Source organism: Phyllostomus hastatus, unplaced genomic scaffold (genome assembly GCF_019186645.2).
Source record: "Phyllostomus hastatus isolate PE091 unplaced genomic scaffold, TTU_PhHast_1.1 phas_contig_40, whole genome shotgun sequence".
NCBI classification, from domain to species: domain Eukaryota; kingdom Metazoa; phylum Chordata; class Mammalia; order Chiroptera; family Phyllostomidae; genus Phyllostomus; species Phyllostomus hastatus.
Window position 1 is genome coordinate 90881172 of NW_025333872.1, and position 72089 is coordinate 90953260.

The 72089-nt window shown below is 38.3% G+C and overlaps 1 pseudogene; it reads left to right on the forward strand.

Moving 5' to 3' along the window:
* The first annotated feature begins 20549 nt into the window (after positions 1 to 20549).
* Positions 20550 to 36245, forward strand: LOC123821883 (annotated as a pseudogene).
* The last annotated feature ends 35844 nt before the right edge of the window (positions 36246 to 72089 follow it).

The following is a 72089-nucleotide window of genomic DNA, read 5'->3' on the forward strand; positions in this document are numbered from 1 at the left end:
AGCTGCAGACTTCTGAACCATTCAAATAGTTTCCATAGAGGAATATTCAAGCTTAATGCAAACTTTCATGCAGATTTGCCGCTCTACTTGCTCAGTCACTTTGAATGAGACAGCCACACAGTGCACATGCTCACTCAATGGCGTCTACTGCCCCCACTGACTAGTGCAGTGAGGGTGTCATTGTTCACACATGTGCATTCCAGTCCACTCTCCTTGGCTGCCAGGTTACATCGATATTGTGAAAACCATTCATGTTATATTAACAATTTTTCTGGACAGACCTAGTATACTAGATATAGGTCTTTCTATAAGACTGTGGTTTGCAAATATTTCTAATGTTCTGTCTCTTAATATTTTTCAAAGTGCAGAGGTTTTAAATTTTGATAAAGCCTAACATCAAATTTTTAACTTTATAGCTCATAATTTTAATGCATTATCTGAGAAATATTTAGCAAAGACAAAATGATAAAAATCTCATATACACTTTCCTAAATACATTCACTGATTTTCAAATACTGAGCATGCCTGGTACCTCAATATAAAACCATGTAAATGATATTCCTCTGCTAACAAAAACTTATCTGAGTGAAATAGAATTAAATGTGTCTATGAAACTGAAGGCAGAAAAAACTGTGACAAAGTATAAATGAGGCTGAAACATAGTTCATTTATTAAATTATGCAAATTTGCAACATGTGTCTTAGTGTTTTAAAGAAAACAACTCAATTAAGCCACACTACAGATGAGCTAACTTTTTTTTTAAAGATTTTATTTATTTATTTTTAGAGAGGGAAGAGTGGGAGAGAGAGAAACATCAATGTGCAGTTGCTGGGGGTCATCGCCTGCAACCCAGGCATGTGCCCTGACTGGGAATCGAACCTGTGACACTTCGGTTCCCAGCCCGAGCTCAATCCACTGAGCTACGCCAGCCAGGGCTGAGCTAACTTTTTTGAGAAGGTCTGAGCCTAGAAACTTCCACTCAGCTAAGGCAGTGTTGGTGCACTTATCGTCATGAGGTGTTCTCTCACAGATCTTGGTTTTATCATCCATTTGTATTCATTACCACTCTGTTAGAATGTAGACCTCACTGTCTCAGTACCCCAGAGATGACTATTTCTTTCATGGTTAAGTTTGTCATCTAGATAAAGCCATAGCATGTCTACAATAAAAATAGTTTACTCTTTTTCTTTAGTTATCTAATTTCTCCTTTTGAAAGACCTCACGAATTAATAGGTAATTATAATTTATCTATGCATCTAAAATAGAAGTAGTTAACTGGAAGTGTTGCCGTATTGTACAGAAAAGTTTGATATAATTAGTCTCGTTATCATAAAATGACATTTAAATTGCTAGACTACGAATTTTAACAACCCAAATAAGTTGTTTAATGATGAAGTGTGGGTCTGGGAAAAAGTGCGTTTCAAAGAAAATTGGCATGAATTATTGCAGTAAATTTTCATTTTCTTGGGGAAGTATTTTTCTATGCCTTATTTTTTCTACTTTATTTTTTATTATCTATCCTATGACAGCTGTCCTATTTTTTTCCCCTTTTGCGCCCACCCCACCCAGTCCACCCCTGTCTCCCACGCTCAGTCCCCTCTCCCTTGTCCACGTCCATGGGTCATCTACACATGTGCTTTGACGCATCCTTTCCCCTTCCTTTCACCGCTCCTTACGCCTTATTAAGCAACTGAGTTAGGAACAATGATTACCAAGCTGCAATCTGTAAAATTAGGTGCCTACATATGGTCTGACACCAGTGTCTGATGGGGTGAAGCAGATGGTCTGAGGGATTCTCAGAATCAGAGCCCTGCCTGAGCAGGAGGTGAGCAGGAAGCAGAAGCCAGAGGCAGACGCAGCAGCCTGCTGGTTGCGAGGTTGGAGATGGGCAGAAACCCCCTTCCGTGCAGCCCCGAGAGACCTGACAGAGTCCCGATGTGGGCAACAGGTTGAGGGACATTTACGCACTTGGCTACATCTGTTTCTGGCACTCAGCACTGCCTAGCAATCTGACCCCTTTTTCACTTTCGCAAACTTCCCTCCAGCCTGCTATGCACAATGTTCTTTGATGACCTTGCCTCATACTTCATTGAACAAAACAGGTACAATTGAACAGCACCTTCTGTGTCTTCTCACCTCACAAGTCTCCACATTCCTCTTCATTCTGTGTTTTGTTTTCCTCTTATTTCCATAGACAGACATGTCCCCTTTCCTGAGAGAGACCAGTGCCCTTCTTTATCTATCTCACTCTGCTACATGAGAAAAGACTTCACATCTTTCACTATGTGCCCTCACTCTTAGGTCTTCACCATCTGTCTGAGAAGTCACTCCCATAAGTATTCCATGTTGAAAAACGTTCGATCCATATTTTCCTGTTGCTACCTCCCGTTACCTTTCAGAGCCTCAGAAAATCTCCTCACCTGGTTTGTTCAGGTATGCTCTCTTAGTTTCCTAACTGTCCCTTCGGTCCTACTTTTCCCGTGAAATATCTCGAACACGATGCACAGAGAAATGCATAACACACGTGTTAACATGCAGCTCAGAAGGCAGTGTCCCATGACTAGCTGTTTTTCAACCACATTCCCAACCAGGCGCCACCCTTCTCTGTTGTTTTAAATCTATTCCCAGGAATCAAGCCATTGTAATGGTGCGTTTTTATCTCTCTCTAAGTTATTAAGGTTATTTAAAACACACAGCCACAGCATCCCTTTCAGGTTCAGGTCTCTGAGACGAAGCTGTGGCGTCAGACGAGGTGCCCCAACAAGTAGGGTGCTGCTGCTGCTGCTGCTGGAGGGTTAAAACAACTTGCAGAGCCCCAGATCCCCAGAACTTTCTGCACCAACCCACTGAGCTTCACCTACCCTTTCCATCTTGCTCCCTCCAGATCCCTTCAAACCCTCCCGCCGGACAGAGCTCTCTTGTGAGAGACCAATAATTCCATCTTGTTCAAGCCCCTGGGCCAGATCTCGGCTTTGACTGGGAATTAAATGCCGAGTTCTAATAGATAAGAAAAAAAAAGCTACTACACACAGAGAATGGCAGTGATCTGGCAATGAATGGTAGACCACATCCGAGGATATTCGTGGCAATGAGCATGGAGGTGGCTCACTTAAGGGAATTGGAACGTAGTTTAGAAGAGAGTCAACTTGCTGAGAGTGCTCCAGCAGGAGAGGTTTTGTTTGATAGATCAGTTCAAATGGGCATGGAGTCCGACAACGTTCTGGGTTGTTGTGAACAGTTGCCTCTGTCGATGGATCCCGTGAAAGGAGCTTGTCATCCAGAAATCACCTGGTGCCGAGTGGAGGCAGGGATTCCCAGCCTTCGGGGGATGGGCCCACTGAGTCATGGCATGCGCCTCCCAGTTATATCCACTGAGAGAACCCCAAAGAAGTTTCTTTTGGAAAAAAAACCCCACTTTGCTGTTTGGTAAAGGAATCACATTTTTTCTAATAGAAATACAAATAAAAGACAATGTTATTTTTAAAATGTTCTGTGGTCCTAAAGGGGACAGGAAACTTCCAAGCAGCCCACTAAATGTCCTGGGAATTGTGAGGTTTCCCCTCGGGCAGGTGGGGATAAGAACTGACCTGGATGCTGTTGCTTCAAACCCTGTTGGCTGCTTCTTTCCCCGGCCTCAGGGAACTTCTCCTGGACACGTGCCGAGTAGTATTCTCTGAACAGGCCACGGGGCGCTTCTGCAGGCCTGGGTAGTTCTCCCTTCTCTTATCCTCGGCCCTGTGGACTCGGGTGCCTCTGTCTTTTCTGCCTGGCTTCCTCCTCCCTGCACTATGGGCTGGAAACGCTCTCCAAGCAAAAAACTAGGTCACTGGAAGGGCTCTCTCTCCTCATCCCCTTGCCATTTCTAAAAGATCTAATTTCTGTGTTGCCTGCCAGTCCCTGTCTTAAAACCCGTTTCACGTGTATTGTCATTTTTCTGTTTGTTTCAGGCAAATTGGTCCCTCTCGCCCCATCTCAGAAGCAGAAGTTTCTGTGGTTTATTTAAAAGTACATCAATCTCCAAATAATGGGAATTTTTCAGACATCTTTGTGTTATTGACTTCTAGTTTAATTACATATTGATCTCTGCACATTATCTATGATTTCATTTAAGTGGTTGGCTTCATGGGCCAGGAACTGGAATATGATCTACCTTGGCAAATGTTCCTCCCACGTGCACTGAAAAGAATGAATAATCTGCGATCGTTGGCTGGAGGGTTCTGTAAATGTCAGTGCATTGGCCGGCACTTTCCAGAGAAAGATAATATATACCTTCGGTCTTCAGACTGGCTTGGTACCTCCTGTGCCTCATGGGTACTATTATTAAACAATAATAAAAGAAAAAGTAAAGTCTTTGGTAGTTTTCCCCTACTCAGATCTTCCCCAAGACAATCATATAATCTTTCATTTCAACTGCCATTCACATCTTAAAGTATCATAGGGAAGAAATATAGTTTGTTCCAGTTAGCCAGTTAGCCACTTCTGTTGGTCTTTTGTTCATCCTGATGTTCCAGTTACGCTGTAGTAAATTTCATTTCCGCCTAAAGAACCCCCTTTGGGTACACACATCCAGGAATTGGCTCATACACACGTGGGCTTGTAAGTCTACATTCACGGGGAAGACTGGCAGGCTGGCGGTTCTGGCAAGAGTTGAGAGCACAGTCTTGAGTCCAAAGCCAGTCTGGAGACAGGGCTGCCTCCTCTTCAGGGAGCTTTTAGTCTTAGCTCTTCAGGTCTTCACTGAATTATAACCCACACACACTATGGAGGGCAGTCTGCTTTAATCAAGTCTACCATTTAAATTTTAACCCCATCTGCACAATGTCCTGAATAGCAACATCTAGAATGGGGTTTGATGGAATACCTGGGCACCCTTGCCTGGCCAAACTGACACATGCGTTCAACCGTCACAGTCGGTTGGGTCAAATTGGTCAACGATGTCAGGGCTTCTGAACACTTTCTAGTTGTCTTCATGTTCTATTTGTGTTAATCAATGAGGGAAGGTCTCCAACTATACCATAAGTTTTAATATATTTCTCCTTCAGTGCCATCAATTTTACTGCATGTATTTTGAAGTTTTGTTTTTAGGGCTATACACTGAGGATATTTATACTCTTTTTTTGGTAAACATAGTGTTGCAAGATTTTATATTGTCCCTTTTTATCCCTGGTAATGTGTTTTTACTTTTTCTTTTTAATTGAATTTGTTGGGGTGACATTGGTTAATAAAATTATGTAAGTTTCAGATGTACAGTTCTGTAACACATCATCTGTGTGCTGTATTGTGTGCTCATACCCCAAGTCAGGTCTCCTTCCGTCACTATTCATTCCCCCAGAGCCTCTTCTCCCTCTCCCTGCCCCCCTTTCCCTCCGGTCATCACCGTACTGTTCTCTGTGTCTATGAGTCTTTGTCTTTCTTTCTTTCTTTCTTTCTTTCTTTCTTTCTTTCTTTCTTTCTTTCTTTCTTTCTTTCTTTCTTTCTTTCTTTCTTTCTCTTTCTTTCTTTCTCTCTCCTTTCCTTCTCTCTCTCTTCCTTCCTTCTCTTTCTTTCTTTCTTTCTTTCTCTTTTTTCTTTCTTTATCTCTCTTTTTCTTTCTCTTTTCTTTCTCTCTCTTCTCTTTCTTTCTCCCTTCCTTCCTTCCCTTCCTTCCTTCCTTCCTTTCTTTTTTCTTTCTTTCTCTCTCTTTCTTCTCTCTCTCCCTTCCTTCCTCCTTTCCTCCCTCCCTTCCTTCCTCCCTCCCTTCCTTCATTTCCTTCCTTCCTTTTCTCTCTTTCTTTCTTTCATTCGTTCTTTCTTTCTTTCTCTTTTTTCTTTCTTCTTTCTTTATCTCTCTTTTTCTTTCTCTTTCTTTCTCTCTTTCTCCCTTCCTTCCTTCCTTCCCTTCCTTCCTTCCTTCCTTCCTTCCTTCCCTTTCCTTCCTTCCTTCCTTCCTTCCTTCCTTCCTTCCTTCCTTCCTTCCTTCCTTCCTTCCTTCCTTCCTTCCTTTCTCTTTCTCTATTTCTTTCTTTCTCCTTTTACATCTTTCACCCAGGCCCACAATCCCCCTCCCCTCTGACAGCTGTCAGTCTGTTCTCTATTTATGAGTCTGTTTCCATTCTGCTAGTTGCTTTCTTTTGTTCAATTTGGTCTATAAAATTAAAGCAATTTCAATCAAAATTCAAGCAACACTTTTTTGTAGATATTGACATTGTGATACCAAAACACATTGAAAAAGAAAAAGCAATGAGTGGCCAAAACAACTCTCAACTCATATAAACTGATTTCAGCCTGCAAGCAGAACTCACATTTCCTGACTTAAGCACTTACTATAAAGTTGCACTGATTGAGACAATGTGGTAATTGGAGAAACTGCAGTAAATAAATCCATATATAAGTAGATCAGAAGGGAGAGACCAGAAATAGACTCACAAATGCAGCCAACTTATTTTAGACAGAGATGGGAGTATAATTCAATGGAGGCAGGATGGCTTTTCAAGTGGTGCCTTAATAGCCAGCCGTGTGCCAAACAGAACAAAACCTTGATACATGCCTCATATCATATAAAAATTAACTAAAATATATACTATAGACCTAAAAATAAAATCTAAAACCACCAAAGGTCTAAAAGAAAATGCAGAAAAAAATTATGTGACCTTGGGTTTGGCATTTAGTTTTTAGATGCAATACCAATGCATGATTCATTTTAAATTAGAAACACATAGCATATTGAGGGAAGAAATTGTAAGAAATTGAGGGAGGAATAGCTATGAGATTGTTTCTTAAATCCAGAAATCTTTTGTCAGAGGAAGGAACACTATCAATGGCAAGACCCGGCAATTTATGGGGTGATGATGAAGAAACAAGAAGGGAAAAACTGATGATAATGACATAAAAAAATTCCAGTTCAATGCCAAGCAGAAAACAAAGGTTTTGTTCTGCATTCTCTGTTCAAAAAGGCATAGCTGAATTGAGTATGACTTCCCATAAATTATGGTTATGATAAGGAAGGAAGCAAGCCAGCAAGAAAAACCTTTGGCCTGCCAAAAATTAATGCTAGTAATCTTCAGCTACAGGTCAATTCATTCATATTGCAAGTGAGTTTCTCATCCTCTGGCTTGTAAAGATCACAAAATTATACCGACAATAGACATTATAATACTTTTAGAAAGCTACTTTGAGTTGATTTCCTGTTCAATCTATTCAATAGGATGCCTCCTATCGGAGTTTAATTTAGAAGAAAAGCAGAAGCCGTCAGATGAATTTCCTCTTATTGCTCAGAGAATGTATTGCCCTTATCACAGAGAATTGAATGCTTCCTCAAAGACACATCTTTTGTTGTTTTTAAACAATGCTTTTATCTCCATCTTATTGCTGATTGCATTATACCTAATTCTAAGAATTTTGAGAGTAAACTGGACATGTAACTTGCATAAATATCACTAAGAGTGAAAAACATTCATTCCTGAGACTATGAATTGAAAAGAAAAAATGTGAGATATTTTCCTTCATTCCTGTAGCAGAATGTTTAATGTTCGGTTGCTTTTGAGCTTAATTAATTAATTTTGAAGCTTTAATTGGAAATTGGCTTTGATTCTGAAGGCAAGAGTATTTCTGCTTTGATGATGAGTACCACCCAATACACACAAAAGAAAGTTCTCTGCATGTTATGTTAAACTCAGGCATGCCGTGTCGCTGAAATGCTGGTTAGCGTCGCTAAGCACCTAAGTGTCAGATAAGCTTCTTCGGGCATCACTGGTAGTGCTGTTGTCCACAAGTTTAATATTAATGAATGAGCAATATGGATTAAATAAGGCACCTTTAAACAGAAACACACATCAAACAAAACTATTCATTGATCAGGTAACAAGAATGTTGTCACTAGAAGCTCACTGAAGACCTAACCCTATATTTTCCTTAGAAGAAGCTGTTCACGATTCACTAATTCAGTGTTCATGGCAGTTTTATGGATAACAACTACCGAAGGTAACAAGACATGACTTCACATTTAAAGTTAAAATTCAGATAGGTGCTTTGCAGGAGAGACCTTTGGTTATTAGGTGAGTGCATTTTTGTTGTTGTTGTTGTTTATTTGTGTTTGTTTTGCATGTGGAGACAGTGCATGGTGTTGCAGTGGATGGCTAGAGAAGACATTCTTGAGGATATGGTGTGGTGTTAAAAATAAACTTCAAAAGTAGAATAGGTTTCTGTAAGTTTAAATGAGAGTGGTCCCAGGCAACAGGCCTTTCGGTGAGAGAGCAGGGTTTATTCTTGGACCCAAAGGAAGTCCATACGGCTGGAGCTCAGGACTGACCCATATTCATCACACAAGTTCTAGATCTTGCAAAATTTTATGGCTCCTAATTCTAAATACTAGGCCATCCTTGAAAGAAGAAGATAGTACCAATGATACAGTCAGTTTTTATCTTGGAGAAAACTATCCAGCAAAAAATACCTAAGAAATGCTACATTCAACTTGAGTGGTGGCAGAAGAGATTAAACCTATATTTAAGGCTACCTAAGTAATTAGTAATTGAAAGGCAGTTTTCCAAAATCACCTGGAAAGATCAAGGTGGTACATTTCAGTTAGACTTGTACAAAAGCACACAGTGAGGCCAGTAGCTAATTTGACAGTTTGATTATATAGTGACAAGAGGTCAGGCTACTCTAACCACCAGAAAGGGAAGAGAAAAATAAACAAAGTTAAATTACTTTTCATGTTATAATCCATTTGGTGAAAAATCCACTTTATATTCATAAAGTAGGAGCCCATGTTTCTCTTTCCAGGAGCGGCGTGAGGAGGGATCATCCACGGGAGAAAAAGCAGCACAGTCTCATGGCATAAGACATTAGTCTGTTTCCAGGGATGGCAGTTTTGTAATTTAAAAAGTTGTAAATTTTTAATGTGTTTTCCTAATCTTTAGAGCTAGCAGCGATTGTTTGTTAAATCCTCTGTTTTCAGATACTATAACCATATTATCACTGGCTTTTATATATGTTTTCAGAAAGGCAAACATCTCCAACACTACTTTTTCTTAAAGTCTTGTTTATATATTACGTCTTTTTATTTACTTTTATTTACTTTTTATTTATATTTACTTTTTATTTATATTATTTGTATTATTTATATTATTTTATTTACTTTTTATTTATATTTACGTCTATATATTTACATGATTCAGAACAGGTGAATTTTGACTCAGAAGCTAAACCTTAGAGAGTGAATTCTGAGAACTATTAAATTTTTGAGCCACAAAATGAACAAGTAAAGAAAGTATGGGTGGCCACTAATTATGTAGAGCACTTGAGGAATGCAATGTGAATTTTAAATGTCTACTTTAAGAAACTTCTGAAATTTAAATTTCTTACTTCAGCCATGCCTGTGATGAGACAAGGAGACTATGTGTTTTGCCCTGGTACAATGGGCGGTGATTTCTCAGAGTGTGGAAGGTAATATTTTTCAGAGAAAAGAGTTATTTGCCTACTACTCTTTGCCAAGTACTCTGCCTTCCTTTGAGTTAAAGAGCATTTCAAATATTGTGCAATTGACTGTTATCAGCTATTGTGTGTGAGTCATTCTGTCTGAAATAAAGATAAAACAAGGACACTGGAAGTTTGTCTGAAACAATTCACAGGTTTGACGTGAATGGAAATTCAAATATCAATCCCAAAGTGGCCAGTGGGCATTTAGGCCTTGTCAAATGCAAAAGCTTGTGATTCATAGGAAAAATGTTATTTTAGAAAAAAAGAAAGGAGCACAGGAGAAAGCAGCAGAGAATACTATTTGCTTCAGGGTTACATAGGACACTGTTGAATTTGAGCTTTTTTTTTTTTGAACCCCAGAACCTTGAATATCAACATTTTTAAAAAGCTTAAAATTCAGTTTGGAAGAGCATTCAAGTCAAGAAACATTATAGCAGCCCTGGCTGGTATGGCTCAATGGATTGAGCACTGGCCTGCAAACCAAAGTGCCACTGGTTCGATTCCCAGTCAGTGCACATGCCTGGGTTGCAGGCCAGATCCCTAGTAGGAGGCTCATGTGAAACAACCACACATTGATGTTTCTCTCCCTTTCTCCCTCCCTTCTCCCCCCCCCCAAAAATAAATAAATAAGATCTTTTAAAAAAGGAAGCATTATAATGGAGTGTCCTGAGTCCTAAAGCATTTCACATTTAATGTGAAGCTGATAGTTTTTCTTTACTCTTTCTTTTTCAAATGACTTGGCATCTTTGCGATGTATGTAAAGCTCGCTGAGTGCAAGTTCCTTCTGCTCATTCCACTACCATTGTCCTCTCAGCTCTGTTCTTATGTGCAGTTGACACCTCTGTGGTCACATTGGAAAGAACTGGGAAATGTGTGGAATCCTAACACCTCCCAAGCAGGTCTGGAGTTTGCGTGCTATGTTTCACTCTTAGAGACTATCTTCCAGTTAAAAAATTTTTCTGCATGTTCCATGGCGATGGTTTCCAAGAGAAGAATATATTAATATATTTAATAACTCTAAATAGGATGCACTAATTTATCAACCACTCTTTAAGGAGACATTCAGGGATAAAAGAAACTGAATTATTCCAAACTAATTTTCTCCCCCAGAGATCACCTCTTCACCTCTAATTTATTGTTCTCAGTGACAGTAATGCAGCCTTGTCTTTTCATGTCTGTTCCTTCTAGACTATAATTGCAGGTTTTTTCAAATTAACCTATTATTGTGTGTTTTCTCATAGCTGTATAACAAGGAAGACACTGAGGAAAAACCCCTCCCAGAGTCGCTCATGAAAAATAACATGTCCTCCCTTTAGTGGAAGATACTATTAGGGGAAATTAACTTTCCTTAAGCTGATAACAGGAGGCATAACCCACCCCCCCAAACCTTTCTATTTTATAGGAATCATTTCTCATTCTTATAATGAGCTTTTTTTTTTGCAGCGACTCTGGGGTCTCTTTTGACTCTATTTAACTAATTAGAGACTTTGGGGCTTCATCTTTGGGATATAATCTTTGCATAAAGAAAACTCTTCAGATTATTGAATGTATACATTTTCACCATGTTATTGTAAACTTTTACTAAAACAATGAAGGGCACATAAAGACTGAATAGCAGAGAGCGACCGATCTGTTAGGAATGTTTGCAGCTGTGAGTAACACAAAGCCCAGTTGCAGGTGGTTCAAACCAGGAGGATGTTGCTTTTGCTTCCCCTTCACGAGTTTTGATGGTGGGTAACCGCGGGGTTGCACTGATAACTCCATGATGCCACTGAGGTTCAAAGTCTCTTCCTCGTGTCTCATATTCATTGGGTTAGTATTTTTATGAAAAGGGATCTTTTTTTGACTATCCCTAAAAGTCTTAGCTAGTTTAGGATTCGATATTCTTCCAATGGATTACACAATGTAAAATTTTAAAAATACATCTCTTTACCCTACAAAGAAAAACAATGAAATCACACTGGCATACAAGATGAGTTTGGGAAATGGAGGAAGCATAATGTGCTAGACTTCCTCGAAACAATTCCATATGGATAATCCCTGCCTCTCCTTGTAAAGCTATGTCCCCCCCATAGTCTGATGAATCAAGAAAACATTTTGAGCCCTGGCTGGCGTAGCTCAGTGGATTGAGCACGGGCTGTGAACCAAAGCATCGCAGGTTCGATTCCCAGTCAGGGCACATGCCTGGGTTGCAGGCCATGGCCCCCCAGCAACTGCACATTGATGTTTCTCTCTCTCTCTCTCTTTCTCCCTCCCTTCCCTCTCTAAAAATAAATAAATAAAATCTTAAAAAAGAGAAAACATTTTGATTGTACCTTCTCAATTAGATAAAAAATGGTTTAAAACTAAGCAAATCAGATCACACCTTAGTGAATTCCAAGTCCCTTACAAAGCTCTAGCTCATCCCGGCTTGGCCCACCTCACGTCTGAGCTCACACCCATTGCTTTCTCTGCTCCACTTTGCTCCTGCCACGCTAGCTTCCTCACTGGACGTATTACATACGCTCCCACCTCCGTGTCTTTGGCTGCTCCCTCAGTCTGGAAAGTTCTTCCCATTAACATCCCTTCAACTGTTTCCTCACTCCCTTCAGGTCGTTATTTAAATCTTGTTTCTCAGAGAAGCCTGGGCTCATAGCCCTTTCCGTGCACCTGAGCCCAGCACTTCCCACCGCTCTTCTTGCGTTTACGTTTGTCCTTAGGACTCACGTCACATCCTCTTCGTTTAAATTTTTTATCATCTAGAGCAAAATGCAAGTTCACTGAAGGCTGAGATTTCTGTCTCTTTGTTCAGTGTGACAACTCCGGCACCAAGAACACTTCACAATTTGGGAAGTTCTCAGGATTGGGGAAAATTGAGCTTTGTCCCAGGGTCTCAGCCAGAGTGCAAGGTGTAAATGGCATAGCAACTAAGATTTGTTGCTAAGAGACAAGATGTTTTGTTCTATATGTGGTTTCCCATTTTCTCCCTTTTCAGATGGGACTTTGTATTGATTTTTTTAAAACGTTTTCCTTTCTGCTGTTGAATATTACATGTATTCAAGGAAAATGCCCAGACTCAGCTACCCCAGTCTCCACCTCATGAGCTGATGAATCTGAGGTAGAGGGGTGTAGGCTTTGCTGCTTCACTTTTCTCTTTCCCATCACCCCACTCAACTTCCGTCACAGCCACTTGAAAGGGAAGCTACCCGAACAAAGCCGGGTTTCCAAATTAATTAATTATTTTTTTAAGTTGTGGTTTCAAAACAGTCTTATTACCGTCATCACTGTACAACTGATCCCTTTCACCTCTTTTACCCTCTACCCAATTCTCTTCCCCTTGGTAACCACCAGTCAGTTTTCTGCCTCTATAAATTTGTTTTTGTTTTATTTTGTTTATTCATTTGCTTTGTTTTGATATATGCTACATGTAAGTGAAGTCATATGGTATTTATCTTGCTCTATCTGACTTATTTCCCTTAGCCTAATACCCTCAAGATCCATCCATATTGTTCCAGATGGTAGCATTTTCTTTTTTATGGCTGAGCTATCAAAATGACAAAATAAACTAAATAAACAAAATAGCAAGTGTTGATGAGGACATGGAGAATAGGGAATACTTGTGCACTGTTGATGGGAATGTAAGTTGGTGCAGGCACTACAGAACACTATATGAAGTTTCCTCAAAATATTAAAAATAAAACTACCATATGATCCAGCCATTCCATTTTTGGATAGTTATCTAAAAAACTCAAAAACATACATGCACTCTTATGTTCATTGCAACCTTACTTACCATAGCTAAAATATTAAAACAACTAATAACACTTATTAAACCTAGAGTTGTTGGCGAATGGATAGAAATGAAATATTCTGAGATATTTGAGATAACATTAGCTCAGTGTGACAAAGCATATACAAGATGGACTTCAGTAACAATTGGCTGATCTCGGCAGAAAGAATGTAAAGAGAGGTTCCAGAAATATGGAACTTCAGAGAATTGAGAAAACCACAAACAGTAGGAAGCAAGATTGAAATAACTCTGAGTGGCAAAAACTCTTCCCACTCAAGCTTGAATCCTCCAGATTGCAGTTATATAAGTTGAAAGAAATGGATTAGGGCATGGTGGCAAAAAAACCAATTTGGGCTTGATAGTTATTTCTGAGGGGAGACACCTTTAAGTAAATAAAATGTATTAAAAATATACCTAAAGCTTACTCAGCAAGGGAAGAAATGAGACCAAATTTTAAAAGGCTTGAACCATTCAAGTTCTAAAACAACTTTACACTGGCACATGCGGCAGTAGGAAGCACACAGTGAAAGCCACACAGCTCATAAGCAGGACAAAGTCACCCAAACCAACCTCAAATGTACCAACGAAGGAAGACGGATACAAGGAAGCTCACACAGGTGATCCAGGGACCAATGGACATGAGATCTCCTGAGCTGCCATGGACATGGGATATTATTTTTTTTTCAGGGAGCAGAAATAGAGCAGTTAATGAACTTGGCCTCCTGAAAGGTAGGGATGCTTCAGAAGACTTGAGGAAGGATTTCAAAATTCCTATGTCCTGAGACTACTGCGTGTTTCCATTGCTTCCCTTTGATTGTGATATTCCATCGCTGTATTTGTTCTTACTGAGTATATGGGAGGGCTGGGGCTGGGCATTTCCTCGTTTGCATTTTATTCATTGCTATCACATTGGTCATATCTGGACATGAGGAAAAGACAATGCATTGTGTGGAGACCATATTGGTTCTGTGTCTCTGAACAATACCAAGTAACACAGATTTCACCCCTAACCTGATACCATAGCTTAGTTTAAGAGACTAGCTCTTCATGTTTACAGGCAAACAGATTCTAGTTGGTATGATATATAAATGGACCCTATTACCATCTATCCATTGTTGAACTTATACCAGACAAGCGAGTCCTTAAATTGAGGCAATATTCTGTGGGATTTCACACTCATGCATGAGATAACTCTGTGAGAACCTTGACTAGTAAGTGGTCCTACACCCAAAAGCTTCAGGCTTTGTAATTATTTCATATGTGGAATGTGTATCAGTCTCAGTAAGGAAAAATCATTGCTGTACGTATCAAAAATATTTCTATCATCAAGAAAATAGATGCTTGAATAATGCATCTATTCAATGCAGATAGATTATATATTAAAAATAATACCTTCTTTTGCTCACTTCCTCAATTAAATCCATTGACAGAACATTAACACAAACAGTAAAATTCATGCTCAGACTAAGGAAAACAATAAAACACCTCATTGGTTAATTAATCGATGCATGAAATTATCGTAACTTTACTAACATGAAATTTTAAGCTTCTTAATTAACATGGGAGACATAGAAAAGTTGTGTTACATTTTAAATTGCATTAATAGTTTTAAAAGGCCACAGTTACACATGCATATGTGAGGACTGACTATAAAATGTACATTTACCAGACAATCGCTGAAAAAGCTCCACCTCGTCAAATGCCCAGTGTGCTCACATACCTAAGATTTTCTTGTAAAAACTTTCTCACTTTCCAAAGCATACACCTACAAGATAGTTTTGTGCAAATATTAAACTTTCTCCAAAAAATAAATAATATCTATATTCATTAAGCACAATTTTAGAAAACAATGAAAATTTTATTGAATTTATTGTGATGACATCGGTTAATAAATCATACAGGCTTCAAGTGTACCATCCTATAACGCATCATCTGTATATTGTATTGTGAGTTCACTACCCAAAGTCAAGTCTTATCCCATCACCATTCATCCCCCCTCTACCCTCTTCTACTCCCCCCCACCCCTCTTTCCTTCTGGTCATCACCATACGGGTGCCTGTGCCTGTGAGGTTTTGTTTGTTTGTTTGTTTGTTTGCTTAATCCCTTCACCTTTCCCCCCAGCCCTCTTACTCCCCTCCCCTCTGACAGCTCTCAGTCTGTTCTCTGTGTCTGTGGAAAAGTTTTAATATTTAAATTCTGTACCTGTGATTTGGAACATTTTGTTTTGTAGAAAGAATCATTTGATAGAGTCCCGATGTGTAATTAAATCAATTTATATCCTCTGCCAGAATCAAATGAATGTAAGAATATAACCATAAGTGTAATTATTATTTGATGAGTTCTCTGTTAAAAAAAAAAGAAAAAGAAAAATCTTTGCTAAGAAAGGGCTAGAAGGCCAAAAGATTGTCCTTGGAATTAGCTGTAATAGTAATACATTTTATTTGACACATTGATGACCAAGACTATCTTCTAACAGAAATTGTTCTCTTTTTATGTCTACTAACATATATAGTGATAATATTTTTATAAAGTATATTATGGTCCACTGAGGTGAGTTAATTGAAAGCAATTCCAAATTCAATAACCACAAAATATTTCTTTGAATAAATGGATATATACTTTCATGAACAACTAAGAAATAATAACATGGTAAATATTATTTAGAAATAACAAAGGGAATACTATTAAAAGCAGACATGAAAAATGAGCATTAAAATATGCATACGCATCTCCAAAATAATTTTTTACATTATATATAATGCTCAGATTATCAAAATCAAATGGTTACTTAATGATTTATAAATATGTTATTTATATGCTCAGAAAAAGTTTTATTTTGCAAACAGTTTTTAAAAAGCATTTTCAAACATCCATATACAAATTGTTGGGAAATAATAAAGCTTTTGGCTATTCTTCAGCATGTCCTTGTTTGGACAATAAATTTTATAGTTATTAAATGATATCAGTTGTTGAAAGAAATCTTTATTTCACTATAGTTCCAATTAGAATTCTGTATATATTTTTGTGGAGATTAATTTTCTTTTTAAATATATATAGAATGCTTAAAATTATTTTACTGTATACTATTGTATGTCTAATGTACTCAAGGCTATGTGACAGTGGTTCATGAGTGGACAACCATGAATGGGGCAGAATCAAGATTCTAGAAATGTAAATATGAATACATGGAAGTATCATGCATCACAAAGCTGGCCTTGCATACCAGGGAGACGTATCAGACAGTAAACATATCAGAAACTTGGGGACATACGTGTTGACTTTATCTCCCGCCATCCAGATAAATCAATTCCATGTGAATCAGAGACCTTACACATGTAAAGCAAGCCTTAAACATTCGGAAACGAACTTGAGGAAGCTAGCTGTATGACACCAAGGTAGGGAGAAAATGTTAAACTCTCCATTGTTATACACGAGCTATAAAAGACAAGAAGAATGCTTTTTTTATAAAGGAAATTATTCATCAAGTCTTCCTCTCATCAAAGCCAACATAAGAAATGTAAAACGGCAAAGGACAGGGAAAAAGTACTTACAACGCAGTTTCTGAATATTTAAAGACAAGAATCATCCTACTCTTCAATTAGAAGAAGACTCAATGTTGTGAATAGGAAATTCACAGAAAGGGGAAGATGCAGAGCAGATTGGGAGCACGTGACGGAAGTCTGACAGGTCTGAAGGCCTTTAGGAGGCTGAGTGACGAGCACTTCCACGGCACTGAAGCGGAGGCGTGCAGAGCTGGGTAGAGCAATTCCGGAGAGAAATCTGGCAGTAGTTAATGCAATTAACTGTGGATACAGCATATAATGCGGCTCTCCTAGTATATGACATCAAAACCAGAAAAACGACCCTATATTCCCATGTATTCAGAAGTGTGTGTGTGTATATATATATATAAAATCCCCCCCAAGAACTCTGAAATCGAAGTGTCAGCAGGTGGGCTCCTGGAGAGGCTGTCCCATGCCTCTCTTCCAGCGTCTGGTGGCGGCAGGTGATCTGTGGCATGCCTTGTCCCCATAGAAGTACCACTCCAATCTCCTCCTTCATCTTCACGTGGCATGCGGCCATGCGTGCATCTGTCTCTGTGCCCAAATTTCCTCTTTTTATGAAAATATCAAGCACTGGGTTACAGCCCACCCTAATGATCTTATCTAAACTTGGTTAAATCTGCAATAACTCCAACTCCAAATGAAGTCATATTCTGAGGTCCCGGTGATGAGGACTACGACACATCCCCTTTTCTGGGGGAGGGGCCACAACACACAACGCTGCCAACAGGGACGTAGTGTCTAAAGCATAGAGCATGATTCAAAGGAGGACTAATGTGAATTAAAAATATAGCATTGTGCTTAAAACCCTAAAAATTATCAATAGCTAAATAGCACTTGAAGTAATTTAAAAGAAATACAACAAAATTATGTTACACGTTTTGTAAACATGTATTTTATAACAACCTACACCGTGGCCAATGGACACCCAAAGCATCAGAACAGTACACAGGGAGTGGTGAGAAATGGGTGACCAGAGTAAGAGTAAATGGAATAATAACATAAAATTAAATTATTAAACTAGATAAAAAATAAAATATAAAAGTAAAAAGATGGAGATTTATGGAATTGATTATAATGTGTATAATATAATTGTATTATTAATTTATGTTTTTATCATATCATAATATATTTAGGTATACTATCGAAATAGCTAAATTTTATTATAGAGTGGAATTATTAATGTAACACTTTGCTCCTGAGCTCTGAAGGTAAACCAAATAAATGTAAAAATCAAAAGATTCACGTAACCATTTTTGTTTATATCTTTTCTTTTTTCTTTTTAAATTTTTATTTAACTTCTTGAGGTGACACTGGGAAATACAATTATATAGGTTTCAGGTGTACACTTCTGTAATCCACCATCTGCATATCGCACTGTGCGTCCACCATCCCAGGTCAAGTCTCCTCCCATCACCGTTTATCTCCTTCAACCCTCTCCCACCTCCTCCTGCCCTCTTTCCCTCTGGGAACCGCCATACTGTTGTCTGTGTTTGAGGTTTTTTCTTTGACTAATCCCTTTTTACCCAACCTCCCAACCCTTCTCCCCTCAGGCAGCTTTCTGGTTTTTATCCGTGGGTCTGTTTCCATTTTGTTTCTTAGTTTACTTTGTCCATTAGATTGCATATATAAGTGAAATCATTTGGTATTTTTCTTTCTCTGACTGGCTTTTTTCACTTAGCATTAACACTCTCCAGGTCCACCCATGCTGTCGCAAAGGGTAACCTTTCCCTTTTTTTCATGACCAAGTAATATTCCCCTGTATAAATGTACCACCGTTTTTTAATCTATCTTTTCCTGAAAAACTCAAACCCCACACACTGATACTTTCTTTTGTGACAAGAAAAATGCTGCTCGGTGTGGCAGCTGCACCTTTGAGAAGGGACTTATGGTCTTGCTGTAAATTCAGCGGAGCTTCACTCGGCTCAGGCATCAGCTTGACCTACGTGAGAATTTTAGCTTGTGACTTTACTTCAGGCTGTTTAACAGAGCAGGTCAAGCTATATAAAGCAATACAAATTTTGATCTGGACCAGAGTATACTATGTTGAAGGTAGTCTTGTGCATACGGTTTCAGTAATTTTTTAAAAAGATTTATTTATTTATTTTTAGAGAGGGAAGGGAGGGAGGGAGAGAGAGAGAGAGAGAGAGAGAGAGAGAGAGAGAGAGAGAGAGAGAGAGAGAGAGAGAGAGAGAAACATCAATGTGCGGCTGCTGGGGGTTATGGCCTGCAACCCAGGCATGTGCCCTGGCTGGGAATCGAACCTGAGATGCTTTGGTTCACAGCCCACACTCAATCCACTGAGCTATGCCAGCCAGGGGCTGGTTTCAGTAATTTTTAAAGCAAATTTTATCATCCCAGCCCTTTGCCTACCATCCTCTTATCCTCTGTAACATCTCCTCCAATTCAGAGTGCATAAGAGGATGTCTCCTTTTGCTTTAACTATTATTAATTTCATTTGCAAACATTTTTACTACTCTGTGTTGTACATATAAAGATTGGCTACAGTCACTAGTTATTGGGAATAATATCTTTATTTTAGAATAGAGTAATTTTGCTCATTTGGCATCACAAATTTTATTTCTGATCAATAAAACCCAGCCCACCTTCACCTGAATATCCTGTTAAAGCTATATCAAATAATAACAATTTGTACTTAATTTTACTAAGCAATGTTGGATTTCTCTCCAGAATGGCTGCGTCCATTAAACTTCCATGAACAGGACACAGTGTCTATTTTCCTGTATATCCTCCTCTGACCCATCCTTTCTATGCTATTACTTTTTTAAAGTACATAAAATTACCTGCCCATCTCCAATAATTATTTTCAGCAAATGTAACACACACACACACATTTGAAATCCTTAACAAGCTTTATTCTTGTAGCACATTTCAATCTGTAATGCTGTCGAATTTGATTTATTGGAAATATTCATAAAAGACCCAGGGATTGTTACATAAATGGTACTTTATTAGCAGCTCATCTCTCTTTAGATTTTGTGAAAACCAGAAAATGAGCCTTTAGTCTTATTACTTTGAGAGTAGTTTAACCAAAATTGCCTATCTTCTTCTAGGGATGAGTGATGAATCACAGCGGTGATATAATTTGAAACCTCACCAAAGTAAAAATGAGTGCTTTTATATTTAGAAATAAATGAATCACCAGGAAAAGGAGAAATAATGTTATTAGAATTAAAAAGGCAATGGAACTAAAGTTTTTTTCCTCTTGTTCAGTGGGGGCAAAATTTAAATTACATCCTTTGCAAATAATTTCGAGATTATATTTAACTTAGAAATAGAATGATATGGAAATCCTTAAAATTAACTTTGTAGTCATTAAATTAAAACATGAATACATGAATGAAGAACATACTTCTAGTTACTGCTGAGTTCATTTTTATTGAACATAGAGCTCTTACAAGAAATGGCAGCTCTTTTTGGCTTCACTAGATGAACCCGATTTGCTTACAAAACTTTCTTGAAGTACCTCAGCGTGTAGTTTTCTTTTGTGGGTGGGAGGTTAAGATGCGTGATGCAAGTAGGGCTTTGATGTGTGCTTGTGTGTTTGGACTTGGCCTTGTGTCTTTGCTATCGCCATGAGACCGGCAGTCCCAGGAGCCTCTGCCCTTGAGCCTGGGTCTCAGAACAGAATGGGGAGCAGACCTGTGATAGCCAAGCCTGAGCCGTGAAGCAGGTCCACCCTGCCAAGGGCCCCCCGCCCCCGCACGCTAGATCAGCCACCTCCCCGCTGACTCCCAGGCATGCGCGTGGCCCTAGACCGCGTTGCTGCACCCAGTGATTTTGCAAAGGTTGAAGAAGTGATTGCTTACTGCTTTATGCCACTGAGATTTGGGCCTGTATGTCTAAAGCAAGAGCTGTTAGCTGTGATCTGCACTGGTTTTGGATATTTTTTATTTCTAGTCGCATGGTGAGTTCTTTCATTATGTAGTTCCTGATTTTTCTTCACCTCAGGAAAACATTTCTTCAATTATTATTCCCAAGCCATTACTTCTGCTTTCTTCTTAAGGAAACTTAAATGTCCTTATGCTGAATTTTTATTATCCTTGTTATTTGTTGTCTCTTCATTGGTTGTATTTTAATCTGAATTCTAAGTTGATTTCTTATACGTGTTCTTAACACCATTAAATCAATTTCCTCCAACAAAGTTTTAGTAAACTTTTAAACCCTCAGTAGTAAATTTTCATTCTAATGTTACATTTATGCTTCCTTTTTCTCAATAGATTATTCCAACATTTTATTTCTCATTTTTATTTTCCCTTCTTTGGACTGAGAACACCAACTGTTATTTTTATACCTATTTTCTGTCTTCCAAAATGAATTCCTACTGCTGCACCCTAATGGCCTCATGTTGCTACTGAATCCCTCCTTTTCAGACCATGAACTGAACATGAGTTCAGCGCCCGCTTACTGGAATGTGTGACGTTTAATCTTTGTATGTATCTGCTACCCTAAGTGGTAAACTCCTAGTTTCTATGCTGCTATTCTATCTGGCCTGTGATGACCCTTTATGTCCCAAAAGGTAGGGCAAACGCTTAACACTTCATATAGCAGTTCACAATACCAGCCTAATAATAAACTATTGAATAAGCAATTCCCCAAAAGTTGAACTTGTCAGTTACAGATGCTCTATCTTTGTGGCACATAGTAATTATTTCACAAATGTTTTAAGTAAATGGATAAATAAATGTCACTGAGTTTTCCATGTAACTTATGAAATAAAGAGCCATTTTATTTCTCAAAGTTTCTTTGACTGTTTAGCAATCATTTCTTCCAGCAAAACTGTGGCATTTCACCTGCACCCATCACTCCAAATCCTTTGAGAACATTCTATCAGTATCTCCATTTCTTATCCATTCTAGTTCCTTAACGCTTGCCACAAAGAAGCTGGAAAATTTATTTCTAACAGATGGGAGCATATTATGCTTGAAGCTGTCTTATGAGAGCTCTAGACAAGATTAAGTAAGCCTTTGAACTTCCCATCAGGATTCTGCTTTAATTATGTTATGTATTCTTATTTAAAATAATGTGTACAAATAATTAGACTGAAAATCTTGGCCAAGAGAAAAATGTAGATAGCATGAATTTCTTCTTTAGATCTGGTCTGTATCCTAACCCTGCTCCACCCCCCAGGACACTGATGGGATGCAAAGGCTGGAAGGATGAGCCTCAGGGAGAAATATGTGAATGACCTTTAAACCGGCCAGACTCTGAGGATTTATACAGGGTGGGGTGGGGCACAAGCAGGTTCACAGCTGTTCACATGGAAAACGATACAATAATTAATACATCTAAGATTAAACATGTGTTTCATGTACTCACAATTGCAAACCTACTTTTGCCCCACCCTCTATCTTTCCCCAACTTAAACAACTGGAGGTGAGGAACCAAGGGAAAAGTTTACTGAACTTGCTCAAAGCCAGAAAATGGACTGCATTGTGGATTCATACATGTGGAAGAAATACCTATGCTTTTAAAAAAATACATTTATTTATTTATTTTTAGAGAGGGAAGGGAGGGAGAAAGAGAGAGAGAGAGAAACATCAATGTGTGATTGCTGGGGATCATGGCCTGCAACCCAGGCATGTACCCTGACTGGGAATCGAACCTGCGATGCTTTGGTTCACAGCCCGAGCTCAATCCACTGAGCTACGCCAGCCAGGAGAAATACCTATGCTTTTAACTCAACATTGAAATGACTACACACCCTTTCAGGATGAAACAAATTGCAGGCAGTTGGAAAAACATATTCAGAATGTGTAAAAGAGAAGTGATGGCTAGAGATCTCGATCTAGGAGTCAATAAGAAGTGATCCTTGAACCCATCCAAAGAGACTGGCCAGAAGAAGACGGAGACATTTGTCACACCAGCATTCAAAGAAGGCGAGTGGCCACAGACGGCACAACACCTGCCCAGAAAGGAGGGGCCTAGGAGCTCACACATCAGAGCGGAAGTCGGGAGCAGGAGTCACGTCACGCGTGTTCAGGTGACGAGGAGGCCACGGGTCACAGAGGGTGTGGAGACGTGAGCAGCCCCGTTTCACTCTGGAGAACCAAGCACTAGGGCAGGAGTCGCATTCCAAAGAGAGGTGAGTGGAGTTTCCATCCATGCTATTCGTCTTCAATGCTGAGCCTTAGTATTACTTGTCAAAAGAAATCTGTCAAAAGAAGGGGTGGGGTCAGAGCCAACCCCGAGCAAGAAACAAGATCTATGCACTTGAATTCTGAAAAATCAATATCTTTTTTAAAATTTAAAAAGGCATTTTCTACTGAGAAAGGCATGCTGATCAGATTTTGTCTCCCCAACAGAAAATGGAGAACTTCTGAATGGAGCTTTAGATCTTTTGAAATGTAATTATAACGTTAATAATTGAAATTAAACCATTTCTGCTTGATTGCCTGTGAAATGTGTATCTTAGAATGAAATTATCCTGTTACATAAGTTCTCATCTTTCAGGAACCAATGAACACCATAATTTCTTCTTGTGAAAGTAGAAAAGATGAACTAGTAACATAACTATAAATCTTATGTCAAGAACAGTGTGTGACAATTTTATTTAATGTAACTACTAACAGCACTTCGAATACAGCAGGCTTAGCTAAGGTTGTGTTGTTTGATACACTATTTAATGCAATAACTTTATTTCTGTGGAGTTTGTTCTTTGAAGCATTTAGTAATGGAAAACATTTAATCATCTTAAAAGAATGGCATGAAGTCTCCTGAAGTGCGAATTATACGAATATTTATAAGATTTATAAATCCCATTTTCTTCAAACCATCACATTAACATTTTAAAATTTAAAACAAGGATTAAATAATAATACATTGAAAGATTTGAGTTCTAGAACATTCTGAAAGAAGTGTAATTGGAGATGCCAACAAAATAAAAGGGAAGAAAACGTGTGAATCCCAGAGAACACTGAGTGGCCTTCCATGGCTTTCCCAGACAGATTCCCGCAGCAGTGGAGATTTTATTCCCATTTTCCACTGTCGATGTTTTCTCCTTTGGGAGATTGTTCCTGTTTTTCCTTCTTTTTTTTTTTTTTTTAAGCAATCATAGCCTTTTTTTTTTAAGATTTTATTTATTTATTTTTAGAGAGGGAAGGGAGGGAGATAGAGAGAGAGAGAAACATCAATGTGCGGTTGCTGGGGGTTATGGCCTGCAACCCAGGCATGTGCCCTGGCTGGGAATCGAACCTGTGACACTTTGGTTTGCAGCCTGCGCTCAATCCACTTAGCTACACCAGCCAGGGCTCCTGTTTTTCCTTCTTAACTGAAGTATCTCACTCCTCCCGTAATACCCTACTCATCAGACACCAAATATCAGGAAACCGCCCCGGAGTCACTTCCTCTCGCCCTCAGTGGTGTGCCGAGAAGGGTTCATGGTATGAGTAGCTGGGCAGGGCAGAGATATTTCTGATGCCAAGAGATCTCTTGAAACTCAGGAACCAGAATTTCTTCATATGGATCCGTATTAGCATAATCTGTTCATCAAGCTTTGAGAATCCTACTGGATATTCAGACTAACCCTGTACCCAAAGAATATGCTTTTAATGCATCTTAATCCCCTCAGTGAACCTCTTTTTTAAAAAAAAAAGTTTTATTTAAGTATAGTTTGTATACAAAATTATTTAGTTCAGGTGTACAATATTATATTAGTTGTAGGTGTATAATGTAATGATTTGACATTTTGATACCTTACAGTGTGATTGCCACATTAAATCTATTAATCATCTGTCACTATGCAAACTTATCCCAATATTATTGACTATATTTCCTTTCATCTTTTCACCCACCCCTCCCCTCCGCCCCTCTGGCAATCATCAATTTGTCTCTGTTACTGTCAAAAAAAACTAGTTGCGTTTATGAATCAATGGAAGAGCAAGGTATGTGTTTTACTTAAAAGGATTTAGAGATGTGAGTTCAATGCAAAGTTAGTATTGATTTTACATAACATAAGTGGAATCATGGGAAAGACATATGCCAAATGAACATCTCAACATTTTCCGTCAGGGCAGAGAAGCTTCGGCAGATACAGGGTCCAGAGGAAGTGCAGCTGGGAAGAAGGGCAGGCAGCACGGCTTTACCAACCTGCAATCACTTTTTCTTCCTTTTTTAATTGTATTTTCCCCCATTGCCCTTTAGCCCCTTCACGCCCTCCTCCCGCCTGCAATCACCACAGTGTTGTCCGACCAGGAGTCCTTTCACCTTTTTGCTTGACCCCTCTACCCCCGAGAGTCCCCCAGTCACCTTTCATCATTGGTCCAACTGTTGTTGATAAAGTTTCCTAAGCATCTCCTCAGAGACCGCCCAGGAGCAGGTGGTTTTCAGGCTTGACAAATGGGCTCCAACAAATATAGCTGACCTTTATTATTCCTAGCAGGTTTCCTTTGAGATTTTCTGTGAAGCTAGTGTTTCACTAGTATTTTTTAAATAATAATAATAAAATTGAGAGCCATTTTTCTTATTTTCATTTTTCTTTCCTTTTATACAATCACAGTACTTTATAATATTTTTAATATTTTTCAACAGATAAAAAAGAATACTTTATTGTATTTCTTTTTAAGTTCCACTTATTTAGAATTCCACCTTATTGTGGTTTGTATTTGCATATCATTTACTATCCTCCATTGATTCTTGTGCTGGAAACACATTATGTTGGTCACTGTAATTTAAAAATAAGCTACTGATGCAGACAAAAACAAAGACATACAGATCACCTTTTGCTGTTCAGCCCCCCCTTCTTAAACATTTAAATTAAAACAAACATTTTTTTATCATGTAGTTTTTCACCATTTATATGCCTTTTTGGGAAATATGCCCATTTTTAGATAGGTTATTTGTTTTTTGGGTTTTTTTTTTTGGCTATTGAGTTGTGTAAGTTCTTTATATATTTTGGATATTAGCCCCTTATCAAATATTTGATTTGCAAATATTTTTAAATTTGATTGTTCCTTATTAAAACTACTGGGATCTGTGTACAGCAATCTGTGTGAACAGATATGTTTTATTTAATATGTTATATTTCTGTATCAACAATGGATGGATCATTCCAATTGATCTATATTTTGTCAATACTTACTGTTGTGAAATTTTTAAAAATTTAAATCACACCTATTCTAATAGGTGTATAATTGCATAACATTACAATTTTAATTTACATTTCCCTAGTGACTAGTAATGTGGTAGAATCAATGTACTGAAGATAACTGTGAGATTATTGCAGTCTTATAAACGGGTTGCACATATTTGTAATGACAAAGTCAAGGGTGTGACAATCAGAGTGAATGACTAACGTGTAATGGAAGACACAATCATTGGAAAAGGCATGGGATGGGTCAAGAGTATTAGAAGGCATCAGAAAAACAGACATTGAAATCATTTTGAAAATTATGACAATAGTTGTGCTGGAAAGAGTTATAGCGATCCGAGAGTTAAACATCTTCAGAGTAAAGTAATGTGGTGGGCGGTGAAGTCTTGTGACATGAGACACAAGGAGGAGTGCTTTGATAGAAGGGGAGAAAACAATGTGCAGTAGAGGCAAAGAGTAGCAAAGATGACAACGAATTCATGTCCAGACGAGAATCGGAGAAAGAAAACAGCCACCACTTGAGAAGAACACGAAGACGGAAGGCTTACTTAAAAGCACACACGCGTGAAAATCTGACCATGTCCTTGGCCACAAAAAGTCTCAATGAATTTGAACGAACTCAAAATATACAAACCATGCCATTCAATAAAATGGGAATATAATATAATGAAAGTTAGCCTCATTTTTCTCATGTATTTAGAAACTAGAAATCACATTTTATGTTGAGGCTTAGATAAGAAATTATTACAATTCTGTAATAGATGGACCAGAACTAAGTCAAATCATCAAACATAAAAGCAGGTGAGATGGAACAGAAATTGTACTTAAAGAACACATATACTTATGAATGTGTGTATTAAAAAAAAGAAAGAATAGCATTACTTTCTAAAAAATGTAAGTGCTCCATTAGGCCCATGGCACTTCCTACAAAAATTTCACGTTATAGACATTCAGCTCATTTAAAAAAGAAAGCCGAGGACTCAGAGTACTTAGTAATTCAATTGCAAAGTACCCACAGAAAAAGAATTATCTGATTTCATATATGTGTTATAATCTGCCACTCACACTGCAAGGAGATATTGTAACCCTTTACTGACCAAATTACTAATACTTTGGTCCATCAAACTACACTTTTCCTTTTTCTCTAAGAATGACTTGATGTCAACCTTAAAATTCAGCCTGAAGGTGGGTCTCTGCCTCCGTCAGTATTCAGACATGTATTCTCATGGATATTACATATATAATTGTTTTTTTCCTGCATTTTCTGTGATCAAAACTCTTCTGTGATGAAAAGTGGACAACTCCAATCTAATTGGACATCTTTGGCTTACTTAAAAATTTAAGAGAGTACATAATGCCTATAAGTTCTTCAGAGAAAATAAGTTCAGAACTTTGATTCTGACCATTCTGAGCTGTCATTGCCTGAGAGTTCTAATTTCTTATTCTCCTGTTGCCTAGAATATTACACAACCTGGATTAATTCACCACTTTCTTATCTAAAGTCTGGCGTTGCTGCTGCCCTAATTGCCACGTACCCTGCAGAGAACTCTGGCTTTCATAATGTGTTTTGCTTTCAGAGAAACAATATTTTCGAGGTTTAAAATCATTACTTGGTAAGGAAGAACTTAATGCTTGCTTCATTAAACGATAAATGCTCTTGGCCCAGAAAATTTAATTTTCTTTTCTCTTATTTTCACTCTCTTCCAAACTCTCATTGTGATTAGGAAATGTGTCTCTCCCCAACCCACTTATGCTTCTCTCTTGCTGTAGTGGAACCCAGTGACTAAGAGATAAAAGCAAAAGAAAAACAAGAACAATAATGTCATTTAAATAAAAAAAAATTAGGGCAGGATTAGAATTTGCTTATGAAAAATCTAAAGGCTTCAAAATGGGTATTGCCATTTAAACAATTATCAAGTAAAGTAGTGCATTTGCATTATTGCATTTCTATTTGGGTAGCAAGTAAACATGACTTTGTAGAAAACATGCATATTCCAGAACTACAGAAGTCTGTAAAGAAATAATTAAAGCAAAATTAATGAAGGCTGAAAATTACTTGGATATTAAAACCTGCTGCATCTAAAAGGAATGAAAAGTCAAATGCTTTTTAAGTCGAAAGCAAATTAACTACACTTATTGCAGTAATCATTTCACAATACATATATATATATATCCGCTCACTATGTTGTATACCTAAAACACAATATTGACAATATTATGTCAATTGCATTTTAACTTTAAAAAGACAAACACATTTTTTAAATTATAAAATGAACACATTGTTGGTGGAAATCAGGCTTTTCACCGGATTGTGAGGAAAGCATTCCCAGGACCCATGCATGGCAGATGGTGGTGTAGGAAGGTGGTTTATTCAGGAAGAAATGTGTTCCTGGGTTTCCAATGCCCCATCTCCCTCGATACCACCACGGAAAAAGTGTGACCATGTTTTCTGAAAAGTCAAAACAACAGCCAAGGTGCAGAGTTCCTGCATCATATTAAAGCTTAGTCCTTCGGAGTCAAGGCCTTCTGCTGCTGGCCAGGCCTGGTAGCTGCCAGACTCCCATGTTTGCATGCTTCTGGGTGAGAGACTGCACACATGAACCCAGTGGGTACAGGTCACCAGAGAAAGAGAGACAGACAGACAGAGAGCTTCTTTGTTCCACTGGGATTATATCACCTTGGGTTTGGAATGGACCAGGTGCTTTTTCAAAATGACCGATTAACTTCCTATGCTTTTGTGTGCTCTTTGATGGGTTCACTTCCTAGCCAATCGATTGTTCTTCAGGCCAGAGTGACAGAGCTCTAGGGTCAAACACCTTCCCCCAGCACCTTTTTGACTTCCGTTGTGCGTGTGCCTGCATCCCTCCGCTTCCGCTCTGCTCCCTGCAATCCTGTGCTGGAGAGCGGAAGGGAGGAGCGTTAATGCCCTCGGGGGAGCGATGCTGTGATCCCCTGGCTTGTGCAGCTGCAGCCTCCTGGTGAAGCAAACAGGCTCATGCTCCTCACTTCGTTAAACTCGATATCTAATTCTCTTTGCTTTCTTTTCTGATTAATAATTGGCTAGCTATCTATGTTGACAGAAAGAGTTAAAGAACTTCAGGGGAAAAGGGGAAGGGTTTGCAGGAACAAGTATAAAGGACACATGGACAATAACAAGTGGGGGAGTGGAAATGGGAGGGAGGAGGGGAGGGCTGGAGAGGTGGGCTGGGATGGAGGTAAAAGGCAGAAAACTGTACTTGAACAACAATTAGAATAAAAAGGAGTTAAAGGTGTTCCTTTATGAAAAGATTAATTGGCACCTGTAACATGCATGACTGATAATGAGTAAGAGGGGGATATTTCATGTGCATGTCCATCTGTACTTGATCATGCACTTTGTTTTCCTTCAGAACATCTTTCAGGACCAGCATTCTAAGGATGCTAGTTTTGGAAATACTAGTTTATAAACATTAAGATTTCTTAGTTATTTAGAAGCTTTTATGCTATTACCTAGGGTTTTTTTCCAACTGTTTAATTTACTTTAAACAGGTCAAAATGCATATGTAACAGTTTAAAAGGTTTTTTTTTTAAACAATAGCAAATTAACAGTAAGTTTCTTTCTACTTGTGGACACTGGTGTCCCAATTTCCTTCTCTAGAATCAACCACTACTTCACTTTGGGGGAAGATCATTTTGGAGACATACAAGGTCTGTCTGAAAAAGTCCAGCCATTGTTAATATAAAAATAGTTTGCATGACATCAATGTAACCTGGCAGCCAAGGAGAGTGAACTGGAAAGCACATATGTGAACAATAATGACTTCACTGTACTAGTGGGGACAGTAGACACTGTTGAGTGAGCACATGTACTGTGTGGCCATCGTATTCAAAATGACTGAGCCAAGTAGAGCAATGGATCTGCATCAAATTTTGTGTTAAGCTTGAAAAGTCCACAGAAAATATTCAGATCATTCAAAAGGCCACAGCTATGGGCAACTGGTGATTAGTAACTTCATCATGCCAACACGCACACTCATGCATCATGTCTCATGCAGAGTTTTTTGGTGAAACATCAAATCACTCAGGTGATTCAGCCTCCTTACAGCCCAGGCTCGGTGCCCTGTGACTTCTGGCTTTTCCCAAAACTAAAATCACCTTTGAAAGGGACTAGATTTCAGGCTAATGATGGGATTCAGGAAAACAGGACAGGGTAGCTAATGGCGATGGGGAAAACTGTGTGAGGTCCCACGGTTTGTACTATGAAGGGGACTAAGGTGTCATTGTCCTGTGTACACTGTTTCTTGTATCTTGTATCTTCTTCAATAAGTGTCTCTGTTTTTCATATTACATGGCTGGATGTTTTCTGGACAGATTTTGTATATAATATATTCTTTTGTTGGCACACTTCTCTGGTGTTACTTTTTCTCTTAATAAAATAAGTCAAAGATCATTCTATATTAGTTCGAAGAATGACTGCTTATTTTTTTACATATGCATGTGATTCCACATAAGTATGTACCATGTTTTATTTAACCTGTCTCTATTGCTTGTTTCAAATTATTCTCTATTACAAAAAATGCTGCCAATAATATACACGCATTAATAAATACAAACATTTTTATATATGTGTGAGCTATGTAAATATGTCTGAAGCATTAACAATTGTGTTCCAGAAGTATAAGTCAGTAACAATAAGATGAATCTGAAATTTGAGGCAATGCAATGGCTAATTTGGGGTATAAATATGTGTGGATATATGTGCATGTGTGTATGCAATATATATACATACATGTTTGTATACAGTAAAAAGTACATGTAAGTATACAATATCTGTATATTATATGCACATGCATATACTTAGTATATATAATTAGTATATCATATACTTGGATGTATGTGTATATATAATATAATCAGTGCGTCATATACCTATATATAGTATAATATAAACATATATGCATGTAATCAGGAATATATAAATTAAAATGTATGTAGATAAGGCATACAACTCATATAGATACATGTATCCATATCTATTCTGTATCTGTGTATACATACATAAAAACAAAGTTTTATACACACATACACACAAAGATTTAGGTGGGGGAGAGAAAAAATTTTCAGAGTGTAAATGTTGACATTTATAAAACATTTTCTAACACCAAAGCATAAATAGTAAAATTTAGAAAAGCACAGTTTAATATGTAACTTGCCCAAATACTTGATTTGGTAGGCTATTACTTCACAATAATTGGGCAACTTATTAGCACTGGCTTCTAATTCTTACTCACACTCTTATCTTGTATGGTGAGATTTCTGAAAGTCATTTATTTACATGTGATGTAGAAAACCATTTGGCCCTTGCCAAGAAGTATTCTAAAAATCGAATAAAGTGAGATTGGCAAGACATTTTAAAACACTGCTTCTGAATGCCTGGTGTCACACCATTTGTACTGGCACCATTTTAGACTATTTACAAATAATCTTTCAACCGGGACAAAAAGTAGGTTTCCTTTGATGAGCTTTCCCCTATCCTGCTCTTGTTAAAATTCTACATGGCCATAAACTCTTTTCTTTTTGTCCTAAATCTGTGAAGTAAGAAATCTTGATAACTTTTTTCACATAAAGTTACCCAATTGCCTTGGGTGCATTGGAAAGACATTCAATATTGAGATGGGAATTGAGAGCGTCTCTAATGTTAGTGTACTATTGGTGTTTTGTTCAATCTTACATATTCTTAAAAAAGTAAGAAGACCTACTCATCACCTAAAGTTCTCTCCAGACCCTAATGTTGCATTGGGAAATAACACCGACTATTGCAATTCAAGGACCACTGCTTATATCCTTCTTTGGGGAGTCAGGCAGCATCCACAAGGAAAGGACATTCTGCAGGAAGCCCGGGCACACTGAGCTTATCTGTATAGAAGATAAATGTAAGGCCAATGTTTATCATCATCACCTCGGCTGCCCCTGGAACAATTCCATGTGTACTCCATGTGATCACTGCACATCAAAGACTAAACACTGGGTGAAGGCCCTCCTCTAACTGCTAACAGCCGTCTCATTATTGGCCAGCACAAGACCTAACCCATCTTCCTGCCAGTGATAGTTAAAGACATGACTTCTGGAAACAGAACTTTTGCATCTGATCCTGGTATCTGCCCTATGAGCTGTGCAATCTTGGACAATAAACTTCATTTCTTTGGGCTTTCATTTATTAATCTGTGAATGGTGTGAGAGATACCAATGGTGTGAATGCGGTAGTATATGTATCTCACAGACCAACTGTGATAATCAAATAAATTACTGCATAAAGCACCCAAAAGATTGTCCAGCATATGGTTAATGACAAAACAAATTCAGTATTATGATAATTAAATTGATAATAAAATGTGCTACAAATAGACATGAAAAGCTAAGGCTTAGTGTAACCAGCAGAAACAAAAAATATTTGCATGTTAAAGCAAATATGGAAGAATAAATTCTGAAAGAATATGAAGATATGTACACAGATATTTCAGCAAGAAGTGAAAAAAATCAGGGTGAAGAATTTAAATAAGTGTGGTGAAATACAACCAGCAAAAAAGAAATATTGATTGTTAAAATGACTTAACTCCTTTTCAAGACATATTGTGAATTCTAATGTAATATATAGCTTTCCACCTAGCAAATGGTGCAAAATACAGCATAGTAATTACATATAAGCATACATTTGTAAAATTTTTATGTATACATAACCTATTATCCAAATAAATGCATATTTTAATATTTTCAGGTGAAGAATAATTTTGAGTTAGTATTTTATAGCATTGGATATAATGACTATTTCTAGGATAAATTACCATCTGTGCCCCACACTTATTACTAGGCTTTATATTATTTCAAGATCAGGGAAGTCATTATTTATATGTCAATAGCAGTATTGTAACATAACTATTTTCTTCTATGACTCGCAGCTCCTCACTCTGAAACATGTGAAAATAAAGATTTGACGTTCTATGATTTGAATTTCTTTATTTGTGGCCCTGTTTCTGACCAGCATCTCTTTGCTTGCTCTGTCCTTCATCACAGATAAAATACTTTCTTCTCTGAGATAGTCTGCATTTCATCAGCATGTATTTGTGCCTTAAATGGTGCATTACATGGACCTGAACTGGTTTCCTAAATGTTGTCTGTCAGTATAAAAAAGAAAGGCTCCATTGTACTCTATCTTTTGGAAGCTTTTCCTGTGTCCCGCCCCCCTTTTCTGGCAGTGGAGAAACAGTTATAAGGAAAGCGCAGAAAAATCATTCCACTTTGTTTCTGAGAGGAAAAAGACAGCAATTTGATCAAAAGTCATTTTCTCATTTTCTTTATTAAATATTAATTTAATATATACACAATCTCCACTTATATAGCAATGTGAATACACAGTTTTATTTAGGATATGACTGGTAATGACCTAGTGTGTCAAACATCACAATACTGAAGCACAGAAGTATTTATTACAACAAAATAAAGAAAATGACAGCAATTTGAAAATTTTTGAATACATTTTCTGATGCATTTGCCTTCAATTTGCCTGTGATTAGCTTTAGAAACTTTTTATATTAGCTTTGTAAGGCTTTAAAAACAGCAAAAACAGATCCAAACAAAAAACAACACCAAAAATAAAATCTTTATGTTATCAACTAATTCAAATTTACACCTAAAGGATCGAAATGAATTACAGTTATTTTTTTTCTCAAACTGCTAAAAGGGATTTTTAGCAACTTGAAACCTGTTATTAATTTTGTTTTTTTGAAAGCCAGTTGCTTTTTTATTATTATTCCATCTTGAAAAAGCCTAAGAAAAATATAATTTTCATCTCTTTTGACATTATAAAACCTCTAGAGATATCTTTTAAAAAATATCAAGGGCAGTAGGTATTAAAAGACTAGTACATAAATATGTTTTCAAGAATTAACTAACAAATGTTATTTCATAATATTAATAATTTACATTTAAAACAGAAAATGAATCATAATTATTATAGGCCTATGTTACTAGAAAATTAGTATTTGTAAATAATTGTATATTCATATACCGGCATTATACCAAATACAATGTAATATCCTTCATATTTTTCATAATGCATAATGTTAATACAAAGTTTCTACAAATACTAATATTATAATTACATATTTATATTTAAAAAACATTAAATGCACCTCAGAAAGAACTTTAAATCTAAAGTAAAATATTTTCTAAATGCAGTGACAATTATTTGGAGTAAACTTTAACTCCATTTTATAGTGAAAACATTAGACTTAAGAGTTATACATGTATATATATGTATATATATACATATTATACACATAGTTTGCAGTTATGACAATCACTTTTGATTTCAGATGAAAAAATCTCCATCTCCCTTTCCCATGTGCAGGGCCTTGGGCAAATATTTATGGAAGCCCCTCCCACAAATCACCCTGTAGAAAGACCAAAGGCACCACTATAGTCAAACTTAATTGAGCAGGAGCTGACACAGAGCTTCACACAGGAGAGTCAAGTCCTAGGCTGACAGTGGGCTGCTGGTACCCAGATACCCAGCTGTATCCGGTGTCCATTGCGAGTATATCCGCATCATTCTGGTGGCCTAATCTTCCATTCAAGAGAAAGCATATGAAACCAGCTAGTGGAAGTGACCCAAACTGCCTTCCTGGAACCAAGGCCGGTAAAGAGGCCCTTAAACTGTCCCATGGGGACAAGTCCCGGAGCTCCTTGGGGCAGACTGTCAACCTTGTATATGGGTATGTGGGTAGAGATTTAACAAGCCCCACGAAGGACTGAAATATGGACCTGCACCCCAAGAGTCCCCACCTGGGATGGTGCTGCCACGCTGTGCAGATGACTGCTCTGTCCTGGATGGTCCCTGCTGAAAAGGATGTAGCTGGAATGGGCACACGGCATTATCTTGAGTAAGATTCTCCAAAATGCTGGGTCCCCTGAGGAGCGGGGCTCAGGCAGGGATCCTGCTTCTCTGAGTCCAGAGTGGTGTTATTCTTATGAGCACAACTCAGGACACAGAAGTGGCAAGAAGGAAGAGAGGAAAGCAAGAGGATTTTTTTGATTATATGACAAATGATTATTTAAGGGAAAAATTAAATGACATATCTGTAGATTTTTCCTAGATAATCCCTTTTTAATTTTCAGTTTCTGCTGAGATGAGTGAAGGACAACAATCTTAAGATTCTTAGATGCCCCCTGGGCCAATTGAGAAAAATGGTGCAATTCTACACTCTATAAATCAAAATTCTAACTAGGTGGTTTTTGAGGGACTCAGTGAACCTATCATAAAATATAAAGTGAAAAAAAAATTCCACAAATAGCTAAGGAAATATTAACAAATAGAGATAGTGATAACTTACCTTAGTAACAACACTAGTAACAGCATTCTAGAAAGCCATAATAATGTAATCACAAAGATATTATTATTGATACAACACACCCACAAAAGGAAACTAGATGACTAATATGCACGTGTGAGCATGCACAAATACCCAATCCCACAATATATGAAAAGATAGTATCACAAACTAACTAGAAAAGTTTAGGTTGTAAAATGGAAGAGCTGATTCATTTTATATAAAAAAGTAAAACGACCTCAACAACAAGTTGTCCTCAAGATAGGTGAAAGAATTTAATGTGAAAAGAATGGAAACAGACAGTGTAAGAAAAACGCAAGAGAGCGTCGCTCCCTTCAAGGGATAGCTGAGGACTTATAAAACAACACTTAGAAATTACGGATCCAGGTAGCCACCGGGAGCGGAGTCTTCTGTTGGTTACCGATCCCAGGGCTGACCACCAGCCTCTCACAGAGGCATCTTATGTTAACTGCCTACCATTGCTCTGGGTCACACAGACTCCCCTCTGCACTGTACAGACGTTGCCATCCCTTGCAACACAAGGGGGCTCACTCAGTGGGTCCCATGTGGACGCTGGCCCCAGCAGTCCTGCACAGGTGTGGCACCATCTCCCGTGCACACCCATGGGAGCTCATGCGTGATCTCTACATCCACAGAGACCCTGAAGAAATTGAGAAGGAAGAGAAGGCCGCTGCTGAAAAGGCTGTAATGAAGGAGGAATTTCAGGGTGGATGGGCTGCTCCAACTGCCAAGTTCACTGCTGCTCAGCCTGAGGTTGCCGCCTGGGCTGAAGGCCAGGGGCCCCCTGTGCCTATTCAGCAGCTTCCTCCTGAAGACTGGAGCGCTCAGCACCCACTGACGCCTCGCCTGCAGCCCCCACCACTCCGGCCACTGAGTCGGTAGGAACAACTATCGGGTGGGTGGTCTTAGCTCTTCTTCCACCAACTCTTAAACAGGATGGAAATAAGGTTGATGGAAAATAAAGCTTAACACACACACAAGGTAAAAGAATGATGAATGCAAGCACACAGAATTAATGCTACCTATTCAATAAAGAATGTGATGGACAAAGGTAACAGAGACATGGCAGACAGTGGCAATGTGTAGAAACAGTAAATAATTATTGTCTAGATACACAGGGAACTCCAGCAAATCATCAAGTAAAAGTTAGCCAGACCAATAGAAAATCTGGCAATTTAAGGAAGAGACAACATTAGAGGTGAACAAATCTATAAAGAAATGCTCAAACCCATTCGAGGCCCAAGATGCAAATTAAAGCAATGCAACGCTATCATTTTACACCGATTTGCAGGTGATGAAATGGTGATAGCTTTTCTCGTTAACTAATATTCAGAGATCAGCTTCCACATTGTTCTTTTGTATTGTCATTTTCCTTAGTTCTTTATCAGTGAGTGTAATTACATCTATTATGATTAACATTTTAACACCTTAGAAGAATGAATACTTACCTTTGCCCCTTCCTTCCTGTAACTTAGAGATCTAACTCTTTCATGAAATTGGTAAAAGTAACTAACTGCCAGTCAAGCCCTTGAGCTGATAATTGGAGTGGATATGCCCTTGAGAACCACCCTAATTTTCTCTGTCATCCTTTTTCCCCCTGTGCTTTCATGCACACTGATACTCTCAGAATTTCTCCTGAATAGTTAATTCACCAGACTATTTCTAGATTGATCACAGTAGAATTAAGAATTCTTCCCAAGTGTTGGGAAGTCAATGAATGACTTTGCTATCCATAATTATTATTAAGTATAATCCATATGTATGGCTACCACATACCTGGGTATCAAACAAGATTCCATTGTTTCTGTGTTTATCATTTATCACGGCAACTGGGACACTGTCAAAGGAAATAATACCTTATTACATCTCAAAGGTAGTAAATTCATGCTACATTAGGCACAATAATTATGTGTGATATGTTGAAGCTCATTGTTTTAGTGACCTGTGGGTGACAAGATTATTGCTTTGGAATATACTCCAGTTGACCAAAGTAAATTGTCATCTAGGCATGGCTAGAAAGGGAGAATGATGACGTGTTTATGTTTTGTTTTCAAAGTAAATAAACTATTATGTTACAAACCTCTTAAAATGAACCAGTTTTAATAGCCAGAAATTATTCATGTCAACTAGGATAAATGTTGATGGTTTTATTTAAACCTGACTTTAAAACAAACGTGAAACATTTTCTTGGCATTGGCTAAGAAAGAAGCAATTACTGAAAGGGAATGAATTTGAATTGAATTCCCCTGAAGAAAACAATAAACAGGTAAACAGCTAAAAATTATGAGACTTCTTTATTTCCCATGTGAGTCGAAGCAATTAGATCACTCCTTCCTCAACTGCCTATAGGATGTAACAAATTGGCGGAAGGATTACTGCCCTCTTCTTCTTTCACACTTTATTTGAGAAATTTACACTGCCTGGCTTCTTTGTAATTGAATGGCATTCACGACATTACTAAATTAAAGAGGAAAAACAATGGACATTTCTCCTCTATGCAGAAAAAACAGTTCAACCAGTTTGTCATTCATTCAGTATAAAAACTAGAAATTTGAGGAACTTTCTATAACCTGATAAAAGGCATTGAGGAAACAAACTAAATTAAAACTATACTTAACCTCTGTTATTACCATGAACTACTGTGATGTCAGCGTGTAAGAAGGAATGTGTAGAGAGATAGAAGATGGAAAACAGGAAATACCTACATTTAAAAACAAAACACAACAAAAATAAGTACATCTGTATGTTAATGTCAATTTATGTATTAAAAACTATTTTAAAAAGGCAGTTTAAAAAAAAAAAAGAAAGGCTATCTATATGGTTACCACATTACTAGGTACCAAACAAGATTTCATTGCTTTTGTGTTGATCATTTATTATGGCATGTGGGACACTGTCAAAGGAAATAATACCTTCTTACATCACAAAAAGTTCATTCAGAAGTATATGGAGGTAGAGTTGATCTACAGTTGGACTAGAAAGACTTTATCTCAAGTTCAGGGATTGCCTGAGGGTCTGGCTTTTGACATATGGCCAAGATAAAGGTAATAACATCTGTGATGTGCTGGTTAAGGTACCGATTACCCTGCTGACTCTCAGGGTTAAGTGGTTTGTGTGTTTTTTTTTTAAGATTTTATGTATTTATTTTTAGAGAGGGAAGGAGGGAGAAAGAGAGAGAGAAACATCAATGTGCGGTTGCTGGGGGCCGTGGCCTGCAACCCAGGCATGTGCCCTGACTGGGAATCGAACCTGAGATGCTTTGGTTCGCAGCCCGCGCTCAATCCACTGAGCTATGCCAGCCAGGGCTCAGGGTTAGTTTTTTATTTAAGGTTTGCATCTGACCTATACCTGCTTGGAAAAACCTAGTTTGATTACATGACTGAAGAGATTGATCAAGATCCCTCACTGGCAGCTTCTCTGAGCTCTCTAAAGCAAGTATTCCCCTCCCAGACCTCCCCAGCCAGAGATTCGGCACAACTTCACGTACAGTTTGATGTAAGCACGTACTTCCGTAGCATTCTGTTTAAAAATTATTTTCTTGTTTCTGCTATTACAGTTGTCCCAATGTTCCCACTTTCCCCCCATAGCATTTTGGTAATAACTTTTGCATCACCAAAATCAGACAGATCCTTTATTCAGCAAAATACTTATTACATGACTCAAGTTTGAGAAACCTGTTTTAGAATATTTACCCATTTGCTTTCAGGACAAATTTTTTTCCTATTAGATTTTATGAATAGCCTGAGATCAATATCCCTTCCACTCCAAGTGTGAACATTTGAACCCTTGAGATTATCTAAATTTAAAAAAGCCAATTTTTCTATCGTGAAATACGAAGATTTTTCAGGAATTCACAATGTAGGGCTGTTTCTGATAAGATAATGAAGATATGATTCAGGAAGCAAAGATCACAAACTTCCTGTAATCTACAAAAAATTAAGACAAAATGTATTTCACTGAAATGGAATTGAAAAGAGATTAATCCTCTCCTCTATGAGGTCTCTTAATTTTGCAGGGCAAATGAGTCTTTTTTAGTAATGACAAAGAGCTTCTTAGCTTTTAATGTGGCAGAAACAATGAGCAGTGGTCTTGACTATAAAGAATAAGCTTCCATCAATTTTGGAAAATACTTATTTAGTGTATTTCACAAAGTCATCGTTTCTTTGTAAGATAGATGACATTTTTTTATTTGCATAAATTTCTTGGTAGAGAAAAAGGGGTGCAGTGTTGTGAAGACTTATGTTATCTCAAAGTAGGGCATTGTTCCCTTAATCACACCTCTAACTCAGAAGAGAAACAAAACAAAAACATAAATATGCAGTTTGTCTTCCACCCTGATGCAAGGGAGTGTTGCATTTAGGAGAGAAAAAATAGCTGTCTGCAGGCACTTTAGCTTCTGGGAAAATACACTAGATGTATTTGTCTCTATTCCTCCTGCTGAGTACAAATAAAACCCTCAATATTTTATATAAAATAAGCATAAAATGCCTCTGAATGGTGGTGAGAAGAAGGCAGCCCAGCTAGGATCCTGGAGACCCAAGGAATGGCGTGGTGGCGGCAGCCATGGGTTTCCCGTTCTGCCCCACACATCCCAGCCTTGAGATGCAGACACACCAGCAACCAGCAACACCAAAGGACCTGGATCAGAAAAAGCCCCAACAAAAGTGTGTTCTCTCTAATGAAAGGGTTGGGAAAGCACAGCTTTTTAAAAAGATGTTATTTATTTATTTATTTTAGAGAGAAATGAAGGGAGGGAGAAAGAGAGGTAGAGAAACATCAGTGTGCGAGAGAAACATTGATTGGTAGCCCCTCACCCCTTTGCAATTCTTGGCATCCTCCTCATGTTTCCTGAGCACTTTCTCTCTCCCGTTTTTTTTTTTATTTTCTCTTCTTGCTGCTGGTACAAAGCTTTTCTTCTATCAATGCAATAATTACGGGAGCGATTTATAGAAGGAATCCATCATCCCTGTCCAAGTAACAATCCTTTTTCTTTCTTCTGGAAGTGACTTATTCAGGTATGACAAACCAATAAGAGATATAATTTCAGGGTATCGTATTCTGGCCCTAGGCATGCATTCAATGGTCTGGTCTACAATCTTTCCAAGAAACACCATGGCTATAGATCAAGTCAGTAGTGAAATAACTCTCTCTGAAGGCACCCTAGTACATGGTATTTCTCCTAAAGATGACCTCACACAGAGTAGACGGTAGAGGACACTGTAGGATTCCACGGAGTCCTGGACACGTGGCACCACAAGAGGCTCCGCAGCAGCCTGTACCCTCCCATCAGCACTCTGTCCTGACTCAGGAGCAAGCCACGTGCCTCAGGAGGCCAGATTCAAAACAGTGAGCTACAAAGGCTTAACGACTTCAGGCTAACTCTTGCTCATCTGGTTAAATGCCACGGAAGCACTTAGGATGACAAACTGTCTCATCCTAGACTCTACCCACGCTCTAAGCTTGTGAACTTGCTTCAAAAGCATTCGTGAATGTCTATACCAGGCCATACTGATTTGGCAAGAGGAACAGGAAGAGTCCATTGCTAGTAGCAACTTTCAGCTCAACATTACCCTTACTTTGTCCCCTGGAAGGAATTTCCCCCACTTGGGAATTATCACAGAGCTCAAGAACTCAGAAGATGCCAAGTTCACAGTTATGAGCAACACTTAGCTCTGTAAATGAGTACCAGAGTATGAGAGTGGGAAAACTTACCAGCATCGTCATTTCCTCCTTTCCATATTAGGTACCCTAGGTATTGGAGATGCAATATCATATGTTGTTCATTAATTCAATAAATATATAGTGTTCTTGAGGACAGCCCTCCAGGTCTGCTATTGATTTCTCTGAGCTTTCCTCAAATTGTTTTACCATTCTATGGTAAAGGAATGTTGGAAGTTTGCAAATTGGGCTGCATGGAAATGTTGGTGAGGTGACTGGTGAAATTGAAGTTTTCAGGTCTAAAGTTTGGTGGAATTCAGGTATGTACTTCTGAATATGTGTTAACCTTACATCTGAATAATCCCAATAGATGGCAGTTGAGGTGACAACCAGACAGCAAAGTGGTGACAAGGCTTTTATAATCTCACTCAAGGCCCAAGTAAAAAGAAAATGATCAGAAAGCTTATATAACTTCCCTTAAAGGAACCCTTATCAACTGCAGCACAGGGCTGAAACTGCTGAAACTAAACTCAAAGTCTGACCCTGTGCGTGGCTGAATCACAATTCATAGTGAACTCATAATCACATAAGGCCCCTTGTGTTAAAGTTGGAGCATTGACTGGCACAGCTCGTATGAACTGAGATGGAGACATACGAGTAAGGAAGCCAGAGACCGCATGAATACGGCCAGGCTTCCTACATCAGAAGCAACAGCCACTTGAGGTTTGACTTCCTAGTCTGAGGAAACTCTAATGGCATCTCCTGAGATAGTTGCCCTCACAGGGGCTGCTGATTCTCCCCAGGACCCGTTCCTACCACCTGTCGTTGCTTGTAGAATACTAAATGGCCCCAAGTTCAGCAGATCCCAGGAAGTAAGTTCCAAGCAAGTATGACCCATAAAAGAATTGTAAGCACAATAAAGCTCTTTTATCCAAGTTTGTTTTGCTCACATTTTCCCTTTTAGATATTATCATTCTCTAGAAAATTTTGTTATTCTAACGGGTAACACAGAAATCTTTCACTTTGGTATTCCATTAAAGGCGAATTTCTAACATTAATAATATGTACAGCAAAGGTAAATCAATATAATGTAGCATATACATTGTGTTATTAAAGTAGTATAATTTGTCTGTCTTACCTGCCATTAAATTTTTAGATCAAATCTATTATGGAACAGAGTATATACCCAAAACATATTTATTGACTAAATAATACTATGCCGCTTTGTACCTGAAATTTTTTTTCTCTCTCTCTCCACTTGGATACTGTTAATTAGAAGGTCACAGAATGAATTACAATTTCTTATTTAACCACCCATAAAAAAAAGAAAATCTATGCCAATATAATAACTAACACTTTTTTTTTAAGATTTTATTTATTTATTTTTAGAGAGGGAAGGGAGGGAGAAAGAGAGAGAGAGAAACATCAATGTGCGGTTGCTGGGGGTCATGGCCTGCAACCCAGGCATGTACCCTGACTGGGAATCGAACCTGCGACACTTTGGTTCGCAGCCCGAGCTCAATCCACTGAGCTATGTCAGGCAGGGCTATAACTGACACTTTTAATCATACTCTGTCTCTATGTGTTACATGCTGTTGACTCGGCTATGACTCCCGGTGACTGATGGATGTATCAGGGATGGCCGCCTTTCCCATCCCAGACAGGCCCGCTCAGCTCCTGTATCCTCCCGTCTCATTTTGATCTTTCTCTTTCCCATAACCTCCTGTTTTTATCCCCCGGCACTACTGTCTTTTACAAAGAACTCTGCCCTGTGAAGCTTTGTCTTGTTTGCCTCCAGCGGTTTTTCAGGCTTCATTTGCTTTGGGAACCCCCGTTGTTTGTTTTCCTGGAGGTCCGGGTCAGCGTACCCCGAGTTCACCTCCAACACTGTCTTTCTAATGAATCAATATTCCGCCTGCAATGAAGAGTGTGAAAGGATGTAAAATGAAGTCAGTTGAGAAGAAAACTGTTTTAAAAGGGAGATTTGATTAGGAGTTTAATTTTCCTTAAAGCTAAACCCATGAAGCTCAAAGACGAAAGCGCTCCAGAGTACAGGAAGGAGAACTGGTAAATTACAGTGGTGAGTTGTGCACTACAACAAAATGATCTAATAAACTTGTAATTTGCCATATTATTATGAGATAGAAAGACAATTTAATAAAAGCAATTTGGTTTATATTCCTTCTAGTCTACTTGTATAGTTTCATAATCATTTTTTTAAAAAGAAGTATAATAATTTAGCCATGGGACTGCATTTCTATAAATTAAAATTTATGCTGCTAAAAGTGTTATAATAACTACCTTGGTAATGACCAAGGTTTTAAGGGCTTCCACTCAAATGCCACAACAAATCACAACGTAATTACAGTCTAGTCACTATTTTAATCTTTCTATATACGCCCTTCTGTTTTGGGAATGGATTTGTGTTTTCTAAAATGAGCAATGAAAGCTCATTTCTATTTTCTCCTTTACTGGAAATTTTGAAATAATCACTGTCATAAGAACTTTTAAATAAATTCTTCAGTGAGTATTAAGGAATTAATAAGTGAAATTCTCATGTCCTAAAATTTCAATACTGTTAGTAAGAGTTATTTAAAAGTATTAGGGCATAAAATATCTTCAAACATATATCTTATCCTTTTATTGCAAAAATGAGGCAATTAATTGTAAAAACTTATAATTTCATGACATTTTAATATTAAAGTCAAATTTTTATTTTTAAACCACAGAATGACTAAGGTTTGGATAAGTCAGTTGAGTATGACTGAGATGAATCTTTCTCTGAAATTTACAATTCTAAAACTATTGCATTAAATGTAATGCTTTCTCAAAAATATTGACAGGAAGTATCATACATTATGTTGAAAGGTTGAACCCATACTCATCAGTTCACCAATAAGTCAAAGCTGCTACACCATTTATATTGATATTACAGTGGAAATCTCAGTCTTTGCAGTAAGTCACTCGGGAGTGGGTGTGCAGGAAATGGAGTAAGATTCTGGAAGGGCAAGAAAGTGGAGAAATTGGAATGCTCACAGATTGCTGGTGCAAATGTAAAAATTTAGCTCTGAAATGCAGAGTAGTTGGAAGCCATCATTCCTGTTGGAGAAGATAAATCTGGACAAATTGAACATCAACAACTTTTTTGAGACCCATGGAAGAACGGAAGAAGGTCCCAGGGCAAACCACCACCCTGAAACCTCCCGTGAAAGGCACGTTCACAGAGGAACAGCTGAGATCTGCGCGCCGGAACAAAAGCCGTTGTAGTCACAAACTGGTAGGGTCACACAGGTGGTAATTCTTTAAATGGTGATAAAATACAGACAGCATAAAGTTTACTATTTTTGAACTTTTTGTGTATGTGCAGTTATTCGCTCAATGTGAAAGTGTATGTTCACGTTGTTGTGCAACCACCGCCGCCATCCATCTTCGGAACATTCCCACCCTTTCGAACTAAAACTCAGACATGTTAAATCGTAAGCTCCTGTCATCCTCTCATCCCGGGGCCTGGCAGCCATCACTCTACTTTTTGTCGGAGATTCTGATAACTCCTTGTATTTTATGTAAGTGGAATTGTAACTGGAAAAGACACCGGCGTTCGGGCTGCCTGTTACTACCAAATCCAATAAGCAATGACAGTGATTGAATCTTTTATATGTGCTTTATTCAGATAGCCGGCGATCCAAGAAGATGGCGGGTTCTTACCCTAAGAAACCATCTTACTCTTTCTTTCCCAGCCAGATCTTTTATAAGAGGGTTGGGGGAGGGCAAACAAGGTGTCAGTGAAAGCCTTTAAAATTCAACAGTTGCCTCCAAGGGGGAAGGGTAGTCGCTTGCTTCTTCCTGGTACAGATGTCTCCAAGAGGTCATCTGTTTATTCTTAGGCATCAAAATAGGCCTTATCTGTAGTTACTAAAACAAAAACTTAACATACACATTACTTGCTAGATTTATGACTATTTACCTTAAGCTAAATTTTCCAAGTTTTAAGTCCCCTATCAGAACCACGCAATATTTGTCCTTTTGTTTCTGGTCTATATCACTTAACATGCCTTCAGGTTTCATTCCTATTGTAGCATGTGTCAGAAATTTCTTTCCTTTTCAGGTGGAATAAATTCACTTGTGTGTATGACCACATTTATTTATTCATTCATCCATATCAACGGACCTTCGAGTTGCTCCCATCTTCTGGCCCTTGTGGATAATGCTGCCAGGCCCACTGACATACAGATACCTGTTTGAGTCCTTGTTTTGAATTCTTTGGGGTATATGTGCAGAAGTAGAATTGCTGAATTATGGCAATGCCATGTTTAATTTTTTGAATTACCATCATACTGTTTTTTATAATGGCTGCACCATTTTCCATTCCCACTAGCAATTCACAAAGGTTCTAATTTCTCCACATCCTCACTAAGGCTCATTATTTCCTGTTTTTGATTAGTTTGTTTTATAACAATCATCCTAATGGATGAGAAGTGATATTGCTTTGTAGTTTACTTTGCATTTCCCTGATGATCACTGATGTTGAGCATCTTTTCATTGCTTACTGGCCATCTGCACTTCTTCTTTGGAGAAATGTCAAAGTTCTTTGCCCATTTTTTTAATTGGGTTGTTTTCTTTCTTTATGTTGATAAATGGCAATTTTCATGAATTGCTAGAGACTCAGTGTAAATTAACATGAGAATTAGGAACTCCTGGGGGCTTCAGTCTTAGGGGAGCCCTCGGTAATTTGGTGGGCTTTACCTTCAGAAAGCTCACCAGGTTCTTGATGAAGACTGGAACAAGACCAGTGGTGGTTCAGGCAGACAGACGTAAAGAGGGAGCTTTGTGAAGTCCTCCCAGAGCCCCTCTCTATAGCAAGGGCTTCCTCTTCAGCCTGAGGCCAGCGCCCTGAGCCAGCTCGGGGAAGAGAGTTACTCACGTTGCAGTTTCCTCTAGACTTTTGTTCTCACATAAAGGAGAAAAAAAAGAAGTTTATAGGGTTCAGAGCTTTAAGGAAATAGGTTGGAATGTTGCATTCAGAGAAGAGAAGCTCAGAGGGAAAAGCTATTCCCTGATGAAACAGTTGTGAAATTCACAATCCAGAGACACAGGCCCATTAAAAGACTGATTCCATGGAAGATTATGAATAAGCTCTGTATCTCACATGTTTACCATGGGGTTTACAAAGCTCTATCGTAATAACAAATGTATAGGGTCTGGTACAAACAGCATTCCTTTTTTATTACAAAATCTTTTATTATAAAATCTTTTATTGCAAAATCATAAGCATGTAATTCTGTAACATGACAATATCACACTCAAACACACCATATGACATTTTAGGTGAAAGGTTCAAATTAAAACTATAAACTCTTACACCCATGTTATTACCCTGCCAACCACACTCAAGCAGGCCTTACTTTTGGGGACCCCTGTATTACAACTGAAAGAGTTAAAAGACACAGACTTTCTCTGAGGAAGAGAGCCCAGTGAATTCCAAAACTAAGAGGGCAAACAAAGACAAGGACACCAGAGAAAGCTCGAGCTGTGTACGTACAGCTATGAGAGACATTAAATACAGCCTGACTCCCAGCCAGATCAAGATACCTCTTCACACAAAGGTTTATTCACCTCATTTCCTATTACTGGGTATAAAGTGTTCTCCTGTCAACAAAAAATAGAAGCCATTAAAGAAGGCAAGGAGAAAACAAGTATGAAAAGTCAAAACAAGCATCAGGCCCAGATTCATATACAACACAAATTTCAGCATCTTCAGACAGGAAATTTAAAATAGATATGATTAATATGCTAAGGGTGCTTAATGAAGAAAGCAGAGATCCAGCAAGAAGGGATGGGCAACTGAAGCAGAAAAACAGAAACTCTAAGAAAGAATAAAGTGAAAATGTAAGGCATCAATCAAAAACACCGTAATAGAAATAAAAATCGCTCTCAGTGGACTATACACAACCAAGGGAAGAACCAGTGAGCCTGAAGACTCATCCATGGAAGTTTTCCACGCTAAATGCAAAGAGAAAATAGAACGAAAACTAAACAAAACAGAACATGAGAAGACTGTGAGACAATTTCAAAAAAAGTTAACATATGTTTAATTGGAATACCAGATAGAGAAGAAAGGGATAATTGAGCAGGAGACCAATTTGAAGTTACAATGGCCAAGAACTTTTAAAAATGACACAGCCACTTTTGACAACATCCTGGCCATTCCTCAAAAGGCTAAACATAGAGTCCCCACCATATGACTGAGCAATTTTACTCTCGGGGGTACACCCAGGAGAAAAGGTAATACATGTCTGTGCAAACATTTGTACTGAATGTTCAGAGCAGCATCATTTATGAGAAACAAAAACTGGAGACAACCCAAATTCACAAATGGAACAATGAATAAATGAATGGGACATAGCCCATAGCTACGCAATTGAATATCACTTGGCACTGCGACAGAATTAAGTTTGGATATATGCTTCAACGTGGATTGATCTTGAAACCATATGCTGAGTGAAAGAAGCCAGGCACAAAACAAACAAACAAACAAACAAACAAACAAACAAACAGAAAATGTTGAATGATTCCACCTAAATGCAATATCCTGTATAGGTAAATCCAAAGATAGATAGTAGCTAAGTGTTTGCTTAGGGCTGGGGGCTGAGAGGAGCGGGCATATTCTATTTGGAACAATGAAAATGTTCTCAAATTAGGTAGTGATGATGGTTACAAAGTTGTGAAAGTACACTGAAAGCACAAAATTATATATATATTAAAAGGGTGTATTTTACAGTATGTGAATTATATACTTGGGGCAGCACATTCCTCTATGGGTAAGATAGATACAGTTCATTGGTTTGGACACATGGAAGATTCTTTAGTATAAGCTCTATTATTTCTTCATCCCTGTGGTGAGGACATGCACGTTTACTTTTATTTTATAAACTCTATTTATGTGTTCTATACATTCATATTATAATATGATAACATTATTTTGTAGTATATTTTTGTTTTTCAAAAAGAGAAGAAAAATCATAATGCAGATGTATTTACAGTTTGAGCCAGAGGTTGAGAGGAATAGTTGCAGGTAAAACAGAGTTGGTTGCTCCTTTGGGGACTCTTAGAGAAGGATGTTCAGTAGCAATTTTTAAGATCTTCATTTTTTAAAACAGGATTGCTATGAGTGCTCAGTGCAGGAGAGATTGTATTTGCCATGCCGATGTTAATTTTATGTCACTGTTCTGCACAAAATGTCTTCGGCTCTTCATTCGTATCTCTAACAACCAGAATGTGCATCAGCAGTTCGTCCGATCACAGCTCCTGCTGAGAGGCAGGAGACAGGCGGCCACGCACCCAAGTCATTAATGTGATTTGTGATCATGCTGAGGCTTTAAAGCCAACAAAAATGTGCACATTTCTTCTTCACCTCATTACATTTACAAATAACAGTAATTAAATGTCAGGTAAGGAGTATCTATGGTGATATTGGGTAAACACCTTTCTTCCATTTTACTGTCTCAGCACACTTTCTGTGAAACTTTGCCCTTGATATAGCCCTAAAAGATACATTTAATTTTGTAGAAGGTCAAGAGCTGAAAACAGTAGCATCTCAATTCACAAGAATACTCAAATAATTTTATTACCTCTATAAAACCGTGGCTTCCTTCTTCTCTACTAAAAGGTTAAGCATGACAGCAAGGATAAAAATGTCATTTTTTAAAACACACTGAAAATCTTCCACACAACAAAGTTTTTAATTAGTTTTGAAACCTTAATATGGTTAGGGTTAGTAAAATACCTTTCTCACTTTTGCAACAAAATGAGTCTCATCAATATTCATGTGTGTGGAATTTACTAGAGAAGTTTTAAAAATCATACTTTGAAATCAATATTGATTTTGTTGTTGTATAAAATTAAAATGCAGTTAGCTCCTCTAGATTTAGACAAACATCCCATTTTCTGTTCTGGTATTTCCTTTAGTCTGAACAAAAAGGGGCAAAATGCATTGCATTGAGGTTAAAGCAAACCCATCAATAACTGGTCTGGGTCTGGTGAGAAGCACCACCGTGAGTGAAGGCAGTAATATGCCTACGTCACATGTGGTTTGTGCACGTCTATGAGTGTCACGATAGTGCGGACAGAGAAAGCCTTTCCCATCTGGCTGCCTCCCGGAGCTGACCTCACCAAGAATAATAATAACCGCCACCTGGCCAAAATGAAGGAACACTAGCCCTTCCTCATTCCTCTAGTCTTCTCAGCAGATTCGACGCCACTGGTCATTTTCTGTCTCCTGGAACATATTGACATACTAATATGTAGCAATGTTCAGGCTCTTTGGGATTTATGTACAGTGATTCATTTCACTACTTTGTTGTTCCTGTTACCAAGGTATAGCCTCTCTGCCCCAAATGTTTTATTGATATATATCTATATATATAGATATATATATAGATATATATCTATAGATATATATATATATCCTGTGATGATAGAATCTCTTTAAGAATCTCTCCTTTAAAGGGAGCACGATATCATGCTTCCTCAGTAGAGGGCACTGGGAGGTCATTGCGTGATGAAAAGGTTCTCCTGCAGTTTGGGCTGCTGCATGGTGGGGTCAGCGGTGTCTGTGGGAGGACATCTGTTGGAGCCCTGACCCATCCCTACACCCGAATGCATAGTCCCCAGCGACTTTGCAACTTTGGCCTGATGAAAACTTTCCTGTGGTCCCCAACACAGAAATGGGTGCCCTGTGAGATGCCTGCTGCTGATGCGTACCTGAAACCACCTGCCTGCTCTGGCATTTCCACTCCCTCTGCATGTCCCATGCAGCGCAGTGTAGTTCCGAGGGTCCCTACTTTCTCTGCTACGCGTGCTCATTGTCTGCTCCCTGCCTGCACTCTGCAGGCTTGCTGCTCGCTTGCTCAGTTTTTGCAGACCTGCTCCAGCTGGAGCAAACCAGGGGACTCTATTACCCCATGCGTGAACTGAACCTGGCAGGGTGAAAAGTAAAATGACTTCGATATTTGTCATCATGCTCATTAAAACTATATTTGTGGAAAATGTCTTTTCTTCCCTTGACTGGAATCTCAGGTAGATTTCTTATTTATTTATTTCCTGATAATTCTAAAGTTTGAAAGCATTCTGCTGTAAACTAACATAAATGATTCAGTATAAAGTTAATCTCTTGCCCTAGCTCAGAACTGACTCAGGTAAGGTATCACACCAAAGGGGCGTGGGGACTGTGCTTTTTCCTCTTTCTATTCTTAGGAAACTTCACAGTTGGGTTGTTGAAGATAAGGGGGAGTTAGAAGAAAATATAAAAATCTTTTGCAGGTTTTGAAGCTGTAAACCGGCATCAAATATTCAAACGCTGGCTCACTCCTCCTGAGGACAGCTTTCACAACTACAATCACAGTGCCTGGTCCAAGCAAAAGAAAAAAAATACTCCTTATGAAGTCTCTTTCTAAGCCTTTGATTTCTGGCAATCCTACTCAGTCATGTTGGATTCACCATTTTCTCTCAGTGAGTCCTCTTAAATAAAACCCCTTTCAAACAGAATTTGGTCTTCATATTTTCAGAGGGATCACATTTTACCTATGAAATACATACCCCCTTTACATATAATTGGGTAGAGTAATGAAAACAGTCTTACCTTATTGGGAACTTACTTAGCCCTAGACTAAACAGGTATCTGGTCTCATCTAACAAATCTAAAAACCAAATCAGTAGGTTCAATATATTTCCTATTATATTTCATCCCAAAACAATGCTCAAGAATACGTATAGGAATACAAATATCTCTTTAACAAGGTAAATTCTAAAATGCCTAGCGCCGAATCAAAAAACATGGGGGAAAAGCAGGGAAATCTGACCCATAATGTGGAGGAAAATCATTCAATTAACATTGACCCTGAACTGAGTAATGTCATAGCATTTTACATATTCAAACTGTTAAGTTCAGCCATGGAAGATATAAGAACAAAAAAAAAAAAAAGAACCAACTTCAACTTCCTCAGATAAAAAAAAATCAAGTCACAGGAAAGTCAACTAGCTTGTTCAGAGTTGCACAGCTAGTAATACTAGAAAGGTTGATTCCGTAGGTCAACCTGTTAGTCAACATGCTATGTCACACTGTAAACAAAATAAAGCCCAGCTTCTTTTCGAGAGGTCCTGCCTGACTCCCAATGCCCAGTAGCTTAGTTTCAATTACATCATTTGAGTGTCAGCGTAACCTCAGTCAGTCACCCTCCAGGACTTGAACGCAAGTTGAAGGAGACGGGTGTCGTCAATGGCTTCATGCCCAGTGCTTGGTGCATCAAAACACCCGAATATACAGGGTGTCAGGATGATGGATTCAGAATTTAGTATATTTCCCCAAGATAATATTTGCATAAGAATATGGTTTTAAAATCTCAGAGTTACAAAAAAAGACTTGAGAAATGGAATAAGAGGGAATAAAGGAGAGCTTGAAGAGTCAGACATCTGCAGCAGAAAACACAACCCAGCCACACGTTTCTATGACCAGAACACTCTTTTCAGGTATGAATTCCTGACATCTAGCTTAATGCTGCCTACGTCCTGCACAGAAGCTTTCTCATGATTTCTGCAATGCCTGCTGCTTTATTAAAACCATGCAAACGTCACGGAGCAATGACTTTGAAGTGATAAATATATTTAATACTCTGACACTGGAAGCTCTTTCCAGATGCAGAGTAAATGATGCCTGGAGGCCTTTCAATATCATTGAAGTTTTAATAACAAAGAGTCTGGAGATGAGTAATCTGGGAATAAGTGAAGAATCAACACCCACCATTTATTATATGTGCTCTTCTCATGGCACGTGGGTCTCACATTTCTCCTGCGAGAGACGGTTAGTAAGTGGTCTGCTGGAGGATCTGCTGAAGGAATGAATTTCATGTCTTAATTCTGTGAAAATTATTAAATCAAATTCCTATATCGGTCTCTATAATTTTGTTATGTTTTCTAGTAGGTCTTCTCTGTGTCTCTCTGCCTCAGTTTCTCCCTTTCCCTCTCTCTCTCTCCTTCTAACCCCCCACCTGCCCTGCAGGGTGCATGTGTCTGTATGTGTGTGTTTGTGTACGATTAGGTGTGTGAATATATGAATACCCTAATCAAGTCTTCCAGTGAATTTTATCAGCTTGATTTTGGAGTTTACTGCAGATTTCAGGTGATCGCAGCAGTGCCCTGAGTGGGACCTTGAAGTACACAAATGCTTCCAGTAGTAATAAGGGGCCATGAAGCATAGCACGGTGCTTTTCAAAATTAATGTGCACACAAATCACCAGGGGAAGTTGTTAAAATGCAAATTCTGATTCAGTAGGTCTCAGATAATACTTGAGGTTCCGATTTTTCCTAACCTCTCGGGCGATGCCAAGGCAGCTGACCCATGCATGGATCATACTCAGAGTAGCAAAGACAAAGGGGACATCACACGGAGTAGGGCAGATGTGAGGTCAAATCTAAGCTCAGCACTTACTGGATATGTGACTTCTGTATGTTTTAGGCATCTCTTTTGGTCTCATTGTTTCTGTGGTCTCAGGTTTCTGCTGTGACATAACAACATTGTGTCTTTATAAGCACCTACTGAATAGACCGTGTAGAATGAATGCCGGGTGCTTTTCATTCTCTCTCAATGGTGAAGAACACGAGAGATCTGCAAATAATGGGACTATCTTGAATGTCATTCCTAGGTACTTTCTTTCTCTTGTACCCCACACCTAATCAGTCAGTAGTTAGCACTGGCTCTGCCTTTGGAATATGAAGGGTCATCCAGGAACATGTATAAAGCACCCATGGACAAACCAAAGGGGGGTAGGATTGAGGGTGGGAGGTAGGGGTCGGTGGGATGGGGGAGAACGGCGAGGGTGAAATGGAGACAACTCTACTTGAACAATTAAAATAAAATATAATATAAGAAAATAAAACATTAAAAAATTCTAATACTTCTCACCTCCCCAAAGACCACTACCATGGTCCAAAACTTCATATTTCATACAATGATTACATTAGTTTTCTTATTTTGGCCCCTGGCTACCTGAAACCTGAGTATTTAGAGGAAAACTTATTTTTAATTTGTTCATACTTATAGAGTCATAGAACACCAGAGTAGGAATTAAGTCTCTGATCCACTACTTACTTAACAAATAAAAAAATTAGGCCCATTCCAGCCAAGATGGAGGCATTGGTAGACACACTGTGCCTCCTCACACAACCAGAATAAGGACAACAGCAATTTAGAAACAAAAAACAACCAGTACCAACAGAAAACCAAACTGTATGGAAGTATGACAACCAAGGAGTTACAGTAGACATATTCATCCTGACCTGTAGGAGGGGCAGAGATGGGCAGCGGGCATGAGAGGGCTCAAGGCAAAGCGGCAGCTGGCAGACTCAGTGAGGTGGCGGATTGTGGAGGGGTGCAGCACACAAGGTGGCTGGTGGACTGGGTGGTCCCACATTCGCTGGCAGATAAACCAAGCAAAACTGGGGAGTGGAACAGACCGTGCAATCCAAGGTCCCAGTGCCGGGAAATAAAGCCTCAAACCACTGATTGAAAACACCTGTGGGGGTTGAGGCACAGGTAGAGAGTCCCAACCTCACAGGAGAGTTCACCGGAGAGATCCACACAGTCCTAGAACATGCACAAGCCCACCCACTGGGAAATCAGCACCAGAAAGGCCCGGTTAGCTTGGGGGAAGCAGTGAAGGGGACTGGGATCAGACAGAGAGCTGAGCAGGTGCCATTGTTTCCTCTCAGACCCCACCCCCACATACAGCATCACAACCCAGCGACTGGGTTGCCCCGCCCTGGTGAACACCTAAGGCTCTGCCCCTCGCTACATTATAGGTGCTTCAAGACAAAAAAAAAAGGCCCAAATGAAAAAATAGATCAAAGCTCCAGAAAAAAGCAAAACAAAACAAAGTGATGAATAGCCAACCTATTGGATGCACAGTTCAAAACACTGGTAATCAGGATGCTCATAGAATTGGTTGAATTTGGTCATAAAATAGATGAAAAAATGAAAGTTACGCTAAGTGAAATGAAGGAAAATGTACAGGGAACCAGTAGTGATGGGAAGGAAACTGGGACTCAAATCAATGGAGTGGACCAGAAGGAAGAAGAAAGAAATATCCAATCAAAAAATAATGAAGAAATAAGAATTTTTAAAAAATGAGGAGAGACTTAGGAACCTCCAGAACATCTTTAAACATTCCAACATCCGAATTATAGGGGTACCGGAAGGAGAAGAGGAAGAGCAACAAATGGAAAAGTTATTTGAAACAATAATAAAGGAGAACTTCCTCATTCTGACTAAGGAAATAGACTTCCAGGAAGTCCAGGAAGCTCAGAGAGTCCCAAAGAAGTTGGACCCAAGGAGGAACACACCAGGAAACATCATAATTACATTACCCAAGATTAAAATGAAGGAGAGAATCCTAGAAGCAGCAAGACAAAATGAGACAGTTACCTACAAAGGAGTGCCCATAAGACCATCAGCTGATTTCTCCAAAGAGACCTTGCAGGCAAGAAGGGGCTGGAAAGAAGTATTTCAAGTCATGAAAGGCAAGGACCTAAATCCAAGATTGTTCTATCCAGCAAGGCTTTCATTTAGAATGGAGGAGAAGATAAAGTGCTTCTCAGATAAGGTCAAGTTAAAGGAGTTCATCATCACCAAGCCCTTATTTTGAGGTACTTAGAAAAATAAGATTAAAAAACATGTACAATAAAATGACAGCAAACTCACAATCATTAACAACCACACCTAAAACTAAAACAAATACAAACTAAGCAAACAACTAGAACAGGAACAGAACCACAGAAATGGAGATCACATGGAGGGTTAGCCACAGGAGAGGGGGAGGAGGAGAGGGGGAAAAGGTACAGAGAATAAGTAGCCTAGATGGTAGGTAGAAAACAGACAGGGGGAGAGCAAGAATAGTATGGGAAATGTAGAAGCTAAAGAACTTATGACACATGAACATGAACTAAAGGGGGGAATGTGGGCGGGAGGGGCTATGCAGGGTGGAGGGGAGTAAAGGGGGGAAATGGGACAACTGTAATAGCATAATCAATAAAATATATTTAAAAAACTAGGCCCAGAAGATTTTACAACTTTTTGGTAACCACAAAGAGGGCCAGAAAAGGCTGCAAGTGAACTGAAAGCCCATCAAATGCTTGCATCCACAGACCTCAGCGGGTGGAGGTGGATTCCCACCCAAGGCATCTCCTGTTCCTCTTTCTTCTGTTCTCTCCACAATGTCCCACCGAAGCCACACTAGTCCTTAAACATGCCAGATACATCAGGGACATTGAACTCCCTGTGCCCTTCCCATGGACACTCTTCTATCACATAACTCTACAGCTAGCATTCCTCCTTCTTGTCTTTTCCCAGCAATCTTCTCTCAGAGATATTGCCTGGTCACCTGGTGCTCATCACTTCTCTCCTCTGATGAGTTTTTATCCTCTCGACTGCTTTAGCATTTCGACTCACCCATTCATGGCCTTCTTTATTATCTAACATCTATTTTTTGTGCTGTTTGTTGCTTAAATATTATAAGGATAATATATAGCATAAATAAGAATAACTAAATTATTATTTATTCTTTTTTATTCCCCTTAGGCTAAATATAAGGTCCATAGGGAAGGGATTTTCATTGTTGTCTGTTTTATTCATTACCATACCCCTAGCATTTAGCAATTTGTTCAACACATATTAGCTGTTTAATCAACACTTGTTGAATTAATAAATGCTATTTTTATTTTGAATTCCTTTATTTTACTATATAGAACTCCTATTGTAACTCTCATATCTTGAGTAATACCATCCTCCCCCAGCTTTTATATACAGTATTTACATTACTCAAGTGTTTCTAGTGCACATTTCCATGACCCTTTGTTGACTATCATATTGTATTATATTCTCTCCTGTTACGCAATTATGGTGGTATTTGTATTTGTTTAAAAATACTCTTCCAAGGAAGAGTTTGAAAATACAATATTATGTGCTAGTAGGTTAGAGTTGTAGAGAAATAAACACAGACAAAATCAAGAAAAGCAGATAAAATGAAAATGAGCACAATCACATTTAATGTCCTGTGAAGTGAAACCACATTGAAGGACTGATTCCACATGGTAAAGGGCCTACAGATGTATTTTCTGTGTTCAACTCTTCTCTTCCCTCTATGCTGCTGGTAGGTGTGAAAAAAATATATGTGAAATAATACATTAGCCCTAAAATTAGCTATCTCTTTTTTCTCTTTGCATTTTGCAACCATCCTTTAGGGGAAAAATATAATAATTGAGACGATGTAAGAAAACAATACCTTTACAATTCTTTTTTTTTTAATATTTAGGGATCCAGTTTTCATGGAGATAATGACAACAATGAAAGTCAAGAGGACATCTCAATGAATTAATAATAATAGAAAGCATTTTGCAGCATCTTTTGGATACTTTGTACCTTTTAACACATCATGTCATTTAATCCTATTATGTCATCTTAGAGGGAAATTCAGGCTTAAAGTACAGTAAGTTCTCGCTAGATCACAGAAGTAAGTTTTAGAATTTTACTTTAAACTAAAATCTGTCTGGCTAGATCTTGAGCTAACACCTAGGCCATTTCTTCTAAACTTGTATTTATTGTTTTACCCAAGTAACTGTTTGATTTCAGGAGGTTGCTAAGAAAAGTGTTTATAAAAATCAATAATTTTTACATTTGAAATTTTACTTAATTTACATAATAGGATTTTTTTAAAATTCAAAGATGTCTCCTTAACATTAAAATTCAAAGATAAGATGCCATAAAGATAGATGTGGCCTTATTGAAAAAATCACCAAGATTTACTGATTATTCTAATATTAATTCAGAAACTATAAAACAAATACATAACACCTTTTATACATTTGTAAAGTGTAGAATGTAATAATAAAAAGCCAGTAACCTTTTATATTCCTCAAATCATTTCTAATACCCACAATTTTATATTGGCCCTGGATTCTTTAAATATAGATCTTCAATATATCCTTTTCCCTGTATCCCTTCTATTCCCCCCTGCCTCACATTTTTTGTACCTATATGAATAAAGTTACTACTTGGGCTTTGATTCATTTTATTACTTTCTCCTGCACTCTATCAAGTTTATTCATAACCATCAAACTGGATGTTCTCTTGCCTCCCTCCTTTCACAACTAACAAACGTGGGACCAGTTGTCAGCAGATATATTATCTCAACTCAGCAAGGGCATGCCAAATGAAAATTAGGCTCTCAGCAATTTCTTAAATCCTTATGGGTTGAAAATCAACAGTTGCATGCCAAAAAAGCTAGGAAATTAAACAATGATCTTTAAAATCATCAGTGCTTTATTAAATACTGGGAGAAATTTATTTTTATAAATGTGCAGATTTACGGTTCACATATTGCCAGAACTGGAAGAAACATGAAAATCACTGTGAACCAATTTTCTCTCTCTGTAAATAAGAAAATGTAAGAAGATGTCGTGATTTGCTCAAAGCAACATTGCTAAACAGAAAAAGAGACAGAAAAGGTATGGGAAAGCTAAAAGCCTGTTGTTTCTCTTTAGAATAGAACTTTCTAACCCTACATCTGCCTCTGCTCTTGACCTCTGCTGGCTCTTCCCAACCCAGCAGCCAGGGTCACATCTGCACAATGTAAATCAGATCCTGCCGCCTGCCTAGTGAGTCCCTTAAAATGGCCTCCAATGCCAGGGGGAAGCCAGTCTCAGAATGCCTGTTAAGTTCCTACATGATCCAGTTTCCTTTCAATTCCCTCCTTTATACCCACTGCCCATGGTCCTTTAACTGTAATTAGTCCTAGCTGTTCTTCCAACCTGACTGTTGACCTCTCACTGTTAGTTACTTCTTCCTGGAAGCCTTCTGCCAAATATCCACATAACGCACCCTCAAGTTCAAATAGTACCTTCTTAATGAATCTTGTCTTGACCACCATATTTCAAACTACAATTTCTCCCCACACCAGGACTTCTAATACCTTCCATGCACCTTTGTTTTTTTCCCACAGCTTGTATATCACCTTCTAGTATCTTCTACCATTTATGTATTTATTACAGTTTTTGTTGCTTGTTTTCTCTCTTCCTTTGCTATACTGAAAACTAGAAAAGAGTTGTAGCTTTGTTTCAGGTATATCCTATGCCCCACTATAGTCACAAAGACCTAATAAATATTTGGTGAATAAGTAAATGCATGAAGAAGCTCTCAACAGTTGTTCTAATCTTAATGTAAACTGGACCTTAATAAGATTGAAGGCTGGAATACTCCACATTTGTTGCGCGTGGGTCTCCGGCCAGCAGTGACCACGGAACGCAGTGGATGGCTTGACGATAAACACGTGAGAAATAACATGCACAGAGACAAACTAGTTTCTGTGGAGAAATAGGGACGAAATGGCCACCCCTTCTAGTGAGAAGCGCGCTGATTTACCGTCCATACCTGCTTTTATTGGGCTCATTTTGCATAATAATTCAGGTAACCATAGAAAACAAAGAACTCTGCCGGTCTATTGAGTTGGGGGTCAAAGAGCTGTAAGACTGAGGAACAAAATAACTTCCTTCTAAGACCCTTCTCATTCACCTGAGAGCATTCTAAACAAAGAAGGTTTCACAATAATTTACATGTTCTTTCTTAGGCCTGATCACCCGGGGAATCTGCCCTTTTCAGCACAGAGCTACACCACCCTGTCATTGTTTCAGGCTTAGGTGGAGCAAGGGAACTAAGGCAACTGAGAGACAAGGAGGTTTTTTCCCAGACGCTGAGAACTCAGGCTATGTCAAAGCCGAGGAGCGAGGGTCCATCACCCCCCTTTTGCTGCAGCCCCCCAAGTCCTTCTTTTGGGGGGCCTCAAAGTGATCGTGCCTGTCTTACGTCATTCCCCCCGTGGGGAATCTTACCCATCTTTGGCTAACCGACCAAGCTTTTTGGGGTTCAGTCATGAATAAAGCAGCAGAAGCAGCATTCCTACCAGGAAGATAAGCTTTTGTCTCCTTGCTGGCTTACAGTTCCAAGGGCGTTCCCTTAGGCTTAGCTAGGTGGGGGTTTCAGCTTCTGATACCAGTCAGGGCGGTTCCCAACACACATTAAACCAACATTGTATTATAATATTTTAAAATGCCCACAAGAAAGCACATTACTTTACAATATAACAGGAATGGTATCATAGAATACCATATTTTGCCATGTATAATGAGCATGCTTTTGCCCAAATTTTTGAGGGAAAAATAAGGATGAGCATTATACATGGGTATAATGATTACCTACCATGGGTCTAATAATGGGTATCATAATCCCAGGAATAATGCTCCCAAAAATGTGGGTGTGTGTTATACACGGCAAATTACAGTACACAGTCAGTGTGATTTCTTAGGATTTGGAAAAGTGTAATCGGTCTTAACTTTCTTTGGGTTCATACTACAGCTTCGGCACATGATTTTGGAATGAGAAATCGACGATGCTAATCAAGCGTGTCTTCAACAGTTAATGTTTAACCACAAACGCAGCTCCAAATGTTAGCTCTTCAAACACAGTCTGGTAAAAATGGAAATATTGATTTAGCATTTAAGACTACTAGTTTTCTCTATTGAAAATGTGGTTTTATGCAGTCTGAAGCTTAGCAAGCACTCTCACATAGTTTACCATTTAAGCCTGACACATTTGCAAGATAAACAGGAAAAAAAAACCATCCCTTGCCACACCCCTGGGCTTCTTCCTCAAGGACCACCAAGCACTCTTGAAGAGGGGCCCCATGGGCCCACTTCCCCATGAGATGACAACTCAGTGGAAAAATAGTTTGCAGGGAATTCTATATTGGCACGGCCTAGCTGCCGTTTCTCCACGGATGAAATACTATTTATCTTTCCACAAACAAATCAATTGTTACCATGTTTGTTTTTTCTTAGTTCTTTCTCAATGTTCCCATGGGACTTCAGCATCCAATATTGGAGAGAGCACACTCAGGTACACATTATATCCTATTCTCGTTGCACCTGTTTCTGTTTGTTCTTCCATTAGGATGGGATCTTCTTGAGGCCATGGATTATATAATGGAAAGGGCATAGTCTTTGGAGCAAAACAAGCCTGAGCCAAAACCCCCAGCTCTGCCACTCACTGGATAAATTCCCTTCGGCACATTTTTGAAGCTCTCCAAGCTTTGGTTCCTTACTATATGGTTTATATGCCTGTTATCTCTGACTTTTAACTTTTTTCTACATCACAATATAGCTGTCCAATGAGTTGGTATTTATTTATTGCACTGAAGATCTATTGTGCTTCCTGCACATAAAAATCCATGTATATTGTCAATTCTGGAAAATTTTCAGCTAATTTATATTTAACAGACTCCTCTTAAATCTGTCAGATGTATGGTATATTAGATCATTCCTTCTTCACTTCTTCCTTGTCTTGTTGTGTCACAGAGGTCCCCGTATCTGTTCGGTTTCCTCCAAGGACATGAAATTGTTTATCTCTTGTCTGCTAATAGCTACATGCATAATTTAAGACACTAAATTCCCCAAGGACCTTTAGATCATGTTTAGTGTTAGAAAGCTCAAGAAGTTTTAAACTAGTTCCTGACACTGACAACAAAAGTGGCACATTACATGGTTAATCATTCAACTTGAAGAGCTCAGTCATTAGGACAAACAGGGAAATCAACAGAAACACGAAGACCCCAAAGTTGGTGCTGGGATGAGAACAGAGCATCCTCAGAGGGAAGGTGGGTAGGTACCCAGAGACGTTGCCCACGATTCCCTGCATCATTTCAGTAGAAGACACTTCATTAGTTTCCCTTTCCTCTTCTTTGTCAGCACTGACATTTTCATGCCATTTTCAATGTTATTTTATTGCAAGCCTTTGTTCATTCAGTTTTAATAAAGTGTATGTTTTATCTAAAGTAAAATGTGTTTTGAATGCCAGCATATGTGTATACTTTGCAACACATTATTTGAGGTTCAGTTTCTTAGAAGACAGTATACTCCTGCAGTATGAAAATATTCTAGAAAGCATCCGACTGGAATACAGATGGAAGTTTGGAATTGTTTTGCTTTTAAATTATTTCCAATACAAATCAGTTGGATGAATATAAAAGCAGACTACTACTGTAGGGAACAATCATTGCCCTTCTACAAGCTAACCCCTCTCTGGAGTCAACTCCTAGGCTACTCCTGGGAAACCCAAGGAAAGAAGTTGGTGGCATGTGTGTCCCTGGGGCACTGTTCATAGTGGTATAATGCCTCAAATAAGCCCTTCTTTAGACACCTTCCTTAGGTATTTCTGGCATAGCAGAGGACAGACTAAGAAACAGCATTTCTATCTGCTTCTAGTTACGTGTTTGTCTCATTCAAGAGTGAAGCTGGGATGGATATGTAGGTTGTTTGCTTACTGTCTCAGCTGCGAGGATTATAGAAGTAGGATGAGGAACTATCACTTAGACAGACAAAGACTATTACCATAATGCACTTCAAAGTATTCTGTCCCTCCAGGCACAGCAGAGAGCTTTTATGAGAACCTGAGAAGTTTTAATGGCTAGATGAAATAGTCTCAAGCCCTGCTATTATCTTCTGAATAGTTTTGATTAAAAAGGACATTTTGCATTTATATTTGTCAGTGAGTTAACAGTTTCCTTGGAGAGTAAAAATAATACTTTAAATGATATTTCAAAATTTACTATGAGTTTGGGTGCATGATAATATGTACATGTATTCTAGTTGAGTAAATCTCAGAAAAATCAATCATGGGGTTAGATATTGAAGGACTTGGGAAATAAGGTACAGATACTCGAAAGATGATAGTGATGGTGATGGGGCAAGTCTGGACATTAACAGTTGAGAAGGAGATTAAGATCTCTTCAGAAATAAAAAATAAGATGCTATGTATGTCTTCACTGGTAACAAATGAGACTATACTGCTAACAAGTGATCAGAAAGCAATGTGATACTGCTGAGAATCACTCTGACAAAGGGAACAAAGGTGTAATGCTCAGGACAGAGCAGAAAAGGAAACATTTTCTATTGTAATACTCCAGAAAAAGTAAATGGATCCCCCCACGAGGACTATATAAGTAAGTTGCTGTTAAAATTTGCAATCCTCCCAAGACGTTATGGTGAGCACGTTTTTATATGCTTGTTCACCAGTCTTTTGTGAGGAGTCTGTTCAGATCTTTTCCCCATTTTTTAGTTTTCTTTTTGTTGACTTTTGAGAGTTCTTTGCATATCTTGGACACAAATTCTTTATCAGATCTATGTTTTCCAAATATTTTCCTGCCTACAGATTGTCTTTTCACTCCTACCAGCATATTTTGCAGAACAGATGCTTTAATTTTAATGCATTTCACCTTATTTTTTTCTTACATGGTTCATGCTGTTAGCTTTGAACCATATGAGTTTGTAACTAAAAATTCATCACTAAACTCAAAGCCACCTAAATTTTCTTCTGTTACCTCTTATAACTTTTATAGTTTGTGTTTTACATTTGGGTCTATAAGGCCAAAGGCCAAAAGGCCAAAGGTCTCTGTCTAAATTTTTTTTATGTGGACATCCAGTTGTTTTAGCTCCATTAGTTGGAAAAACTGTGTTTTATTCATTAAATTGACTTTATTCTTTTTTCATTATGTGGGTTCATTTCTGACCTCTGGACTGTTCCACTGAAATGTCGGTCAGTCCTTTTCGCTAATACCAAATTGTTTTGATTACTGTAGCTTTATAGAAAGTCGTGAGGACATTTAGTAATGTCAACCACCTGCAGTTGGCAATTCCCAGTTGGAGGTGCAGCGAAGGAGTACACTTGATTCAGCGCAGAACAACTCGGGCATGATACAGTATAGCTGTAAAAACAGCACAGTGGTGAGGCAGTGGTGGAAGCCAGGCCGCTCTCCGGCCAGACAGCTTTGCCCCTTGCTGGTCTGTTTTGCTGTGCTTTGGTCTGCTCCATTTGGTGCCAGTCTGCTCTGGCCTGTGCTAATATGCTCCATTCTGCTTTCGGCTCCCAGAAGACATCGTCCACGTTTCAGCTCAGCCAGGGAAACTCACTCTTGAGTCTTAACAAAAAGTATGCTCTCGAACCAGAGAGGAGCTGGCTTATATTAACTGGAGTCCCGGTCCCTGGTCCCTGATTGGTCCCTGTCTGATCTGTTCTCCTGTGAGAAATTCGTATTCTTGCTATTTGATTGGTCCAAAACACACCGTGTCAATTAGTCAGAATAGAGTCGCGCTGATTGGTTGGAATGCACAGCTCCAATTGGATCGGGAAAGCCTCAGTCTTATTGGCTGATACAGAATTCCAGGAAGTCTTTTATAAGGGCTAGCTTAGACGGTAGAAACACAGTATAGGTAGGCAGGCAGTTTAGTGCAGCGGTCGGCAGTTCAATGCCGGCTTCTGCCTGAAGTGCCCTTTGTGTGAGGTCCTTGTGTATAAATGGCTGCTAGGTTATGTTCGTTTTGTGAAAAACTTTGAGGTCAGTTAGCCACCACCATCCCTTCTCAGTAAGTGTCTTCTTTCTCAGGGTCCACAGCATCAGTTCCCTAATTTTGTTCTTCCAACTCTTTTGCTCTGTGATATAAACTTTTGAATTAGTTTTTCAACATTCACAAAATAATTTATTAGGATTGTGATTGAAATCGCACTGAATTGCATCGATCAAACTGGGTAAAACCGACATCTTGACAAAATTGAGTCCTTTAACAAGGTTGGAAAACAGTCAACAACTTGCCCACACAGGGACTGGTCTCTTTAAATAAATGTTTGAGGGCCATAGACTTGTTTTGGGGACCCCTCAAATCTCTCTCTTTGACACCTTAATGCAACAACCCCACTGCCACATACCCCTACACCGAGACTTGACTGCTGAAATCATTGCCCCATTTGTTTGCATTTTTTAATCATCATGATGCAAAATCAAGGTTTTTAAAAATTTTTAGTTATAGTTGAAATACAATATTATATTAGTTCCAGGTGTGTGACACAGTGAGTTGACATTTATATATGTTATGATGCAATCACCACGATAAGTCCAGTAACCAAATGCCACTCTGCAAAGTCATTATAATATTATTGACTGTATTTCTGTGCTGTGCATTACATCTTCACGACTTACATACATTATAACGGGAAGTTTGTACCTCTTATTCCCCTTTACCTTTGTCACCCTCCCTGCCACTCCTCCCCTCTGGCAACCAAGATATGGAAGCAAACTAAGTACCCATTGATAGATAAATGGATAAAGAAGATGTGATATGTATACTGAAATATTACACAGCAATAGAAATGTTCAGTAAATAATACGAGATTCATTGTAGTGAATAACTCTGAAGGAGGGGAATGGAAGGGAATGCAACCAGTGAGGGATGACAAAGAACTTGTTAAATGCTGTTGTGATAAGTTATACTCATTCACCTGGTGCAGGAGTCTATGGATATCAATTTTAAAAAGTTAAGTGTGCATGTTAATGTATACTGCAGAATCCTGATACGTGATATTTCAATTCAAATATTAACTTATGTTGTTCTATATATTCTAATAAAAACTACTTTAGAAACCCTAAAATAAAACAACTGACTCTCCCTAAAACATAGAAGGGTTTAGGTTAACTCATCTGATATAAAAATATATGTGAAATATCTGACATTCTATCTGGCAAGAGGGATTCTCTGATATCCTTTTCCCTCAAGTTACCATTCTATGGATGGTTAAATATTTATCTGTCAGCATCTCTCTTAACATGTAAAATCAGGACATGAAAAGTATTGAAGTTATGGATATTGTCATCACAGTATTTCCAAAAATGTGTTTTATATGGTACTTGTTCTATTAAATGTAAACTGATTGATTAAACATTACTTAAAGAAACTTAAACATATTTTTATGTACACTTTCTTACAGTCTACAGTATACAAATATATAACAGGACACAATAGACTGAGCAGTAAATTTCATTCACAAGCTTATATATCTATTTAAGCTCTTCTCAAAAAGCATCTCACAGAACAAATGTTCTCAAAACACAGTTTGAGATACATACCGTCTGATGAGCTTTCATAATGTGTAATCTCTAGATTTTGCAAAGTGAAATATCAGACATCTCTATCACTATTAACAAAAAACTTTAAACTCTCAGTCTTATGAAGATTCTTTCTTCTTTAATACTTACTCTCAATCTGTTTTCTTTACCAGTAAGTAAGTAAACACATTCATTATTGATGTTCATATTTTACTTCTAGTCTGCCAAAATGTAGCTGTGATGTTAAAGATGATATATTACATTTTCAGTACTACTAACTTACCAATTCAGTGATGGTTTGCTCTCCATGAACAAAGAGTGGTCAACTGGCTATCCAACTAGACTAAAGATTTCATTTTAGTGCTATCTCTGTATATGAAAACAGCTGTCATGGTTGAAACCTTCTATCAGCTATAACTTTTTAAGGAAGATTATCTGGCAAGTGGATCAAAGTTTTTTCTATGCTGCTAGGTATTTTATTTATAGGCCTGCATTTTCCCACATCCTGTGACTATCGACCAGCCTGAATACACCCAGACGTGTGTGCACGCCACTGGCACACCAGCCTCATTCTGCATTCACAACATACCCTCCCAGAGCAGATCAATATGTGGGGTTGTTTTTGTACTTCTGGTTATTTGTGTTTGTTTGAATGGAAATATATATAACTTTTCATAGTTGATATCTTATTACAAACTCTCATATCCACATAAATTAACCACTATAAGCATTAAAGAGCATTGAGCACTAGAAACACACAATTAAAAATTTCAAAACAGATATTTTTTATCTTTTTGTTTTTCAAATGTGCAACATAATACAAAAGAAATCTTAGTTGTTTGCTTTGAGAGATTTAAATATGTTGTCTGTTGCTCAGTCTTTGATAAGTTCTTCACACAGCAGATAGTAAGTGCCTAATTGTGTTAATTCTAAACTACTCTCTGGCACATTGCCAAGTATACTGTGGGGGCTCATTTTTGATGGAACAGCATGTTCTGAACTGGGTTCTGCAAAGGTTGTAATTGACTTTGATATGAACTGTATCTCCTGTAATTTAGCTCTTAATCAAATAGAAAAATATATTGAATTTGAATACAATTAGGCTGAATTAGTTGTAATGGATTCCAAGACTGTTGATTTAAATATCAAGTAATTATGATGATGGCCATCAGTGTACTTACTATTTAATATATTTAGATTTTGTTGAACCTGAATGTGTTTAAATGTGTTGTGTCTCTTCCATTTTCATATATTATTTTCTACAATAAAATAAGAAAAAAAAACACCCAATACCCACAAAGAACATGGAATGTCTAACATATTCTTAAACATCACTAAAACCACAACTTTCTCTGAAACTTAATATTGCAGAAATAAAATAACTAGTGAAATTTTAGACGAGGGATATTAATATGTGGCAATTCTTGAGGCACGCAGTCAAGAGCCATCGAGTGCATCAAGATCTGCCTTCTCAATCCTGGATACTTTGTTTCCGTGAAGAACAGCTGGGCAACAGAGAGAACTGAACATTGCCTTCTTTCTGCTCTACTTCCAACTGTGAGATCCTTGCTTCCCTTGAGTCAGAAAACTGTGAGGCCTCCGTGACACTGGTAACAAGGAAGGCAGCCCGAAGAGGGAACTGGTGAAGAGATAAAATGCAGCAGTCCACACAACGGAATATTAGTCAGCAGCGTGCCGCAACTTGGAGCGACCTTGAAAACATTGTGCTAAGTGAAAGAAGGCAGTCTCAAAAGGGCATGCGCTGTGAGATTCTACTTATCAAAACTCACCCGAATAGGCAAAGCAATAAGCACAGAAAGTGAAATAGTAGTTTTCTAGGGCTGGGGTAAGAAGAATGGAGGGTTTGGGGTGATGGCTACGAGGTGCAGATACTCCATTTTGGGGTAATATGAGTGCTCTGAAATTGATTGTGGTGATGGTTACATAACTGTGTAAATATACTGAAAGGCGTTGAAGGTTTACACTTTAAATGGGTGAATTCCGTGGTATGTGAATTACATTTCATTTGAATGTGGGAGGTGGGGTGGGTAGGGCAGGAGAGAGTGATGTGGGAGGGGGGGTGGGGACAACTGGAATTGTACAACAATAAAAAATCGTTTTAAAAAACTGTTAAAATAGATAATGCTAAGGTTATTTGTACTTTTGCAGATCCTAGGTACAAAAACAAAGTTTCTCATTTCTTGTCACAACCCGGATTAAATCTAACATAAAACGTGACACAGAGAGAATTTGAAAAATAGGTAAAACTGGTGTGGCTTATGATAATAAATGATCATGTATAAACTGATAGAAGTAAGTAAAATCCAGGTATGTATAAAAAATAACAGAGAAGGGAATTTAAAGAGGAGGACAATCAGAAATTCTTTAACCTAACCCATAATCCATAACATCATAAAATTAATGTAGCAAACGATTACTACAGTCAGCTTAATTAACAGATCCATCACCTCAGAAAGGTATCTTTTATTATCTTTCATGGTGATAACATTAAAGATATGTTATCTTTGTCTTAGCAAATTCTGAGTGTTCAGCATGAAATTATTAACTATAGTCACCATGCCGTACGGTAGATTTCCAGAATTATTCATTTTATAACTGAAGAGTTGTACCCTTTTGCCAGCATCTACCCATCTCTCCAACCCTCCAAACCCTAGTAAACTTTGCATACTTTAAACATATACAGTGTAAATTCAAAAAATTATAAACTCCTTGCCAATTATACCTCCATAAAGCTGAACAATTCAAGTGAACATATGTCTGAAGTATGTCCAAAGATTTGTGCATGAATGTTTATAACAGCTTTATTCATGATGACTCAAAAGTGGAAACAATGTAACTGTCTATTAACAGGTATTAAAAAACAGTATGGTATATCCTTACATTGGAATGCGACTGCTGATAAAAAGGAAACTATTTACACACAGATGTGTGAGTATTGCAAGCAATGTGCTGAATGAAAGAAGTCAGACACAGGCAAAGTGAATTTATAGTGACACTAAGCACATTAATGAGCCACCAGGGCAAGGTAGGTCTGGGGATACTGACTTCAACCAGGGAACTTTTGGGAAACAGAAATGTTCTGTATGTTGATTGGTTATAAAAGTGCATACATTTGCTTAACTTCATCAAATTGTTCACTCAGAAGGGTGCCCTTTTTATGTATTTTATATCTCAATAAAAAAGAAATCTAAGAAATAGCAACATGCCTTTCATTTAGTACCTATGACTCCCTATATTCTGTAGTAAGCCTTATTTTTCCAATAGTTCTAATCATCATCTAACACATTATGTTTTTTTTTACTTATTTGTTTATAATGTCTCCCACTATAATGTAAGAACCTCAAAGGCAGAGACTTTTATTTGAATTAAACATCAAATAGTTCCATCATCAAGACTAGCCAGGCATTTCTAAATATTTTTAGAATAAATAGTGGTTTAATGAATATTGTTCTCTTTTTTCAATCTTATTTTCTAAAGGAAAGTAGCTTAATGTATATCTTAGAACATAAGATATTGTTAGATCATAAGATAAAGTGAAAGTAGTAACAACAATATCTGTACATATTCATGATATTTAGAAATATGAGACTCAAAACTTTACGTTTAAAACTAAGAGAACATGGACAAATCTGGAGAGCATCATGCTCAGTAAAACTAGTCAGTCAGAGAAGGTCAAATACCATATAACTTCATTCATGTGGAATCGAATGAATGAAATGGGCTAACCAACAAAATAGAGACAGACTCATAGATACAGAGCAGGCTGACAGCTGTCAAAGGGGACGGGGGTTGGGGGACTGGGTGAAAAAATGCAGAGGGATTAAGAAAAAAAAGAAAAACAGCCCTGGCTGGCGTAGCTCAGTGGATTGAGTGCCGGCTGCCAACCAGGCATCGCAGGTTCGATTCCCAGTCAGGGCACATGCCTGGGTTGCAGGCCATGGCCCCCAGCAGCCTCACATTGATGTTTCTCTCTCTCTCTCTCCCTCTCCCTCTCTCTCTCTCTTTCTCCCTCCCTTCCCTCTATCAAAATAACTAAATAAAATCTTGAAAAAAAAGAAAAAAAACAACTCAGACACAGACAACGGTATGGTGATTACCAGAGGGAAAGAAGGGGTCGGGGGAGGTAGAAGACAGAATAGAAGAAGAGATAAGCAGCGATGGAAGGAGACTTGATTTTGGGCGGTGAACACACAATATAACATGCAGATGATGAATTATAGAACTGTACACCCAAAACCTATATAACTGCATTAACCACTGTCCACCCAATAAATTCAATTAAAAAATGAAAAATAAAGAGGAAAGTAACAACACTGGTTAGTGATTTTATAAACTCTAACGCTTACCAGAGTTTTTAAAGGGAAAAACATAGTGAGAATGAGAGAGTGTCACAACCTGCCCTTATCAGTTCCTACTCACCAGGTACACAATGAATAAAACATCAGCATCCGAGAGACTGAGTTTTAGCTTGGCTGTCTTCACATCACTGTAGCCACACATCGATTATGGCTGTGTAGAACTTCCTAAAGGGGGCTTTAAACGGATACATGTGTATGGAGCAGGAAGAAGGCAGTGGAGAATGAGCAGAAGGTGATGAATAAAAAGGGAAAATGTGTATTTTTAATTTGACGTGATTAGATTGTGTCAGTAAGAAAGATTAACAAATCCTTTCACACTCTCCTTCCGCCTTTATAAAATCCTACCGCGTTAAAAAGCTTCCACAAAGCCCTGGCTGGCGTAGCTCAGTGGACTGAGCGTGGGCTGAGAACCAAAGTGTCGCAGGTTCGATTCCCAGTCAGGGCACATGCCTGGGTTGCAGGCCATGACCCCCAGCAACCGCACATTGATGTTTCTCTCTCTCTTTGTCTCTCTCTCTATTTCCCCTTCCCTTCCCTCTCTAAAAATAAATAAATAAAATATTAAAAAAAAAAGCTTCAACGATGCATTTCTATTGTATCCGGTTAACGACACCACCAAGGCCAGCGGTGTTCTAAATACACAGACAACTCCAACTCTGAAAAAGCTTGAGGAAGGAGAGAAGAATAAATACTGTATTTTTTAAAAACAGCAACGATAAAACCTAAGAGAACATGCAGTTGAGACTTATTCGGATATTTCCTTTCCTGTTTAAATGCCATCTCAGAGATGTAGTATTTTTATTTGTGGAGTCCACTTTAATCTAAAGCCCATTTCACAGTTCAGTTCAAGTTGGCTTTAAGAAATGCTAACAAGGTAGTTGATACGAGAACTATGAATGTTATTTTTCGGCTGACTGTATTTCACTCTATCAACTCAATCATTTATATTCCTCTTTGTATCAGATTTCCAGGACATGAACAGAGAGAGATTTTACTTCGAGAGGATATAAACAGGAAAGGCCTGTTGGCAAGGCTAGAGGACAAATTTGTGACTTCTGTTTTCAGAAACCTGAAAGGCAAGAGAACCCCAAAATAAATACTTTTCACCACATTTCCTTTACCGATGGCACCCATCAAAGCGCAGAATTATTTAACCACAAAGGAGGATTGCGTTTACAGATCATGTAACTCAAAACGATTAAAATGCCTTTGCTAATGCCCACAAAACTGTGAGCCTTGCAAAGAATTGTACCTCCAAAGTGCCATTCTCATGCAGAGACGACCACTGCCCAAAGCTCTGGATTGAGTCATTAGTTTCCGACAACCTATGAAAGAAACGGATTGTCGAGCAGAAGTAAACAAGACCATTTTTCAGTTCTCTGTGTCTTAAGGGAAATTGATTTTTGATAGATACGGTCTAGAGTAACTTAATATAAGAAAACTTGTAATAAAAGAAAAATAAATGCTCATTTCAGTTAAATGCTTGTTTGTGAAAGGATTCATTATCCTTTCTCCTTCTGAAGGCATCTGACATGCCTGGAGATCAATCAAGTAAGCGTCTTGGTAAAAATGGATACACTATAAACATAAAACCCATTATAATTAAAGATAGAGAGGAGATATTTCTATAGTACTTCAAAATGTAACTTTAATGCTAAAAAAGAAAAATCTTAAATGAAACTGATAAGAGTGAGTCATCAAACCTCTTGCCTTAGAAGCTCTTCTTCCTAAACACACATGGAGAAGGGTTTTAGGGGGCATTGCCATGACCTGCCAGTGACGGCACCAGCCTAGCAGAAGCCCGTCTGCATCGAAGATGTGAACGTTTGATTTGGACTCTGGGCAGCTGCCATTCTTTTATGGAAGGAGACAGTCGAACAAGAATCCCATGTGAGAATTCCAAGGTGTTTCTCCTGTAGAGAAGGAAACCACCTTTTCTTCAGTCCCTGAAGAGTGTCCTGTGTCGAATCACATCATGTGAACAGACATCCTACCTTCGTCAGAACAACTCTGAATTTTGAAATTTGTCTTGCTTCATTGCATATACATTTCATGTGTCACTGAGTTCCACATCTTTTCCTTTCCCATTATCTCTTTCTTTGTATTTTCTTATTTTCGCTTTCACTCTTTTAGCATGTATTATTACTTACTAAATCATAGTCTTCCGACTCCTCAGAGCTCTGCTTCACCTCAGAATGTTTATAGCTCATTTTCGTCCAATTTTCCAAATTGTTCCTGTTTCCTGGAATTCACCAATTCAACTTGGCTGAATTCTCCATCTTCCTAACTTTAATATAACAAAGAACTCCACTGATGACAATTCTCTCTCCTGAAGCCACAGAACAAGAAGCCTGGTCTTCTGAGGTGTACACATCGGTACTTACACATTTTATTAAAAAGTAATCACAACCCCCCTGCCCCCATATCTTTGTAATTGGCCGTAATTACCCATGCATCTGCCTCCACCAGCTCATCCCTTTCTCCTACATAAGTCACATGCTTCTCTCCTCTTTCACAGACTTAGAGTAAGCTCTCCCCTTCTCTCATTTGGACAGGAAATTTTTTCCTTCCATTTTCATCTCTCTTTATAATCTTTTACAGGGATCTGAGTGATATTGGTCCATCCCAGTCTTATTTCCTTATCCTTTGTTAAAACGTTAAATGAATATTCCTGTTCAGAGGACATCTCTCCGCCTCTGCATCACAGCCAGGCCACTTTAAGGTTGGGTGCTTACCCAGC